Below are 68783 nucleotides of genomic sequence, written 5' to 3'. Positions count from 1 at the left end.
TGTAGGCTCATGCAAGGACCTGCTGTCCCACCAGGGTCTAAACATGGAGTCCTGATTCCGGGTGCACTAGTTACACAGAGATAGATGCCCACTGTACTAGTCCATGTGGTCCCTCGAGGTTCGGCAACTCAGCTGTTCCTCTGCCACCCGGAAGCGTTGAGGCTAGTACCTCAGTGCTTGGGCTCCAGCCTCCCCAGGTGCTCCACCTGCCCCCCAGCTCCCATCATCTGTCAGGGGAGGGACTGCCGGCCACAGATCCCCACCATTCAGATGCCCCCCACTTCTGGCTCCTCTGCAGCTAGCTGCGCTGTCTCCTTTCTCTGCCCACATTGGCTGCCCTCTTCTCCCCATCCCCTTGGGAACACCTAGCACAGTCACTTCCAGAAGGTTAGCTTTTTCAAAATCAGGATGCGCCGTCAGACTTCAAGCAGCTTTTATGTTCAACCCCGCACAAGTTTCCAGAGGCTAGAAAAATCAGAGAGTTCGGATACCAGCTTGGAACTGGGAAGGGAGCAAAATAATTAACATTTCAATAAATTATCCTGCCACAAAAAGTGGATAGGTGATGAGAGACCCGGGCACCGGGTCCTGTGGGAGCTCAGACAAGGGGCACCTAGCTCATGCCAGAAGGTCGGGAAAAGCCTCTCAAGGAGGGAAGTTTTTGCCATATGAGTCCTGAAGACAGCAAGGAAAAGTGTTCCAGGAAGAGGGAACAGCAGGTATGAAGGACTCAAGGTAAGAGCCAACAGGGGTGTGTGAGGAACTGACAATTGCCCTGTGAGAATAGCTGGGACTGAAGGAGGTGGGGCTGGGTGATGAACCACCTCCTAAATCCCAAGCGAAGGTTTGGAGTTAATCTGACCATGAGAAGCCACTGAAAAATTTTAATCAAAGAAGAGACCCGAGCAGATTTCTGGTTTAGAAACATTTAATTGGCTATTAGTAGAAAATGAATAGGGAGAGGGTAAAATTTGAGGCAGGGGAAAGCAGTTGGTAGGAGCTGCAGGGATCCAGGCAAAGGATGGTGGCTGCCTGGACCCCTGGTGGTGGCAGTAATGGACAGAAGCATTATCCATAGATAATTACGAGGAAGAAGGGCCAGGACTTGGGGGGAAGGGCGGAGGGCAGATCTTCCAATGACTATCTGGGGCAAATCCCTGAGATGGAGCAGAGCAGGATGGTGGTGGGAAGGTGTCAGCAGAACGTCGAGGGAGAAGAAGGAAGGATTCGGGGTGCAACGGACCCCTCCCCCTACCCCATCTCTGCATCGCGCGATTCCCAAACTTCCCACTAGATGGAGGGCTGGTGCTGGGAGACAGGCTCCGCCTCTCATCCTCTGCCCCTCACCCCCAGTGGGATGGGCCTCCACTTGGGCCTTTCCAAACCCCGTGTCCCTGAACTCGATAGGAGAGCGTCTGTATTTGGGGCCATCAGCTGCCCCCACTCCCCAGGACTGTGGCCTCAGCCTCTAGGGCCCAGTAGTAGGGGCATCAGGCCGGAGACCTCTGTCCAGGTCCCTCCGCGCGCAGCTCCGTGCCCGCGTATTACAGGGGTGTTTCCGTGCTCCGGGCTGCCTCCACCACTTCAGCCTCCAAAACCGCCTGGCTCCCACAGATAGATACGTCCCCAGCCTAGAGACCTCCCCGTCAATGGCGCCATTGTTGCCCCCCGACGCTCTCCTTCTCCCCGACCCCACGCTGGGGGAGGGAGAGGCCCCCATTCCTTTCACTTCTAACCCGGCCCCCAAAGGCAGGCTCAGCTCCAGTCCCAGGCTGTTAGACGCCCGGCATCTAGACCTCCCTGGACCTTTGGGACCGTATACAGGTTGGCTCCCGGCGGAGCCAGATAGGAGGCGGGGCCTAGGGTGGAGTCAGGGAAGCCACCGGGGCCGTGGGTGCGGCCCAAGGAGGGATAGGAGCGTGGCCTGTGGCGGGGTGGGGATCTCCCGAACCTGGAAGCATCCTCCCCTCACCCCAGCACTCCCCACCCCCGCCGCGCCCCGCCCCGCCCCGCCCCATTCACTGCGGTCGCTCGGGAGCCCAGCCCGCTCTGGCCCTCAGTCGAATACCCAGACAGACCAACCGTCGGGAAGCTCCTGGCCCCACTTAACAGAGGTCGTTTCTTGGGAGGCCGCGCCCAGTTCCCTGGAACTGCCAGGCCTTGCGGAGCAGGCGGGGGAAAGGAGGATGCATTTTCTGGGCCTGCACCTCCCCCCACACCCCAAGTGTTTCCGTTCTTTTCTAGATAGAATAGCTGGAGGTCCTGGGGCTTAAGTCCCGAGCTGGAGGAGCTGGTCAGGTGCCAGCAACCCCTTCCCTGCCCCTCAACGCTCAGGCCTGGAGCCGGCTCTAAAAATAGACTGAGGCGCGGGAACGTGCCTACGCGGGAGGGGGTCTGGGAGGCCTGAGTCACCCTGCCGGCAGGGCCTTCCCCCCATCTCGGGAACCTAGGCCGCCTTGACGGCCTGGCATCGCTCTGATCCTGTTGGCCCGACTCTGCGCTCTTGGCTGTGCCATGTCCCCCTCCCAGGCCCGGGAGCTGGCCAGGCGATGGCGGCCCAGGCTGGGTGAGCGGCAGCAGCCACAGCCGGGAAGGATTAGGAGTTCCCGGTCCTGATTTATTTAGTTGTTTTTGTGTGTCTGGCGGCAGCCCCCCATCCCCCACCCGCCCGCGGGACAGTCACGTCTACACCTGCCCTTCTCTCCCGCCCAGGCCCACGGAGATGTTCTAGGCTTCTGGGTGGGGACCTGGGCTCGGAGCAGCAAAAAGTCCCAACTTGGATCTTAGAGGTTCCGGAGTTAGCATCCCCATTCGACAGATGAGAAAGCTGAGCCCAGGGGAGAGGAAGGGGCCTATCACACAGCAGACTGTGCTGTTGGTAGCTCTGGATTCAAACCCCAGCTCCGACTCTTAGCTAGCCACTTCTTAGGGCTGTTTTCCTTACTGTAAAGCGCTCAAGTTGAGGATGACACCCATTCACCTGTGAAATGGGAATAATGATAAATACTTAGGATCGTCCCTGATGATTAAAATTACTTTTTTACGGGAATTACCTGGCGGCCCAGTGGTTAGGGCTCGGTGCTCTCACTGCCCGGCCGGGTTCCATTCCTGGTCGGGGAACTAAGATCCCGCAAGCTGGGTGGTGCGCCCTTGCCAAAAAGTTAGTTTTTAACAAGCGGCAATGACGTGTTGGGTGTTACACGTGGGTTCAGTCCCAGCTCAGGAAGTTAGTTAGCATCTTGGCACCTGTTTTTTTCCCCTTCTGCACGTACAGAGGAGGATTAATGGGTGTGGTGAACTCGCCCTGCCCACCCTACCCCTGGGGCTCAGCTAAGGTGGTTGGGGCCTGGTCACAGGGGCACTTAGGTGAATGTGGAGCACATGGGCCAGAGCGGGGGAGAGGAGGGGCAGCATCCTGGCTCTGCATGGGTCTGGCTCACCTCACCCTGTTCCCCTTTCCGAGGAGGAGGCATGTTTGCGTCATTACAGGGTTAAGAGCCTCAGACTTGGGGAATGGAAGGGACTCAAGAGTCCCTAAGATCAACTTTTCCTTGCTGGCAAAGGGCAGGGGCCCTCCTAAAGCCAAACAGTGCATCAGCGTTGACCCTGGCCCTGAAGCCAGCTCCCCAGTCCCAGGCTTTTTCTCCCCACCTTTCAACCACCTGTCCTCTGTCTTCCAACCACCAGTATCTAGCCTTTTCTGAATGGTCAAGGCTGACAATACTCAAGTTGGTTTTATTTCTTTACATATTATTTGTTATTTAGGCCACTTAATGGGGAAAAAAAAAAGTCTGATATCTGTTGGAAATGTCCTTGACCTTTCAAAGCTACATGAAGTCAGCTTTGTAGATAGGAAGGTGATGAGCATGGTTGTGAGGTGCAGGGCGAGTCCCTGGTGAATTATATCGCCTTCCCCAATAATAATAATGTTAATAATGCACATTTGTGAGCATTTACTACGGACTTAGCTTAGTTTCATACATTATCGCATTTAATCCTCCAAACAATTCCACGTGGGTGGGTGTTATCATTATCACCCCATTTTACAGATATGGAAACGAAGGGTTCAGAGAGATGAAGGAAGAGAACAAAACCAGGAAGCAGCAGAGCCAGGATTAAACCCTCTCTGAGCTTAGATTTTATTTTTTGCCTTGATGAAAAAGTTTGGTTTTCACTCTGAATTTTCCCTTGCCCTGCCCACTCCCTCAGCCTCCCTTTCCAGCTAGGTTGTCAGGCCTCCCGAGCCCAGCCCCAGGCACTACTGGGAGGAGGTGGGGCTGGGCAGCAGCCAGAGTTTCTCTCTACCAGAGATTCCAGGTTTCAAAGAATTTATGCATCCAACTGTCTGAGGAGCATGCAAAAAGAGAATCCGGGACTCCTCTCCCCACCACGCCTCACCCAGGAGACTCCTTGGCTTGCTCTCCACGGAAGGGAGTTTGTCCTGGGCCCTCTTTCATTCCTGCAGCCAGTATTTATAAAGTGCCTAGTCTCTGTCATAGGCTCTGGGGATAAAATGGTAGCAAAAACAGCACTTTCTATGGCTTGCAGTCTAGCAGGCTGATAATTGATTACAGGGAGGGGTGTACCTTCCCTCTTCCAAGCTTCTGCTCAGATCTACCCCTTCTGGGAGACTGTTCCCAGCTGCCTTCCTCAGCCCCTATTGGGAAGGAAGGTGAAGATAGTCTCAAAGCTAAACATGTGAGGGACAGGTGGGAGGGGAAGGCAGCCAACAGATTGTGTTTGTAGTGGTGGTAAGGTTACACTCTCTCGTCGCATGTATGGAATACCTGGCATCTACTGAGCTCCAGGAACTGTGCTCATCACTTGAAATTGATCATCTCAGGTAACGCTCACAGCATCCCTGTGAGCCATGGACAATTCCATTTTACCAGCAAGGAAACTGAAGCTCTCTCTAAGAGATGAAGGGATTTGCCAAAAGTCACACAGCTACTAAGTGGCAGGAGTGGGGTTTGAACCCAGTTTTTCTGGGGCTGGAGCCGCCACCGTTAACCACTATGCTGAGTTCTTGTTTGACTTTTAGGTAAAGAAACTAAGACCTAGAGAGACCTAGCGATTGGCTAAAGGTCGCACAGCACAACAGGACTGTGAGTTGAGTTGGTTGGTACCCAAAGGGTTGCTTGGGTAAGGGTATACAAACTATCCTACCAGGGCCTTGGGTGGCCAACTCTTGCCCCAAAAGGGATTACTGGGAATGGGGCAGGGCCTGGAGGAAGGCTAGGGGCCAGGTCCATCTGGGGGTCTTCATTGCTGCCTGTGCTCCACCCTCACCCCTCTCCACAGGCCTTGTGCCATGGGGCAAAGGACACTTGGGATGCCTTGGCAGATGTGGGCTACATCCCACTGTCCCTGCTGTGTTCTGAGATGTCGTCCCTGTGTCCCGCTCTGTGCAGACCTGGGGAGGTGGCTGGTAGACAGGAGAAAAGGAAGTTTTAGGCCTTTGCTTAGTCCTTCACCCCTGGGAGCTTCCAGTCTGTCTGGGGAGGAGGGACTTGCCCGTGTTGGGGATTGTTACACTGGCGAGCATTTATGAGCATATTCGCTAGGTGCCAGCAGCATGAGTGCACTTTTCTCTTTGCCATTCTCTCCCTTAATCCTTTCAGCAAACCCTAAGTGACAGATATTGCTGTAGTTCTGATTTTCCGAGGAAGAGGTTAAGTGATACCACCAAGTTACAGAGCCAGGATTTGAACCCAGGTACAGGCGAGCTAACACCATACTCTATTGCAGGGGTCCTCAAATGTGATCCCTGGGCTGGCAGCACCAGCCTTGCCTGGGGACTTATTTGAAAAGCAAACTGCTGAATCAGAAATTCTGGGGGTGGGGCCCGACAGTCTGTGTTTACCAAGTCCTCTAAGCTCCAGAGCTTCTGCTCTCTTGCTTTATAGCACCTTGATTGCGGGGGCAGGGGCAGGGGGCAGGTGTCCTGACCAAGGTCATGGGTCCTGGAGTCAGGCAGAGCTGAGTTCAAATCTCTGTCCCACCACTTCCCAGCCCTATGACCGTGAGACTTAAATCATGACTCTTTGCCTTGCTAGCCTGTGAAGTGGTGGTAACAGTGCCTCACCTCCTAGAATTGTTGCCGGGTTAAATGAGAGAGTAGATCTCATTTGACAGATGAAAACATGGTGGCTTAGAGAGGGAAAAGGACTTGCCCGGGCCCCTGCCGTGTGGGCTCCTTTCCAGAGAGGACTCTGCCCTGTGGGTCTGTCCCAAAGTGATCAGTTCATATCTAGCTCCATCCTTGCCAGCTGTGTAACCTTGAGCTGATTCCTCGTGTTCTCTCTGCCTGTCTCCTCGGGCTTAGAATGGGGATTGTAACAGTGCCTGGGCCTCCTGCCGTTGTTGTGAGACTAAAATGAGTTTCTCTGTGTATGGTGCCGGCCAGCACTTCAAAAGGGCTCAGTAAATGTTAGCTGCTGTTATTAAAGTCAGAGGCAGGATCAATCCCTACTGTCTTCTAACAGCCCCCCCCCGACCCCTGGTCAGAGCATGATTAAGAGTTTAGTGCAGGTCAGAGAGCGTGGGAATTCTGAGGAGCGGACTCTTCCCCTCAGGGGAGAGCATTTTGGACCAGATAATTCTGTTTTGTGCGAGACTCTTCTGTGCATTGCCGGATGTTTAGCAGCACCCCTGGCCTCTACCCTCTGGATGCTAGGAGGTGTCCCCCCCGACAAGTTGTGATGACCCAGAATGTCTCCAGACATTGCCAAATGTTTCCTGAGGAGCAAAATTGCCCCGGCTGAGAGTTACTGAGGTAATCAGTCAAGGTAGTTTGAGGTGCTTTAACACACCAGGTGGGTGAACACGGGATCCTACGGTTTACCTCTTCGTATGGTGGGGAGGCTGGGGCCCAGGGGCACACAGTGGGTAGAGGTAGGTCTGGAATCCAGGGCTCTTGTGCCTGTCACCTCTCCACAGGTCCCTCAGAACAGGTGGGCAGAGCCCAGGGGACAACCAAGCTGGGGTCCAGGATGCCTGGAGCGTTCCCTCCTCCTCCCCCCAGTGTCTACCTGCCTGACCATTGCCACATCTACTGCAAAGCCCATCAGAGTCTGGGCTTACCTCTCCAGAAGCTCCAAACAGGTGCCTGGTGTCATGTGCTACTGAAGTAAGACACCCTTGTTGGGTATCTAAGAATGCTGTTGCCAGGGCCAAAGTTGCCAGGGCTGGGGGTGTCAGTGTGGAGCTCGCCATGGCCCTGCGGGGGGAGGAGGGCATCAGCAAGGTGGAGCACCTCTGGTGGCATAAAGCTGCCACCAGAGGTGAAACATGGGATGCAGAGAGCCGTGTAGACATGGTGGCAGGGCTGATTTAGAGCAAGGAGAGGGAAGGAGGGAGAACGAGAGACACAGTCAGAGAGTTAGACATACAGAGCCAGAAACAGAGACACAGCCAGAAACAGAGATGCAACCAGAGAGAGACAGAGAGAAAGAGACAGGGTGAAGAGAAGCAGAGAACACGGAAGCTCCAAGACAAAGAGAGATAGGAGATAAGGACGTAAAGACGCAGAAAGTGCGAGAAACAGACCCGAGACACAGAGGGAGATGCAGGGTTAGAGACGCAGATCCAAAAACAGAGGGCAACAGAAGAGACAGAAACAGAGACAAAGAAGAGAGAGAGCTGGAGAGGGGGCCGGAGTCACAGAGAGGAAGGAAAGAGAGCTAGAGAACCGGATGCAGAGAAAGCAGGCCAGATTCAGTGAGAGCGATGTCGTGGTCTGAGCGCAGGCTGGAAAAGAATTTCCAGACACGAGGCAGAATGTAAGGAAGATAGAGTTTATTAAAGAGAAGGGTTGCTGCAAGAACAGCGGGCCGACTTCCTGGTAGCCAGGGAAAGTCGACCCTGAGCATGGGTTGCTTGTCCTGTTTTTATAGCCAGGGAACCTGTTAAGTCATCTGCTGACTGGGCAGAGTATGTATACTTTCAATGTGCCGAGCGGGGAAAAACGGGGCAAATGTCTTTCCTTATATGGGATGGGACAGGGACAGGGCATACTGCTTGGGAGGGCTCTGGGACATTGCAATGGTCGCACCGTGACAGTGATAGGAGTGCTGTAGCTCTTTGTTCCGGCAACATTTGCCCTTTGAGTGTATCTTGTTCTCTGTCTTGGAGCACACCACAAGAGACAAGCGGGAGCCACAAAGAGACGGGACAGAGACACCCAGAGGAACCCAAGGAGGCAGAAGGAGACCTTGGTCCTCTGATCTCAGTCTCTCCTCTGGGACCCAGAAGCTGGGCATGTGTGTGTATCTCTGCCCACAGGAACATTCATGTCTGTGCCCCTGTGGGGGCTGTCCGTGTCTGAGTGCCCAGACAGTGCTTGTGTGCGTTCATCTGCTAATTGACCACTGGCTGCCTGTGGGGTGCCAGGCTCCTCTGCAGGGCAGTGGGTACCAGCAGACAAGGCCCCTCCTGGAGACTCTTGCTTATTAGTAAAGAAAGACAGTACACAAACAAATGCCGGAGCTATGCAGAGATTTCGAACAGAGTCACGTGCTAGAGAGTGACTCAGGGCTCCTCTAGACCTGGTGGTCAGGGAAGGCCACTCTGAGGAGGTGACTTATGAGGTGAGACCTGGAGGTCAAAGAGCCAGCCTCGCAAAGATCAGGGACAAATCCTTCCAGAGGGATGACTTGGTACAAAAGCCCGGAGGAGAAAACCAACTTGGTGAATTCAGGACTGAGAAAGGAGGCCCGTGGGACCACAGCTTCTGGGGGTGAGGTGGCTGGACAGGAAGGCAGAGGCCAGATCATGAAGGACTTGGTAAGGTCAAGGGAAGGATTGGGGGGTTTCTTCTAGGTGAAATGAAAACTGGAAGATTGAAGCAGGAGAGTGAAGCCAGTGGATCCAGGTTTGGAAAGGTCTTGCTGGCTGCTGGGTGGGAAGTAGGGGGTTGGGAGGCTCCTGCAATAGTCCAGGCAAAAGAGCATGGTGGCTTGGGTGAGACCGGGGAGAAGTAGGTGGATGTGGGCTGCGTTTTGGGTGTAGAATCAACAGGAGAGCAGGGATGGCAGGGGAAAGGAAGGGGCCAAGGATGACTCCTAGGTTGTTTGCCTGAGCGTCTGAATGAACTATGGTGGTGTTTATCAGAATGAGGAAGACAGGGAGATGCAGCTCTGTGGGCAACAGTCAGGAGGTCTGTTTCGGCTAAGTGTGATATGCCCGTGTGCGTACACCTGTGTGCCCATAGGCCGGGGCCCAGGTGTGCACGTGTGCCTGTGGCGGTTCAGCTCATCTCTGCTTGGCTGGGTGGGAGCTCCTGGGCTTGACCTGGGACCAGGCCCTGTCTTGGCTCTTCACTCTAGCCAGCGCCAGGTGCTGCCCCTGCCAGCTGGGGATTCCCCAGTGGCTAGCAGGAACAATGGGGTGGGTGGGCCCTTGGCACTGCCGACATCTGGGCACACAACCCCAGGCCCAGGAGGCCTGGGAGCCCCGCCGGCAGCGGCAGGCAGGCTCCGGGGCAGCTGGTGGCAATTAGCAGCGTTGATTACCTCGTGGCGATGCCATCTGGGGTGAGGGCACTGAGCCCAGCCCCACGGGATACCCTGCTTGCTGGCATGCAGGGCTTTCTGGGGCTGAATGCATGTAAGTGTGTCAGCATCTCTGCCTGCGTGTGTGTGGATGTGCATTGGTGTGTACGTGTCTGAGTCGGGGTTTCTGCGGGACCGAGTCTGTGTGGCCACCCGTGTCTGTGTGCACACATGTGTACGTGCTGTAGGTCTGCAGGTTTCTCTGTTTGCATATATGAAGAATTATGCCTGTGGGCACAGGTGTGTGTTTCTATATGTTTGTGCACACACGTGTGTGTGTGCATGCATATGTCTCATGTGCGCATATCCAAGTAAAAGCAGTGCGAAGTACATGCATTCTGAAAATTATGCACCTGTGTTTGAGTACGTCCAGGGATATATTTCTGTGGCTTCATCTGTGCTCACACATGTGTCTCTGTGTGTCTGTTTACATGGAGGAGTATCAAGTGTGTGCATGTGTCTGTGTGAACCTAAGTGTCTACCTATGCACGTGGAGTCTATACACGTGAACCTAAGTGTCTACCTATGCACGTGGAGTCTATACACGTGAACCTAAGTGTCTACCTATGCACGTGGAGTCTATACACGTGAACCTAAGTGTCTACCTATGCACGTGGAGTCTATACACGTGAACCTAAGTGTCTACCTATGCACGTGGAGTCTATACACGTGAACCTAAGTGTCTACCTATGCACGTGGAGTCTATACACGTGAACCTAAGTGTCTACATATGCACGTGGAGTCTATACACGTGAACCTAAGTGTCTACCTATGCACGTGGAGTCTATACACATGTCGTGAGAGAACGTATCTGCATGCTTCTGGATGGGTGCACGTATGTGTCAGGGGCAGGAAGGGGCATAGGCCCATTTCTAGACTGCATCCAGCTGTCCCCTCCTGCCCGGGAGGGTCTGGGATATGAATGGAGGAAGGATATAGGAGTTGCCCAGGATGGCACAGTGGTTAAGAGCGTGTGCTGTGGGTCCAGCCTAGCTGGCATGGGCCCCTGCCCCACCATCCACTAACCATGCGATCTTGGGCAAGTTGAGTTGTTCCTGGGCTCCAGGTTTCCCCATCTGTAAAATGGGGGTAAGCATAGAATTCTCCTTCTGGGGCTGTTGTGAGGATGAAAGGAGCTAGCCTATGTGAAGTCCTTAGCACAGAGCCTGACCTATGGGTGTTGTCTATTCATTCCCAAGTGCCCGCCACTGGCGCAGCCCGTATGGGCAGGCGGAGCCAGTGCCTGCCCACTCCTCAGGCCAAAGCTCCCACCCCTCCACTTCCCGCCTGCTGAGCTCAGCGCTTCCCAGGCCCCACCACTGTCATAGCCACATCTGAGCCAGTTCTGCGCAGGGACCACAGTGGCCAGCGTCTCCGTGGCCGTGGTTGCGGGTTTCCACTGACTCAGCGCCTCGGGCTCCAGAGGCGGGAAACCCCAGGCCTGCCCGCCCCTCTGGCTAGATGGGGCCACAGGGCTATGGCTCCACCATGTTGCTTCTCCAGGAAGCCCCCACCCCCCCCATCAGGGCACTCCAGGTGCTCCCACCACACGCATTCCTACCACTCAAGGGCCTCTTGAACCTACCTCTCCATAGTTCCTCATCCTTGGGGCCCAGAAATTTGTTTGCTGCCTCCAGGGGAGACCCTTGGGAGGGTCTCCTTGATCATCCCCCTGCCTCTGGACAGAACTGGACACATTACCTGCTTCCTTTTCCTCCAAAATCCAATCTCTCATCCAACCTCAATTCCTCTCGGTTCCTTGGGTCCTGAGTATAAAGCAAAACCCTCTCCATCGCTGGGCTGGTCCAGTCTCACCCCCTCACCGGCTGCCAGCGTCCACGATAATAATGATAATAACAGTGAATATTTGTTGAGCTCCTCTTTTGTGCCCTTAGTAAGCGCTTTTACAGACTAACTTGTTTCCTGCTCACAATCCTGTGACGTGTATGCAGTCATTATCCCATCTTACAGATGAGAAAGTGGAGTCATAGTTAAATAGTAAGTTCAAAACCACAGAGCTAGAGCGGAGGACAGGGATTTGAGCCCTTCTAACTTCACGGAGTCAGTAGGAATAAGGGGACCCGCTGGGTTCCACTTGTCTGGAATTGAGTCCAGAGCAGAAGGGGTTAATTTAGCTCGCGAGCGAGCACCCACCCAGGCGCGCACACACACCCCAACTCCTGGAGGGGGCCCCCTCCCCCCAGTTCAGACGGTCAGAGAACAGACTAACTGGGAACGTTAGGCTCAGAAACTGGAAAAAGCTGACCAAGGAGGCTTGGGTAGCCGCCACGTCACGGGTGCTGCGGAGCTGGGGAGGAGGGTCTCCATCCTCCCCTCCCCCCAGCCCCGCCACCCTTCTGGAGGCCCAGCGAGGGAAGGGGAAGGGGGTGGCACAGGGGAGGCCCTTCAAGCTCCAGGCCTGGCTCTTAAAGGGCCGGACTCCCCGCCCACCCGCCTGCCGCCAGAGCCCCTTGCAGGGCAACTCCGGGCACGCAGGGTCCCGCCTTGCTCGCTCGCTTACCTGGCGCGGGGCAAGTGGGAGGGATGGGCTTGGGAGCGCCGCCAGGCCAGGAGTGGGCCTTGCGTCCTGCCGCCTCTGTCACCGCTGGAGACCCCTCCCGGTCCTCCCTCCCTCCTCCTGCCTGGCGGGCGGGTCCAGCTGTGTTCCATTAGCGGCCCTGGCAAGTCCCCAGCCCCCTGGAGCCTCCCCCTCTTCCCCCACCCGGAGTGGCCGGCAGTCCCCGGCAGGCGAGCGGGCATGCGAGCGGGGCAGCATTCAACCCCAGAAGCTCAGGACAGGGGAAACTGGGGACCCGAGGCCGGCCAGAAGTAATCGAGGACCTTCCAGCGGGTCTGAAGAACCCAGGCCCTGCTTCCCGCGGTTCGCTGCGTTGGGCTGCCTGGATTACACAGTGAGGTGGTGGGGATCCCCAGCCACGGTAAGTGGGGGTGGAGCGGGTTGCCTCGGGCCTCTGGACTGAAGGGCCCCGTCTGCCCCTGACTTGCTGTGTGACCTGGGGCAAGAGGCATCCCCTCTCTGGACCTCAGTCCCCTTCTTTAAAGCAGGATGAGCTCTACCTCCATTGCAGTTCTGACTCTCCCTGCCCCCAGATCTGTGCCTTCATATATGGACGGGGTCATCTCCTTGGAAGCTTCTCTCTTATCCCTGGAGCCCCCTGCTCTGGATGGGGCTAGAGGAGTGAAGTCGAGAGGTCAGGAGCAGGAAGGGGACAGGGAACACATGGAAGTTCACATGCATTCACATGCCTCTCACAGTTGCCAGTCCTTCCACTGACTGGCAGGAGGGGGAGGTCACGATAGGGTTTGAGAGATAGGATGTGCATGCCACCAGAATGGGGGATGAATAGGGTGGGGGAGCAGTTCTGCCCCAGGAGGAAGGAGATTGGGGTCCTATCTCCAAATATATTGAGGCTAGGGGTCCTTCCTGCTCTCATTCCCTGTCCAGAACAGAGGGAGGGGAAACAGAATTCCTTTACAGCTGGAGGGAATGAGGTCAGACTTGCATAAGAACTTCCCAACAGGAGGGCCTATGGAGAGGTAGTCATAGGCTGGCTGTGTGCACGTGTATATGTACTAGCTGGTGTGTCTAGGTGTACCGTGAACGTGTGTCTCTGTGACCATGCCTGTGTGCAGGTAGGACTGTACGCACACACGGGCACAAATATGTCTCTGTGTATATGTGCCTGTGTGTCTGTGTGTGTCATGCTGACACATGCATGACTGTGTGCGTGAGCGAGCTGCCTGTCTCGGGGGAGGCTGGATGATGTATGGCTCTGCTGGCCGCTTGCTGAGCCCGCATGGATTTATCTGGGCCCATCCATCGGGGTTTAATAAACTAAAAGACGAGCATCCATCAGCAGGGGAGGTTGGCAACAAGGTCCTAAGCCCGTTGACCTGTTCTCCCGTCCACTGCACCCATGGGGGAGGCTTCCTTGGCTCATCAACCCTGTGATGCCTTCCAGGAGACTCAGCCCAGCTGTCAGCCCCTGACCCTGTGGGTGCCAGACAGGGCCGCCTGGCTGAGCTGGATGCGGCTAGCCAGGTGCCAGGCTAGCATATACCTATACAGTGCACAGGTTGATAAAATATTGAAATACTTCCAAGTGTCTTGGCAAATAGCCTCTGCCTCAAGCTTCCTCGCTATCCCGAGTGACCTGGCCTTCTAGGACCCTCTAGATCTCTCCTCAATCCAGCAACTGTCCACTGACGCAGCCAGATGCCGCCTGGACCTGCTTTCAGCGCTCCAGCCAGCATTCTGCTCTGGCTGGTCGGTGTCCGTGCCATACCGGTGGTTAAATATTTTGAATATCACCTCGGCCCAAATCCTAGCCCAAGGCCTGTGGTTGGGCCTCTGAGGGGGACTGACGCCTGGCTAGACCTCCTGCAACCCCAGTACCAGCACCTGGGCCCCATGGGCTGGTTGCTGCTTGCCCACGTGTGGAATTCTGCTCTGTGAGCTCAGGAATCCACCTTCCTGCTCTCTATGGTTTTCAGGTGCTGTGGCTGCGGCCGACTTCTCTGGACCAGGATGTGGGCATCTTGGGCTCCTGGCTTGTGGCTGCTCAGTCTCTGTGTTATCTGCAGCCATGAGGCAGATACAGGTGAGATGACGTGAGGATCAGAGTGCCATAGGCCTGCCACTGCCTCTCTGAGGTGTGGGGTCCTGTGCACGTATGTGACCACGGGCCTGGGTCACGTGGGCATTTATAGGAGAGTCCAGAGGCTGGGCTCAGGGTGGCCTGAGGTATTTGCACGCATGAGCCAGTGTGAGGTGAGCTAGAGAGGATGTGTGTTTCTGTCTACATATTTGTGTGTCTCTGGGCCTCTCTGCGTTTACATCTCAGAGTTGCTGTGTGCATCTGTACATACTCCCGTGTCTCTGTGTGTGGGAAGAACCACCCACCCTAATACATAGACCCAACCTGTGCCCCAGCTGCTGGTGGGGCCAGCGTGGTGGGCAGGAGCCGGCAGCAAGCTCTCCCTGCAGAGGGAGGCTGCGTATCCCCAAACGGGCCAGGCCTCTCCAGTCCTTGCCCTGGTGGAGAATCCATCTTCCAGCCCACGTGCTCCTCCTCCTCCACGGCGATCTTGGATAAAGGGGCCGCCTCAAGGCCCAGACGCCGGATGGGACAAAGGGTGTAGCTTTCCAGGGCCCAAAGCCAGAGGAAGTTGACCAGGCAACTTGCCCTGCCCTGCTAGGTGCCCTCTGGCTGTGTGTCTGAGCAGAAATAGAACTCCTAGAACCCCAGATCCAGCCAAAAGAGGCAGAAAAACCAAGATGCAGATGTGAATGGGGTACATGTGACTGTCTGTGTGTATACATATGTGTTTTTGCATGTTGGCATATATGCCTTACTGTCTTCTCCCTCACCGGGTCCCCTGGGGATTGGGGCAGATAATTTCAACATCTGTCAGGAATTTGGGCCCGTTGCCAAGGGGTGAGTCACCCTTTGCTGCTGCTGATGGTAAAGACAGTGAGAGTTTTTCTGGACAAACCTGGGGGAGAAAGATTCCAGGGGGGGTCACTGGGCCTAGGAATCCAGGATTCCTTCTTCCCGCCAGGCATCCCAATGCCCAGCTTCTAGGAGCTGTATCCACCGGCTTGTCCCAGCTACCCCATCTGCATTGATTAAAAGGTTTTTTTTTGATTCTAGCCTCCATCTCTCCTGTTGTAGCACTCTCTCATTACTTCTGCTCAATCAGCCCTAGAGAAGAGGCAGGCGCATGGCTGCCTACCTGTCCCTTAAGGGTTTTGGAGACCTGACTAAGCTATCCCCTTCTGCACGAGCCTTTACCCCCTTAATATACCCTGTCTGGAGCCCCAAGGTTCTGGTGGGTCCCTTGAGCTTGTGGTCCACTCAGGCCCTCAGTCTTTTCTCACAGTTTCATAATGTAGTTATCCAGGTGAAAAGTCAATCTGTTGACTCAGACTTGTGTCTGGCCTGCTTGTCTGTTTTGGCTGTGGAAAGTGGAACCCCACCCATTGCTGAGAACATGTGTACCAGCAGCACATGGCATCCCTGGTGGCACAGGCATCTACAACTCACACATGTGCAGACATGTGCATGCACTGGTATATAACCCAGTGTGCATGGACCTGACGTTTCCTTGCCCCTGAAGTGCTCCTCTGTCTCCCACTTGGGTGTATGTTGTGGAGGGGGCACATGTATATACACAGCTCCCCACCCCCATCTGAGCTGTAGGCCTGCCCAGAGTTTCTTTCATTCTCTTGCTGGCCTGGCCCCTGACTTGAGGGTCCTAGGGAGATTTGGGTTCTAGGAATTCTGATCTTGCTCTGCTATGAACTTACTTAGTAGCCTTGGGCCAGGCCTCAGTCTTCCCATCTGTGCATTGGCTCCCAGGGTAGCCAGGGTCAGAAGGCAAAAGGTGAAAGCAGCCCCAAGGCAGAGCCTGGGTAAAGATGCAGTGTGGGGAACATGAACTTGCTCCGCCCCAGGTTCCCCAAGAGCCCGGCTGTGCAGTCACCTCAGCCTGAGTCCACCAGATGCCCCACTGCCAATTCTTTTCCAGGGGAGCGGTGCCCACCTTCACAGCAAGAAGGACTCAAGTTGGAACACAGAAGCGACTTCTCGACCAACGTGACTGGTGAGTGCTCATCTCATCCTGTCGTCTCCCCTCCACCATCTTCCTGGAGTGGCCAGTACCCCACTCACCTTTCCAGCTGAGCTTGTCATCTGCTGTCTCCCCTAAAGGCTTCGGTCTCATCCGCCGACTCAACCTCATGAAGATATCTGCCATTAAGAAGATCCGAAACCCCAAGGGACCTCTCATCCTGCGACTGGGAGCGGTCTCAGTCACCCAGCCCGTGCGGTAAAGGCCCCAGTGTGACCGCTGGGAATCAGTACTGACCTTAGCCACACTCCCAGCAACTCTGCATGTGGGGCCTAAGCTCAGGGGCACCCGTGGGTCATTGTGTCCTGCTTCCTGTCAGGAGTCAGCCTGGTCTCCACTCCTGGGCCTTGCAGGGCGTGCAGAGAGAAGGGGACTGGCAGGCCCACCCTGTGTCCTTTCCCCAACTCTGGCTAGCAGTGGGTGAGGACAAGTCTGCATCCTGTGGGCACCATGAGGACTCCAGGATGGAGGAGGGAACCTTCAAGAATTGTGTGTGTGTGTGTGTGTGTGCACCCACACGTGTGAAGTCCGAACTCCCACAATCCCTGGGTGGTCTGGCCCCTGTTTACCTCTCCAGCCTCATCTTCCAAAATGTTCCCTTTCTTTCTTGCTGCTCCAGTCGTGCTGAACCTGTTCATCTTTTTTCAGTATTTCTTTCCCTGCCCCAGGCCCGGTTATTCTCCCCAAGGCATCCTGGATTCCTTGGAAGCACTTACCACAATCCTAATGAAATAGTGCAACAGTCATTCTGAGGATCCTTTGTTTATGGCCTTACCTCCCGCATCACCCCGTCAGACTTGAAGGCTCCCTGAGGACAGGCCTCTTCTCTGTGTTTTCACCCCTGTTACCCCCCACAGACAGACCCACCACTGGCACATAGTAGGCCCTCAAGAAACATCTGTAGAATGAATGGATGTGTATATGTATGTGTGTGGCAGTTTGGAGGTGTGTGCCTGTGCGTGTGTCGTGTAGGTTCAACAGTCCTGAGGGCCCAGGGTGGGCGGCAGGTGGTCTCTTACCTGAGCCTCAAGGCACCCTCCCTGCTTTACCCCCAGACGTGTATTCCCTCGGGGCCTCCCCAGTGAGTTTGCCCTGGTGCTGACACTACTGCTGAAGAAACACACCCACCAGAATACGTGGTATTTGTTTCAAGTGACCGATGGAAATGGGTACCCGCAGGTGAGCCCGCCCCCCCCGCTCCACCCCCATTGCTCTTGGCCATCGAGCAGTACCAGTCCATACCAGCTTCTGTCCCAGCTTGTGATTTCTGGGGCCTCCCCGCTCCATCCCAGTGCCCACCCTCAAGGCCACCCCCACCCCACCTATCCCATCCTCTTAGGAGGTATTGCTCTGTGACCCCAGCCAGCTTTCGTCCCTTTCTGGGCCTCAGTTTCCCCTCCTGTGAAATGAGCTTGAGAGCCCTTACCTTTGTCATGCTGTGGCTTGGGGGGGCTCTGATTCTCTGTCCTTGCCTTTCCCAATTCCACACAGATTTCCCTGGAAGTCAACAGCCAAGAGCGGAGCCTGGAGTTCCGGGCCCGGGGCCAAGATGGCGACTTTGTGTCCTGCATCTTCTCAGTGCCCCAGCTCTTTGACCTGCGTTGGCACAAGCTGGTGCTGAGCGTGGCTGAACGCGTAGCCTCTGTGCACGTGGACTGCACATCAGTCTCCTCCCGGCCTCTGGGGCCCTGGCGACCCATGCAGCCTGTGGGCCATGTTTTTCTGGGCTTAGATGCTGAGCAGGGCAAACCTGTCTCGGTGAGTGCTAGGTCAGGCGTGGACTCTGCTCCTACTTTCTGGGAGCCTGAGTGAGCTCCCGGGAACCTATATCTGACCAGGGCTTTCCCTTGCTCAGAATCCTCTCATGGTTCCCCACTGACCTCCAGATGCAGCCTGAACGTATTAACCTGGCATTCAAGGTCTTTCATGATCTGGTCCCTATAAATGACTGCAGCAGCATCTTCTGTTCCATCTTTCCATGCAGCTTTTGCTCTGGTTGATTCCATCCCAGACATCCATCTCACCTAATACTTTCACACCACCAGCCTTTGCCTATGCTGTTACCTCTGCCTGGAATGCTTTTCCTTGTATACCTACCTGCTGAATATCCACTGGTCCTAAGGCCCAGCTTGAATGAAATCTCCTCTTCCCCTCTTCCTCTGGGCCAAAGCGAACATTTCTCCCCCTTCTCCCTCTTTCTTTCGCATATAGTTTTGTTTTGCTTTTTGTGACAGCTGTATTCTTGATGGTCTCCCAGGCCAGACTGGAAACCTTCTGAGGTCAAAGTCTGGGATGGAGCCATCTCTGTGCCTCATTAGGGGCCAGAACTCAGAGCTATTTGCTAGAATGAAGTGACACTTGTGTGTCCCCTGCAGTTTGACCTTCAGCAGGCACACATCTACTGTGACCCGGATCTTGTGCTGGAGGAGGGCTGCTGTGAGATTTTGCCGGGAGGGGTGAGTGGCCTGGCCCCAGCACAGCTGGGAGGGGTTGGGGCACTGTCCAGGGACACAGTGTGCTGGAGACGGAGGACCAGGAAGGCGATGCCTAGAGATCTTAGGATGATGAGTGGGTGAAGTGGGGGGGGGGGGGGAGTCTGCCTTCTGTACTGACCCCAACCCTTCCCCCACACTGGGCAGTGTCCCCCAGAGACCTCCAAGGCCCGCCGGGACACGCAGAGCAATGAGCTCATCGAGATCAATCCACAGACTGAGGGCAAGGTCTACACCCGCTGCTTCTGCCTGGAGGAGCCGCAAAACAGCAAGGTGGGTAGGCAGGGCAGGCAGACATGGGCATAGACAGGCACAAGTGGGCCTGCCCCTCCCCTGACCTGACTGGGGCCTGACCCCAGGGTCAGTTGACCATGTGCCCCGGGGCAGGGAGGGCACTGGAAGCCCTGCTTCTTTGCTTCCCACCCCTAACGGATTCTGGTAGGCAGAGAGACAGCCCACTGTAATACCCTGTGCCTGCCGGCCTGCTGGCATTGAGAGTTGTGCCCATCTAGCTCTGGTACTACCCACACCCTCACGGGTACCGTCCCAGACCCTAGTGAGGGAAGGACCAGGCTGGCACCCAAAGGCAGTTTCTCCAGGACAGGGATATCTGGGGTCAGAGGCCAGGTGCCACACTGCTTGCCTTGGGGCTCACTCATTGTCCTGGGCTCAGCCCGGGCAAGTGCCAGGCTGGTTCCATGCCCAGCACCATGGCCAGCTGCCCTGCCCGCTTTAGGTTCTTCAGGGGCGGCAGGGAAGCCCAGTGCCTCCCGTAGCCCCACACCGTGGCAGGGCAGCCTCCCTGCCCGCCGGGCATCTTGCCCAGCTTTTGGCTGCAGGAACACAGGATCCCATTGATTCGTGGTCTTGTTTTGTCCGACATCACGTGGGTGGGGTGAAAAGGAAGGGGGGGGCCTGTTGGGGTGCCAGGGGCCTGAGCAGGCTCTTGATGACCTGGGAGCTGCCGGATGTCAGGCTGAGGCATCCTGAGGGCCCCCCTGCCTGTGGGCCCCTGTCTAGTGTGGGCCCCAGAACTGCCCCCTCCTCAAGATTCCCCCCTTATTCTGTCTGCTCAGGTGGGCGCCCAGCTGACGGGAAGAATCAGCCAGGAGGCAGAGAGCGAAACAAAGGTAGAGACAGTGCGTGGGCGGAGGAGCTGCCCTCCCTGCCCTCCGTAAACCCCTTGAGTAAGAGACTCTCAGCCCATGCTCTTCCCACCTGCCCCCACTCTCCCAGACAGAGCTTAGGATTTGTAGGTGCCAGCTCTGAGAAGGAAGGATGAACGGGAGCGAGACAGACAGTACCTGGCACTATCTAGGACACCTACTTCTGGTGGTTCTTGGGTAGGGGTTTTGGAAGCAGTGCTTTGTCCCCTCCATTCCCCACCCATTCTCACGCCCTCCCTCTTCCCAGGTCCACCAGGAGACAGCAGTGGATGAGGTAAGCCTCCCATCTAGACTGGCAAAAAGAGCTTGGTTGGAAAGGTGCCAGCATGAGCCCTTCGGACAAGGTTTTGGTGCCCTGGAGCCTGGGCATGGGGGTGTGGGATGACCACACAGCTCCCAGCGTTCCTTGGGGACCTGATGCTGGACCCTGTCTGCCTGCTGCTTCTCCTTAGGAGCGGGGTGTTCAGCCCTGGACACTCCTGCTGAGTTGGCAGCAAATGGCCACGGATATCTTGGAGAGAGCCCAGGCCTTGGCCATGGGACCCTGGATTCTGGGCCTCACTCTGCTCCAGCATGCTGTGTGACCCAGGGCCCACTGCTATTCCTCTCTGGGCTTCAGTTTCCTCATCTGAGAAATGGCTTGGCTCTGGGTCGGTGGCAGTTGAGGGGCGAGGCCTGTTTGGCAGGGTTTCCATCTTTATGCTCCTCAGCTCCCCCCAGACACCTGTGATGCTCTTGGTGTGTGTAAGGGGGCCAGTGGGGTGGAGAGGGCTGGTCCTGGGCTCGCAGACCTGACCTCCAGGCCCATTCTTCCTTTTCAGTGCCCACCCTGTGTCCATGGTGCCCGGGAGAGCAATGTGAGTGAAGAGAGAGTGTGCTGGGTGGGGTGGACGGGGCCTGGGAGTGGGCGTTGCCTAGAGGTTGGCTTGGCGGCTTCCTGGTTCAGGACAAGGGGGTCTTTGTGCACTTTCACACTCTCTGCCTGCCCACTCCCCGGAGCTGGGTTTGACCCACACCCGCAGTCCCACCAAGCCAGGGCCCCAGGGAAGGAAGCCTCATGCAATGTACTGGGCTCCAGGGTGGAATGGGGCCGGGGTGGCGGCTGGCAGAATCAGAGCCTTGGTTGCTGATCCCAGCTTGGCACTCCCCACAAGGACTCAGGCCTGCTCTGCTTGGAAGTCTTACCATGTCATCTTACAGGCAGAGAAGGGGAAGGGCTGGCTCAGCCCAGCATGGCCCCCCAAACCACATGTTGGCTCAGGGCCTCCCCTCCTATCCCTCTCTAGCTGGTCCTGGCCCATCCTCCCTCTGGGGTCCAGAAGGACAAGGGAAAGGGGCTCAGTGCGAGCCCAGCTGGTACCCAACTGCGTCTCTTCCGTGGGCAGTATGAGTCACCACTTTCCCACAGCCTGACATTCTGCGTTGACATTCTGCATTGATCCACAAAGGGCACAGCCCCCGCTCCCCTCGGCTCTAAGCCCCTGGCCTTGGGGGACATCAGGAAATACCCCCTCTGCTGACCTCCCCTGTTTTCGTCCTGTCCTCCACCAAATCCAGTAAAGCTGATGGTTCCCAGATATGCAGGGGTTACCATGGCAACCGAGCAGCCATGTTATCCTAGCAACTGCGGGGTGGAGCTAGCCAAAGCCAGGCAGGTTAGAGAAGGTAGGTCAAACCCCTCCGTAAGTTTGACAGCTTTGGGAAATAAAATCAGCATGCTGGTTGGCCTGGGAGACGTAGCAGGGGCTGGGGTTTGGGCTGTTGGTTCAGCCACCCCTGTGTGACCCTGGCTAAATTGCTTGCCCTCTCTGGGCCTCTGTTTTCCTCTCCCTCCCTGAGGTGATTGCATCCTCTCTCATCTGTCCCCTCAGGTCACAATTGGTCCCTCTGGCCCCCAGGTGAGTCCCAGATGGAGAACAGGCCACCTCTGCCCTCTTCAGTGATGCTAGTCCATCTCACGGCATGTGGCCCCTTGGCTGTGTGTATATATCAGGGCTACCCAAGCCTGCATATATGTGGGGTGATTAGATGTGTGTGTGTGTGTGTGTGTGTGTGTGTGTGTGTGTGTGTTGGAGACAGTAGGGGGTTGTGTGGATGTGAGGATGTTAAGAACTGCCCTTTTCTGAGGGCCTACTGTGCATCAGGCACTGGGCTACCCATTGACACCATGACCTTCCTGAACCCCCTCAGGCATCTTGCAGGGTGGGTACTATCATTTTATTTCAGGGAAAACCGAGGCCCAGCTGTGCCCACATGGGTGACTGGTGTGATTTTGTGTGTGTGTGTGACTACGTGCATTTCTGGATACATGTTTGCACATGTGCAGGGGGGTGAACCCATACACCTGTGGCCTGACAGGATCACAGAGCTTGTGGGTGATGTGCAAATGTGAGATTGCACACTTCTGTGTGCCTGTGAGTATATAACGTCATTCTTGGAGCCACCTCCACGTGCGTGCTAAGTGGTGCACGCTTTACGTGCAGTGTCACATTTCTTCCTCACCGCAGCCCCTTGAGGTAGGTGCTGACATGAATCCCATTTTATTGATGAAGAAACTGAGGTTCAGACAGTTCACATAACTTGCCCTGAGACACATGCTTGTAAGCGGTGGAGGTAGGATTTGAACTCGGGCAGCCTGACACTCACCATCATGGGTGTCTTCCACTGCACATGTGTGTGTCCACGCACATGTGTCCCTGTGCCCCTGGGTGTGCTGTGTGTGAGCTAGCATGCTTGGGTTGGAGTGTGGGAGAAGAGATACCTTCTGCCTGAAACTACGGATTTGCCAAATATGGTCTTTTGGGGTGGGAGGGACAGGCGGATGAATGCGTATGGAATCTATATGCTGTGTGCGTGGGGGCTGGGGGGGGGGGCTGGGGCAGGGCTGTGCTCATTTACACACCCGTGTGTGGTGGATGCGTGGAGAAGACCAGGATGGGGAGAGCTTCTTCAAGGCTCTCATGTGCTCCTCTGGTCCCAGCCCTTGCTTTGGTCTCATCCACAGAGAGGGAAAGGTGAGCAGGGCCTGCCTGGTCCATCAGGACCCAAGGGAGAGAAGGGAGCCCGGGTAAGTGCCCCGGCCATGTCCACGACAGAACGTTCCCACCTGTGCCCTGGGGTTGGGCTGGAATGTGAGCCATCATCCCATCATCTCAGATGGAAACCTGCAGCCTGGTCCAAACAGGGGATGAGGGACAGGGTCTCTCTAGGGGTTAGTGTGCGGAAACCTGTATCCTCTAGGGGCACCTGCGACTATGGGATTCTCGGGCCCATCCTCCTCAAAACAGGTCTAGGATGGCTCCCTTGGGAGGCTGATCCCTTGCTCCCTACCTCTAGGGCAATGACTGTGTTCGAATCTCCCCGGACGCCCCGCTTCAGGTAAGGCCTGGAGGAGAGGCCTGCTTTAGGGCCAATATGGGGTCAGCCCCTGAGGAAGGGGCTGTGCCCTCAGAGCCCATGGGGGTGACCCTGGGCCCCTCTCAACACCTTATCTCCTGTTCAGTGTGCAGAAGGCCCAAAGGGAGAGAAGGGGGAGTCGGGAGCCTTGGTGAGTATGGGACCAGAGACAGGGCAGGGCAGCGGGGTCCTGGCCAGCCTCCCCCTCCTTTCCTCACCTCTCTTTTGTGTCCCCTCCTTATCTCAGGGACCCTCAGGACTCCCTGGCTCCACAGGCCAGAAGGTAATGAGCCAGGATTTTGAGGGGTGGGTGCCAGGGAGGTCTGCGAACCCTACAGACAGGAGGAGGGAGGTGTCCAAAGTCATCCTAGGGGATGGTGTCATTGGGCCCAGAGCTGGTAGTACTCCCGAAGCCTCCCAGTCCTCCTGCCTTGTCCAAATTCCTGCCAGACCTGGAGAGAAAAGCCACAGACTCCCTGAGCAAGTGGCCTGGCTGGTGGCAGTTCTTCCTGTTGCCTCCCCTCCTGTGGAGCCATTTCATCTCTGGGGAGGCTGAGACCACGGATCTAGAAAGCAGTTCTCCCTCCCCAGATGGAGCAGTCCTGGCTCTTCTAGCCCCTTCTCTCGGCCCCAGTCACTTTGCCTCTTCCTTCTTCAGGGCCAGAAAGGCGACAAGGGAGACGGAGGCATCAAGGGCTTGCCAGGAAAGCCAGGCCGAGATGTACGGTGCTTGGGACCCTTCCTCAGCACGATCCCCACATCCCTCAGCACGTGGTCCTGAAATGCTGGACTATAAGCTTCGGAATCTAACCCACTACTCCGCTCAGACGGAACAGAGACCCAGGGAGGGGAGAACTGTGCCCCAGGAGGGGGCAGAAAAGGGCCTGACCCTGGGCATCCTGACTCCCAGCCTAGGAGCCCCTGACCTCCAATGTCCTGACGTTAACATCTAATGACCTTGGGGCACTGGGTGAAGTCAGGCTTTGGGACAGGGCAGGGAGGGTGGGCAGCTGGGCATTTACACGTCCCAGTGGGGCTGCTGTCCCTGGGAGGTGCCAGGCCTCAGCCATTCTTAGACCCTCCCCCTGCCCACAGGGCCGGCCAGGAGAGATCTGTGTCATGGGGCCCAAAGGGCAGAAGGTGAGTGTGGGTGTCTGAGGGGTGAAGAGTGGGTGATGGGGCTGAGGCGGTAGCTCTCTCATACCCACCTTCTTTCTGTGCCAGGGAGACCCTGGCTTTGTTGGGCCTGAGGGGCTGGCGGGAGAGCCTGGGCCCCCTGGCCTCCCTGGGCCTGCTGGGATAGGACTTCCTGGGACCCCGGTGAGTACCCCTTGCCCCTTCTGCCCTCCTCTCCTCAGAGACCCTTCTCCCTCCTGGCCGGGGGTGGGGAGGTAAGGCTTGGTCCCAGGGGGCCTGGTTGGGGGAAAGGGCCAGAGTGGATCTCACTGTAATGTGAGGGCCCTGGGGAGCCCCTGCCTGACCCTGTTTCTGCCCTCAGGGGGACCCAGGTGGCCCTCCAGGCCCCAAGGGAGACAAGGTAAGTGCAAGCAGGAGCAGGGGCACATGCGGGAGGCGCCCTGCTTAGCGGGAGGAGAGAGGAGAATGGGGCTGGGGTGGCCGGGGCAGCAGGGACAGCAGCGGGGAGGAGGGAGGTGGCCGGCATGTTGGGGAAGGGGCTAGGGGGCTGGGCCCCGCAGTGGGCAGTGTCCCCATCCCAGTGCTTGCTGACGTGGGAGCCTTGGCCTGGGTTGCAGGCACAGGGACGGGCAGGCCTAAGTCTGGTAATGACCGGAGTGGCCTAATTGGAGGGCCCAAGCTCATTTTAGGGCCTTATGCCTTGACAAGCAGAAAGCCCTGGAAATGTCTTTCTGCTGTGGTTCTTCTGGGGTCACCCGTATCACCTCCAAACGTGCTGCACTGGGGAAGGGGCACATAGAGGCCTCATGTTCTCCCTTCCTTTGCAACCAGAAGGACTTGGGTTAGACATGGAGAAGGACAGGCAACAGGAAGGGAGTGTTTGCTGACAAAACCGACTGAGAGGAGATGGGAGATTTGGCGAGATTGTCCTGCTGTCCAGAGAGGGAACTGGATGGCAAAGGGGTGCATGGGCTGAGGTCACGGCCAGAAGCCTCCCCCTTAACCCTTCTTCTGACCACAGGGCAGCTCCGGAGTGCCGGGAAAGGAAGGTCCTGGTGGGAAACCTGTGAGTGGCCCCAATCTGGTGGGGGAGGGGAGCTGCTGCCCACCATGCCCAGGCCTCGTCTACCAAGTCCTCCAGAGAGAGAGGGGCTAGGTCCTCGGGCCCTCTCTGCTGTGGCACTAACGCTCACTGCTTCTCCAACAGGGGAAGCCAGGGGTTCCAGGGCTGAAGGGAGAGAAGGTGAGTCCCAGGCTTGGTTTCCCCAGGTTGGGATGGGAGGGCAAGCCTCTCTCTGAAGGTGACACTGAGCATCAAGGGCGCTGGGCCTGGGACCCTCCTCGGGGGACCCCCACCCCTTCTTTGTTCCTGTGATGTGCGTGTGATTACTAAAGGGCCTGGCTTTGGAGTTACACAGACAGGTTCAAGTCCCACCTCGACCACGCACACGAACACAGCAAGTCAATGAGCTTTTCCCTTTGCCCAAGTTGTCATACTTCTAAATGGGACACAGTGATTTCTTATGGCTTGTTGTGAGGATGTAGTTTTTTTTTTTTTCTTTTGAGGATGTAGTTTTTGATGTCCAGGAATCGTAAGCTGAATGAATGAGTCGGTTGAACGGAAAGCCCCCTCAGTGTTCCAGCTGTCCACTTGGCCCTGGCCCACCCCATGCCTAGAGCTCCTTGTCTTTCCCAGGGTCTTAGCCCCAACTCGTCCATTCATGCTCTCTCCCTTCTGCTAGGGTGACCCCTGCGAAGTGTGCCCAGCGCTGCCTGAAGGGTTCCAGAACTTTGTGGGGCTCCCTGGAAAGCCAGGGCCCAAGGGAGAACCGGGTGTTCCTGCACCAGCCAGGGTGAGTGCCCAGGGTGGCCCTTGTGGGACTCCACCAAAAAACCAGGGGGCATAATCATGGAGAGGAGTTGGGCAGAGGGGCTGGAAACTTCTCATGGCCATAGAGACAGTGTGGGCAGAGAGTCTAGGCTCTTAGCTCCATGGGGGTGGGGGCTGAACCATAGAGTTTAGGGCTGGGCTAGAAGGCCACCCCAGGTCTCCATGGCAACCAACCAGGGTTCTCCCAGCCAAAGCTTAAGATGCCTTTTGGGCAAGCTGGGGTGGAGCCAACCCTTATAGTGAGTGAGATTGTGCCCTCCTCCTGGGATTGGGTATTGGTTGGAGGTGGAGGAAAGGAGCCGGCAGGGCTGGGTTATGGTCCTGGGCTGGACTCTGTACCCCACTCCCTCACAGACCCTTTTTTTCAGCAGGGCCTGGGAGCTGGTGGACAAAAGGGTGATCGGGTATGTACCGGCACTTCTGGCGGGGTAGCTTAGCCTGGCCTTATTTCCTCCATCTGTCACATGGGTTGATGAGCCCCGGCTCTGGGGTGCTGACCTTGAATCCCCTGGGACCCCTGGGTGTTTGAAGCGTTTGTGGTGTGTGACATTGCTGTCCTCATATATGGCTAGGAAATTTGGGGTGCCCCAACATACCCAGTCTCTCAGCCCATAAACCTTTTCTCCCTGCAGGGTGACCCTGGCATCCAAGGCCTCAAAGGAGAAAAGGTGAGGGACCCTGTTCTCTGGCTGGCGCCTTCTGACTACTGGGAGCCTTTCTGATCCCTTTTCTTCCTTACGCAGGGGGAGTCCTGCTTGTCCTGCAGCTCAGCCATAGCAGCCCAACATCTTGGGCCCTCTATAGGGCCCAAAGGAGATGTGGGCCCTCCTGGCCTCGGTTTGCCTGGCCTTCCGGTGAGTGACTGCTGCCTCCTAGCCAGGCCAGGCCAGGCCAGGCCAGCCCTTCTTTGCCACACTGGTGGCCTCCCTGGCTCCTTAGGCTCTGGGTCTCAAGGCAGAGACCAGGAGGGAGGCCCTGAGGCAGGTTCTCCAGGCCTGTAGCCCGGTGTCTCCCTCCGCCCTTGCACTGCCCCGGGACTCCCTCTTAGAACCTCTGAGTGCCCATCTGTATAACAGAGGTAGTTGTCCAGCTACCTGCAGGGTTGTGGGATTTGTAATTCTGAGCTGGCCTTTCTCTTTCTGGGTGGACACTGGGACCCATGGAGTCTTGGAGGGATGGGAGTGGGGAGGATGCAGTGACTGTGACTTGATTGTTTTTCAGGGGAAAGTTGGGGCTCCAGGGCCAACAGGGCTGAAAGGAGAGAAGGTGAGACCTGGTTAGATGTCAGGAACACCGGGGTCTTCTTGGCCGGGAGGCAGGGGAGGGGGTCCCTGGACGGGGAATAGGGACAACATAGACAAGAGATCAAACTGTTAATCCACAGAGAAAGAAATTCATCAGTGTTTTGCAGACTGGAGTCAAAGAATTGATTTCTGAGAGCCCGCATGTTCTCCAAGAAAGTTCCTTAGTGTTGTATTTTTAATTTACTGATAATCCAAAACAATTAAGTACATTCAAGACTACCTTATAATAAAATAATAATAACCCTTCTTTACCACTTACTTTGTGCCGAGCAGCATTCCAAGGGCTTGTAGGTGTATTGACTTGTTTCCTCCTCCCCAAACCTCATGGGGTAGGTACTCCATTATTCCCATTTTATGGATGAGGAAACAGAGGTCCAGAAAGGCCAAGTAAATTGCTCAAAGTCACATGGGTGTTTGGGTGCAGACCTGGGATTTGAGTCCAGGGAATGTGTTTCCAGAGTTGGTCATCTTCCCTACTAGGCTGTGTTACTTGATTTCAGTGCCATGTGAACGTTTGTATTTGTGGTTGCGTTGGAGACAAATGACAGCGTTGAACTAATAATGCAGGACGTTCAGACTCCGCTCTACCAGGCAAATCGTGCCTGTCATTTCTCAGATGGAGCTTTGTGCCCCCGCCCCACACTTGTTTACTCTTCTGGTCCCCCCATCTCTGTAAATGGCATATACCGAGTTCCTCAAACCTCCTCAAACCCCAAATGGTGCAGCATCCTTGATTCCTCCCATCTCCACATCATCTCCTCCATTTGACAGTTCTGCCACAGCACCTCTCTCAACTCCACCTGCTTTGCTCACCTCCACGACCGCCACTTCGTCTGGGTCCTATCATCTCTCACTGGGATGGTGGCAGCAGCCCCTTAGCTGGCCTGCCCGTGGCCACTGCAGCTCTTAAACTTTTTCATCCAGTAGCTAATGGGGCTTTGTTAAAAAAGGAAAGAAAAGAACAAAACAAAACAAAACCCTCAGGTTACATTATTTCCTTGCTTAAAATACTTCTATGACTCGACTTTGTACTGAAGGCCTTCTATGCCTAACAAGACCCTGGACACCTGGCCCTGCCTGCCTTGAAGGTTCATCTGGTTTTCCTCTCCCCACTTCCTGTGCCTTAGATGTGCTGCCCTCCTTACTTTCTGGAATATGTCAAGAATGTTCCCACCTCTTAGATTTTGTACTTGTGGCTCCCACTGTCTAGAACGTTTTTCCTCTCTACCTCCCCCTATTGTTTCATTGGCCTTTGTCTCGTCTTTCTGATAATAATTGTGGTTAACACTTCCCAGACCATCCTGTCTAAAACGGCTTCCCCCGCCTACTTTGTCTCATCACCCTGTTTATTTCCTTCACAGCACTCATCGCTATTCAGTTACAATTATTTAAAAGTTCTCGGTGTCCCTACAAGGGTGTAAGCTCCACAAGTGTGTTTGTCTGTGCTGTTCACTGCTACCTACTGGCACCTCGCTGAGTGCACAGTGTGTACAGGCATCCAGCGAGTGACTGTTGGATAAATGAATTCGTGATCTTTGCGTGCTGGGCCAGAGCTGAGGTTGGGGCTGGGATTCTGCAGAGTGAGGCTGGGGACAGAAACAGGCTGGCCACAGACTCCCCTGGGGACCTTGGGGAAATCCCTTTCCCTCTCTGGGTCTCAGTTTCCCTAGCCAGGAAATGAGGGGGGGTAGTTGGGGGTCCCAAGGGGTTATTTGTGTAGTTTGGGGTTTGGGAATGACCTAGAGTGGCCTCCTCACTTTGACCCTGTGTTCTCTGCTTTGCTCTCAGGGTAATTTCGGGGAGGCAGGGCCAGCCGGCGGTCTGGTAAGTGAGCTTTGGATGCCAACAGCTCTGGGGAGAAGGACAAGGTGGGATGCGGGGAGATGAGAGGCCCCAGCACGGCCCAGGCGGATGCTGGGCATTACACACGGCTTCTTATCACACAGGGGCCTCCAGGGCCAGTGGGACCCACAGGCATCAAGGGGGAGAAGGTAAGTTGAAGACGTTTCCCGCGCCGCAGCCAGTGCCAGCTTCCCAAACACACGCTTATCCTGCTCTACTTCAAACCCTCCGAGGCTCCCCACTGCCTGAGGGTAACATCTGATTCCTTAGCATGATGTCAGGACCCCTGAGGCCTTGGCCCCCACCTTCGTTTCTTACCTGTTTTCCCACAATGTCTCCTGAGATATCCCTTGGCAAGCACAGGTGCTATGTCAGGCCGGGCTACATTCCGCAGCCCCAGATTCCAACCCTGCCTGGGGTCCCCCAACTCTGTGTCCTTGCTTGGCAGGGGGAGCCTTGTGAGTCATGCAGGGCCCTGTCCAAGCACCAGGATGGGGACAGCCACGTGGTGGCCTTGCCTGGGCCTCCCGGAGAGAAGGGGGAGCCTGGGCATCCAGGCTTTGGCCTGCCAGGAAAACAGGTGAGTTCTGGGGCCTGTGGAGGTGGGATACAGGCAGGGCTTAAGGGGGACAGGGGCTGCCTGGGTCTCTAGGCTCCCTGTGCAGTGGGGAGTAGGTGAGAGTGTGTGGAGGGGTCAGTGCCTCTGTCCCCAGAGGGAGCTGGCCTGACAGGCCTCTGCCCTTCGTCCTCGGACACAGCATGGCCGGCTGTGCAGAAAGACCACCAACCTGGAACCAGGTGGGCCTGGGTTCGAAGTCCAGATCTGCCTTTTCCTAGCCCTTTGGCTTGAGCCAGTTACTTCCCCTCTCTGTGCCTGTTTCCTAAGCACGGTGTTGTTGTAAAGCCTAGGAACGGCGTGTGTGAAGAACTTAGCAGCACACAATAGGCATTCAAGAAATGATAATTACCACTGTGGCGATTATTATTGTCACTGCTTTACTAATAGCGGCGAATGCTGACATAGCGTACTTCATGAGCCATGCACTGTTTCATGTGTATCAGCTGTATCAGCTTGTCTAACCTCACAAGAACCCTACGAGGGAGAAGCCTGTGCTCTTTTTATTGTCCCCATTTGACAGATAAAGAAACCGAGGCACAAAGAGGTTAAGTAACTTGCCCGGGATCACCCAGGCAGGGATCCTGGCTCAAGTCTCTTCTCTTGAATATCGCTTCACTAGAATGAGAGCAGAGATTTTGATCTGTCTTGTATATTGTATATTCCCGGAGTCTAACACAGTGCCAGACACTTAAGGGTGTCTAGTATGAGTGAATGGGTGCTGGAAGTGCTTTCTCCTCAGGGCAAAGCTGGAGAGCATGGATTGAAGGGACAGAAGGTAAGATAATTTGGTGGGCACGGGTGGGCACCACCTCCTCTCAGATGCCCTCCCCACCTCCTATTCCTGATTGCCCTGTGTCCACTCTCCACTCCCTGCCCAGCCCCCAGCCCCAGTGAAGGGCTCTGAGTGCCTGCAGGTCCCAAGAGGGCACCGTGCCCTGCCCTCCTTGAACCCTACTCCAGCTGGATCACCCCTGCCCTCTTTGAACCCTACTCCTTACAGGGCGATGCTGGGAATCCCGGAGATCCTGGAACACCGGGCACCATGGGGCGGCCGGGACTGTCGGGAGAGCCTGGGGTTCGGGGCCCTTCAGGGCCAAAAGGAGAAAAGGTCAGTCAGGCAGGGCGCAGTTTTTTGCATGAGCAGAAAGAGATTAGGCTGAGAGCTAGTGAGGGGAAGGACTTGGGGTCAGGCTGTGAGCCTCAGGGGATGCCAGAATCACTGGGTGGAGACGCCTCAGCTATTCTCCGAGGCAGGGAGGAGAGCTAGGCGTGTCAGGGGCCGATTTTGATATCCCAGGCTGAGGAGGGGTCAGTGGAGGGGCAGAGCTTTCAGAAGGGCACAAGGATCCCCTTTCCGATGTCTCCTCCCGGCTTGGCTGCCAGGCCTGGCTCACGAGTTCCTGGCTGTGCCCCTCTCTGACCAGGGTGATGGCTGCACTGCCTGCCCCAGCCTGCAGGGGGCGTTGACCAACAGGGCAGGACCGCCTGGGAAGCCAGGCCTGAAGGGAGATCCGGGGCCTGAAGGCGTGGGCAGGCCTGGTAAACCGGTGAGTTCTGGCTATCTGCCCTCTTGTCCTTCCCTCCCTGGGCTTTCCTTCTCTCCCTCCTGCCCCCTTTCCCCTGAGGGGACCCATGGCTCACCTGTGTCTTTTAGGGCCAGCCTGGTCTACCAGGAGTTCAAGGACCCCCAGGACTGAAGGGCATACAGGTGTGTGTGAGTGTGAGGGCCTGGGATGCAGCTCTGTGTGGGTGAGGGCGTGGATGCGGAGATGCGCCTGGGGACGGAGGGCCTGGAGAGGGGAATGGAGATCAGCTGCAGAGCAGGGAGGGGGCGGAGGTGGAGGAGGTCCAGGAGGAGGGGCTGGGACAGGGGAGAAGGGTGAGTGGGGAATCTCAAGCGCAGGCTTGTCCTTCTGCCTCTTCAGGGAGAGCCAGGGCCTCCAGGAGTGGGAGTCCAGGGGCCCCAGGTGAGTCTCCAGCCTTACGTTTGCTTGCTTGCCTCCCAGCACTTCCCTTAGCCAGCTGCTCACTCCCACCTGTGCCCCAAACCCCAGAACTCTGCCTGCCTCCAGACGCTCAAGGGCACAGCCCTGGCCTGCGGTTGTTTCTGTTGGGACTTTGGTTTTGACCCCCTGCCCCTCTCTGACCCTCAGAGTCTCCTTGGGGAGCTCTCCTGAGTTTGGGCTGGCCGACACCCCACCCCAGACCAGGTCTGCCGGCGGGGCAGATTGGCTTGGGCAGCTGTGGCCCAGTCTGCCTTTTCTGACTTGCAGGGGGAGCCTGGAGCCCAGGGTTTGCCTGGCATTCAGGTACGTCTGCCTCGGGCCTGGAGGAGATGGGCAGGTGAAGGGGCCACTCTAGGATAGAGGTAACTAAGTGTGCTTCCGTCTGCAGGGGCTTCTGGGACCTCGGGGGCCACCTGGCCCTGCTGGAGAGAAGGGTGCCAAGGTGAGCCTCTGTCTGCTTGGGCTCTAGACTTTTTTTTTTTTTTTTAAATTTATTTATTTTATTATGTATTTATTTAGGCTGTGTTGGGTCTTTTGTTGCTGCACATGGGCTTTCTCTAGTTGCGGTGAGCGGGGGCTACTCTTCATTGCAGTACACGGGCTTCTCATCGCGATGACTTCTCTTGTTGCGGAGTACGGGCTCTAGGCACATGGGCTTCAGTAGCTGTGGCACACGGGCTCTAGAGCGCAGGCTCAGTAGTTGTGGCGTACGGGCTTAGTTGCTCCGCAGCATGTGGGATCTTCCCAGACCAGGGTTCGAACCCGTGTCCCCTGCATTGGCAGGCGGATTCTTAACCACTGTGCCACCAGGGAAACCCTGGGCTCTAGACTTATAACACTTCGGAATGTCCTGGCAGTGGGCACAGGGGACATGGGAGCTGAGGGATGTTCGTCAGAGGGCCGCCCAAGGCCTGGTCTCACCTGCTGGATTGTAGCTAGCTTTAAACTCTGGCCCTGCAACCTTTCTACCCTCTCTTCCACAGGGATCTCCAGGGGTGAAAGGAGCCACTGGGCCTGTGGGACCTGCTGGTGCCAGTGTCTCTGGGCCTCCGGTAAGGGCCCGCCCCCCGCGCTCCACACTGGGGATGTTGCTTGGACCAAGGGCGTTGCCGCCAGGAAGAGGGCATGGGGCTGACCCTGCCCATCCCAGCAACATGGGGGGACAGGAGGAGAGAGGCCTCAGCCTGGCCCGGCCTGGGAGAAGGAAGACCACCCTGTTTGGGGGGAGCCCCTGAAGAATGATAGTATTGAACACAACCAGTTTTTGAGCAGTGACGGTGCTGAGGCCTTGTGCTAAGCTCTAAACAAACAGAGATTCACTTAATCCTCACAACAGCCCTGTAAGGGAATGGCTATGAGTATCCCCATTTCACAGATGAGGAAACTGAAGGCCAGAGAGTGAGGAGACAGAGCCGGGACTTGAACCCAGGTCTGTCTGACTCAAAGCCCATATGTTCTGCCCGCCACCCTCCACTTCAAACCTTGGAGTCATTTGGGATCATCTAAAACAGTGCTGCCCAATAGAACTCTCTGCCCTGCCTGAGGTGTGGCCGCCAGCCCCACATAGCTGTCGAGCGCTCAGAATGTAGCTGGTGTGACTGAAGAACTAAACTTTAGATTTATTTTTTATTTTTTTTGCGGTACGCGGGCCTCTCACTGCTGTGGCCTCTCCCGTTGCGGAGCACAGGCTCCAGACGCGCAGGCTCAGCGGCCACGGCTCACGGGCCCAGCCGCTCCGCGGCATGTGGGATCTTCCCGGACCGGGGCACGAACCCGTGTCCCCTGCATGGGCAGGTGGACTCAACCACTGCGCCACCAGGGAAGCCCTAGATTTAATTTTAATTATTTTAAATTTAAGTAGCCGCATGTGGCTATTGGCTACCGTACTAGCCCGCACAGATCTATCTAGACCAGCAACACTTTCAACCGTGTTACCCTCAAGGACCTCCCTTTATTGCTGTTCCACCAGTGATTCCCATGTTCTGAAAGATGTGTCTGTTGAACAAGTTGCATAGATTAGGTAATAATATATGCACTTCCTCATTTTTATTCATCAAAGACTTGTATAATAGCTAGCTTCGACTCCACATGAACACACTAGAATTTCTTAAGATGACATAATTCTAGCCTAAATCAAAGAAATGCTACCTTTCAGCCAGCCTGTGCCATGCCAGGTTGTGGGCAAACGTATAATTTTTCCTAGGCTTTGTTGAAAATAGCCCGTGAACTGTATCTTTTCTGTCTTTATGGATCCCTAGAGAAATTCCAGGCCCAGTTTGGGAATCACAGATGGATTCCTCCTGAGGGTGCGCTGAAGCCCAGAGGGGCCGCAGCCTTGCCCAAGTCCCCACCGTCCGTGTGGTTGCCTAGCACAGCTGGGTAGTCAGGGTCCCCGCCTGTCCCAGGGAGCTCCCGGTAAAGGCAGAGGTGAAGGTGAAGGCGGCCCTGGTCCTCAGGGAGCTTTGAGTCCCACGTGCGAAGGTGGCCTGTCCCGCAGGACAGCAGCCATCAGAAAGCCCTGCTGACTTCTCCACACCGTCTTCCCTCAAGTTGAATCCCATCCGGGAGGTTTCCCAATTCTGGCGCCACACTCATTAGTTGTGTGACCTTAGGCCAGTGACAGCCTCTCAGGGCCTTCAATTCCTTGTTGACAAATCGGGGCTGAAATTCCTGTCTCCTCCTTAAATCAACTGAGAGAACTTTTGTGATGGAGAGAATTGTGTCAAACACTAAAGGGTAAGAGGACAGAGCAGGGACTTTGGGCCGCACAGACCTGGGTGCAGCCGTGCTGTTGGGTCTATTACAAAATGTCTTTAAGCCTCTGTTTCCTCACCTGTATAATGGAACAATACCATCCTGCAGGGCTGGGAGTAGGGATTCCATCCAGTGTGCCCTGACAGGTGCTTGGCCCAGTGCCTGACACCCAGAAAGTGCTGGGGAAATGCCAGTGTTCTTCCTCCTTCCTCCTCGCCTTGTCTCTTGGGCCTCAGTCTCCTACTCTAAGACATGGGCACCGGGATGTGGGTTCCAGGGGAGCCTGGCGCTGCTTCTGTTTGTCCTATCACCCTCCCCTGCTGGCAGGCCAGATGGCTGGCTGCTGTCCAGCCTCGCCCACTGACCCTGGGCTCTCTCCCTTCAGGGGCCTGATGGGCAGCAAGGACAGACTGGACTTCCAGGAGCCAGAGGGATGCTGGTGAGTACCGTGTCGAGGGGCAGCAGGAAGCCACAGCTGGCTTTCTCCACACCCCTATCTACTCATCCCCCTGTGTTTCTTCCCCGCAGGGTGAAAAGGGAGCTCAGGGAGAAAAGGTAAGTCCCAGGGACCTGTGACCAATACTCTGGGGAAATTAGCAGCCCCTGGAGCTCTGCCACCCAGGGGACCCTCTGCACTTGGCTGTAGCCCTGGACTGAAGGATGGGTGCTGAGGAGTCATCCTGGTCTCCTTGCCACCCACTAGCTCCCTCGTTGCTGGCCCAGGGCTCAATCAGGATCCCAGGAGACCTAGAGAGCTCCAAGGCCCCCATGGAGGGAAGCTACATTTTCAGTTGGACGCTGAGTTAGAGGACAGGGGAAGGAACTGAGTTCAGAAGGACTAGTGAGAGGACAGGGATATGAGGGACCAGGAGAGAAGGGCATGGAAGCCAGGCTGGGCCAAGGGGAATGGGGCTGAGTACTTACGCAGCAGCAGACAATGACGAAGCTAAAAATGCAGTAACACCAAAAGCTGTCGATGGCTGAGTGCTTGGCACATGGCAGGAACTCTATATACATTCATCCATTCCATCCTCATGACAGTCTTTGCATTTGGTATTATTATCCCCATTTTATAGATGAGGAGACTGAGGTTCAGAGAGGTTGAACAGATTGCCCAAGGGTACCGTCAAAAGAGGCCGATCCTGGATTTAAACCCTGCCCTCTCCATCTCTAGAGCCTGCCCTGCCTCCCAGCTGTTGATTTCCAGAGGGTCCTCCATCCTCAGCCCCTGCTGACAAAGGCTCTTTTCTTTTCAGGGTGAGCCAGGGGAGTGCTCCTGCCCCTCCCGAGGGGACCCCATCTTCTCTGGCATGCCGGTAAGTGGTGCCGAGAGCCTTCCCCCCCGGCCTGGGGGTGAGGCCTGGCTTCCGGCCTTGTGCCCAAGACGCACAGGCCCCTGCGCCCCAGCCAACTGCGTCCCCACGCAGCCCTGTGCTTGGTGTGGACGTTGCCTATAGCCTCTCCCCTTCTTTTGTGATCCCCACTCCCACCCAGGGTGCTCCGGGACTTTGGATGGGCAGCTCCTGGCAGCCGGGCCCGCAGGTGTGTGTCGCTTGTCTCCTCCGTCTCTCCTCTTGTCCGCCCGTGCCTCAAGGCTTGCGCATCCTAACGCCGGCACCCCCAGCGATGGGGCAGAACTTTCTTCTGGGTCTGATGGTTTCTTCTCTCCTTCAGGGTCCTCCGGGTATTCCCGGACCACCAGGCCCCCCTGGAATGCCTGGGCTTCAGGTAAAGAGGGAGAAGAGGAGAGGGGGGTCAAGGCAACAGGGTGCATGCTCTGGGCTGGACCCCAAGTGTGCCGCTCCCCTGCCCCAACGCTTGTATGTGTCATTTCTCACTCCTTGTGCTCCCGCTTCCCAGAGTGGTACGGAGGATGCACTGGTCCCTGAGGGCAGGCTGTGTGTACTCCCAGACCTTTTTTGAGGAATGCCCTGTTGTTGTAGCCCAGGTACCCCACTGACACCTGTGTCAAGCTCGGGCCTTGGTCAGCTGTCAGGAACCCAGAACCTGGGTCAGCTAACAATCCTGGACACTGGTGCAGAGCTCACCATTTTGGAGCAGCGTTCAACATTCATTCATGCAACGAAATTTTTGCACACCTAGCATTTTCCAGGCACTGTTTTAGGTGCTGGCAATACAGCAGTGGACAGAATGAAATCTCTGCCCTCTGGGAGCTTGCATTCTAGTAAGAGAGACAGGCGATAAGCAAGAGAAATAAATAAAATATAGTATGTTAGAAAATGATATGTCCTGATAAGAAGGTTAAAGCAGGGAGTGAGGATAGAAAATGGGGAGAGCCCAGGGAAGATATTTGAGAAAAGTGTTGAAAAGAAGAGGATGTTTAAATTGAGACTTAAAGGGAAAAAAGGGAAAAAGAAAAAAATCAAAAGACTTGAAGGAAATGAGGGGAGAGCCTGCAAAGGATAGTATTCCTGACAGATAGACAAGGGAGCGGGTACGAAGGCCGCAGGGGTGGGAGCGTGCCTGCCGTGTTTGGAGAATAGGAAGGAGGCCAGGGGGTGAGGGGAGAGCAGTAGGAGTTGAGATCCTTGTGGCATCATGGTTAGAATGTGTGTTCCAGGACCAGGCAGCCTGACTTTGAATCACAGCTCTGCTACGTGTTAGCTTTGTGATGCTGGGTAAGTTACTTACCCTCTCTGTGTCTCAGTTCCTTCGTCTGTTAAGTGGAGATATTGTAATTACAGGACCTACCTCATGGGACTTTTGTGAGTATTAAACAAGTTAATGCATGCTAAATGTGTAGAACCTTGCCTGGTGTGTAGTGAATGCTCGGAAGGCATTAGCCATCATTATGACAACAACCACTGTTACGATTTTACATCCATTCTCCCGCATTTGTTTGAGCCTTACATCAACTCCAGTAGGAAGGCGGTGGATCCCTAAGTCACAGCTGGGCACACTGAGGTTCTGGGAGGTGAAATATCTTGTCTGAAGTCATCAGCTATGAACTGGCAGTGCTGGACTGGGGCTTTCCCTTGCAGGGCACTTTCTTCTGCCCTCCACTGCCCTGCAGGGTGGCTCCCCAAGGTTTGCACGCCAGGCCACACTTCCCAGAGGCCCTAGGAGGCATAGACAGTAGCTTCTGTGTATCTGGCTCCCAGCTCCTGGAAGAGTGAGTCTCACCTGAAAAGGCAGAGCAGAACTGCGTGGAAGCTTTTAACAAACTACTCCCCCCTGCCCTGATGATTTTATATATACCCCCTTTCACCCTGGGCTGAGAATCTGCTCTGGTGGGCCCCCTTTGCTGATGGGAGCCTCTGTCAGTATTCCAATTCTCTGTCTCATTGAGAGCTCAGAATTAGAGCCAACTCTGTGTCCCCCACAGGCCAGCCACACCTTTACCAAGTGTCCAGGCTTCCTGCTGCACTGCCAGGAAACAGGCATCAGGCTGCAGGGGGCTTGCGGTTTGCCTGGAGAAGCGTGAGAGTCATTTCAAAGTGACCCATTAACAAGCGCACGCAGATGTCACGTGAACCCTGCCAAGACATGTTGGGGGAACGAGGCAGAAAAGAGTGACCGCCACTGAGTTTGGTCCCAGGCACCAGAGTCCTCTTCTGGCACCAGTGCTGGAGACCAAGCCGAGGCTGCCGTTTGCAGACACCTGCCCCGTGCCAGGCAGGGTGTTTCAAGGAAGGGAGGGCCCAGCAGCTCCTCTCTTCAGGTGCAGGAACGGGCTCAGAGATAGACAGCAACCAGAGCTCCAGTAATCCCCATCCACTCCTACAGACGTTAAGAAGTGTGCGGCTCTATAGCTAGCAGACAGTGCACAGGTAGCTCTTCACTTCTACAGTAGAACAAGTGGGAGGTATAGTTCTGGGCGCGCAGGAAAAGAAAATCACAAAGTATCCGGCTTGAACTAACACAGACAACGGAGAGTGGGGCAGGGCGTGAATGATAATTTAGGGGCATAATTAGAATTAACACGGTCACGGTGTTTCCCCTGTGCCAGGGGCTGTTCTAAGCACTTTGCCTTCTTAACTCATTGAGGACTCGGAATGACCAGGGCTGGGTGATGTCATGTGGAGATGCAGGAGGGGCCGGGGGAGACGGACACCAGGTCTGACTCAGGCCTGGTGGAGCCTGGCCTGAAATCGGGTGGGCTGCCAGGGAGGGTAACATGTTCTATTGCTGGGAGCTGGGACTTGAAGGGAGGCCAGCTCTCAGAGCGGGCCAAGGAAATCCCGTGTGTGGAGTGAGCAGCAGTGCGTTCCCTCAGCATGTATGGGATGCAAGCCTCCTCCAGGTCGGGCACTGGGGATTTAAAGCCGAACGTGCTCCCTGCCTCCACGGAGCATTTAATATACAGATGTGCATTGTGAGTCTGTAAGGGGAACAGAGTCTGGGTGGTAAACAACGTGAGCATCCCTCGTGCCATGCTCTGTCCTAAGCTCCTTATAGCCGTGATCTCCTTTAAGCCTCAGCACAAACTACCACTGTTTTACAGAAAAGGAAACTGAGGCACAGAGATTCACCCCCCCACACCTCCCCGCAAGTAACCTGACAAAAGTTGTACAGGTAGTTAGTTAGAATTGCACCTAGATGGGTATGACTCCCAGGCCTCTGCCCTGTGTGTGCATGAGTGTTCTGGGGAATGTCTTTTGAGGAATGATGCAGAAATAGTGGTTAAGAGAGGGGTTGAAGCCAGTGCTCCTCAATCTGAATGTCACCTCTGTGCCCTGCTCGTCCTGTGACCTTTAGCAAGTTGCTTGCCTCTCTGAGTTCTTCGTCTTGTTTTTAAGATGGAGATAAACACTTACATCACCAAAACAACTGTGGTGATTAAATGAGAAAATACAGTGAGAAAATATAGGAAAAGTACTTAGCACAGAAAGAAATAATAGTTATTTACTATATAGAAGACCCACTGCCCTAACATGTAGGGGAAGAAATCATCTGGACTGGTTTTGGGGGGGTGAGTCACACCTCTGGGCCTCCTCAGCTCCCCCTACAAACAGTCTGGAGACCTTTTTTTTTTTTTTTTTGTGGTACGCAGGCCTCCCACTGTTGTGGCCTCTCCCGTTGTGGAGCACAGGCTCCGGATGCGCTGGCTCAGCGGCCATGGCTCACGGGCCCAGCCGCTCCACGGCATGTGGGATCTTCCCGGACCGGGGCACGAACCCGCGTCCCCTGCATCGGCAGGCAGACTCTCAACCACTGTGCCACCAGGGAAGCCCCTGGAGACTTTTGAGCTGAGAATAGATGTCAGCCAGGGCTCTTAGCTCTTCAGGATGAGGGGGAGAGGCAGTGGCGATGGTGAGAAAGAATCTGGGTGACCTGCGGGCTAGAGAGAGGTGTCCACTCACCCGTGCCTCTTCTTGGCTGCAGGGAGTGCCTGGGAACAACGGTTTGCCAGGACAGCCTGGGCTGACTGCAGAGCTGGTAGGTACCGGCCTGGATTCACTGTCCAGCGCCTCCCCTGCTCTTCCTAGGCCTGAGCTTGCCATACTAGCGCCCTTAGCTGCTGTGGGGGTCCCTCTTCCCTCCGTCTTCCAAGGTTGGGAGAAACCTGGATGCCATGTAGCTTCCCGAGGCTCCACCAGGTGCCGTAAGTCTCCGTCCCCCTTCCACTCGCCCTCTGAGCTCTTGTGTCTGTCTCTTGCAGGGATCCTTGCCCATTGAACAGCATGTCCTTAAGGTAAGAGAGTCAGAAGGAGGGTGTAGGCACTGGCAGGGGTTCCCCTAAGGGGATCTTTGCAGTAAGCGCTCAGCTGCGTGGCACCACACACAGAGAACTGCAGATGGAGCTGTTTGTGGGGACTGTGCATGCCAGGCAACTGGCTGAGGGGGCCTAGTCAGGGGCCGGCTCAGAACAGACCCCCAGTCAGTGTTTGCTGAGCGAGTGTTGGAAGGAACCCTGTGAAGGCACCCAGGTGGCCATGGGTGCTCTGGGCAGTGGTAACCCAGAGACCTGCCCTCAGCAGTTGCCAGTGAGGTCGCATGGGGGCAGGGCAGGGAAGGTGAACGTGCACTTGGAGGGCAGTCAGGCAGGGATTTGCGAAGGTTATGTTCTATGGTAGGACTGGGTAGGGGCCTGGAAGAAGGCTCCAGCTGTCCTCTGCTCAATCCAGAAAGAATCCAGGGAGGAGAAGGGATTTGAGAGGTGATTCTAGTGGGGCAAGAAAGGGGACTTGGGGCCTGAAGGGAGAGTCGGCCTGTGCCAGGGTCTATCAGTAGCATTAAGACCATGCTCGAGGGCTGTGGCCTGGTCTGATCTCCCACGCTGGGCACCACGGGTGATACAGCCCTTCCTTGCCCAGTTACCTCTAGAGACCAGATCAGGACTCTTCCCTCCTCCAGCTCAGCATCCTTTGGGGTCCCTCCCACGCCTTGGCCTCCAGAGCCCCTGTCCTGGTCACCCGCTTCTAGTACTGGCTGGTCAGTGCCCTGGAGTTCCCACGACCCCAGTGGTCCAGGTCAGGACAGAGCATGGGGACCGCCTGCCCCGCCCCTGCTCTGGACAGCAGTCATCTCCAGAAGCAGCCTGAGGTCGGGTTATCCTTCCAGCAGCAGTTACGGGTTGGATCACGGCAGGGTTGTGGCAGTGAACCCCCCGCTCTTCTGCCCTAGGCCGCTGACAAGCCAGGGTTCCCCAAGTCCTGCCCCTGGGCAAGTGATTATGTGACTCCAAATGCAGGATTCAACGTTTCTCTGTGTAACATGTCGTCTCATGGCTTCTTGATCAAGTGCTCCACGGAGGGCCCCCAACAGGAACCGAGTGTGGTCTGGAGAAGGGGTCAGATGGGCACCGACAGCCCAGAGGAAGCCTGGGCCTGTGGACAGAGCGCTCCCTTGGCCCTCAGACAGGCCAAGGTCCAATCCAGGGCCCCACTTACCTTAGACAAGTCATGCTGTCTCTTTGAGCCTCGGCTTTCTCATCTCCAGAGTGCTTAGAAGATGACCTGCCTCGTTGCACTGTCAGGGTTGAATGTGATAACATGCAAGGCCTGCCACCATTGCTGGCACCATGGGTGCTGAGTAAATGACAACCATTATCATTGAGCTTTGCAGCGAACAGTGGAGGTGGAGCAGTGTCTCCTCTAGGGGCCCATGGACGTCCCGCCAGGCCGTGGATAGATGCCAGGCTCCCAAGTCCTCTGAAACTGTAGTCTAGCTTTCACTAGTAGGTTTCATTTTGAGGGGAAGCGGACTCACAGCTTCCATCAAACTCTCAGAGAGGTCTGTGACCCAAAGAGGTTAAAGCCTCCAGGTAAGAGGAGGACTTTCTTGTCAGGAAGACTTCAGGCCCGGCCCACTGGGGAGCCTGTAACAGCCGGGATCCACTGGGAAGTGCAGGGCAGGCCCCATCCCAGAGGCTGTCTGCGAAGGGCCTGGCTCCTCCTGCAACTGTTTGCTTTGCTCCCTTGGGCAGAGAAGCTGGTGTTTGGAGCTGCCCTTTTCAGTCTAAATCCTCGTGGCGTGTCCTCACACTGGGTGCAGGTTGCAGGAACAGCCGGGACAGATGGTCCCTCTGCGGGCCCCTCCGCCTCCTCCCACATGCCTGTCTAGAAAGTGGCGTTGGCTTGGCCCTACCGGAGCTTCTTCCTGGAGGAAACTCAAAGCCAGTGTTGGGACCGGGTCCCTTGAGGATACAGCAAAGCTGCCGCAGACATGTGGCTGGGGAGGAAGAGAGTGGGTGGGTGCCGGGCAGCAGGATGCCACTGGCTGAGTTCGGAGTGGGTTTCCCCCATGCGGCCCACCCTGGCCTTCTCTGACCCGGGCCCCACGCCACCACCCCCTTTTTCTCATCAGAGCATCTGCGGGGACTGTGTCCAGAGGCAGACGGCCCACCCGGCGGCCCTCCTGGAAAGTGGAGAGAAGGGAGACCAGGGCATCCCCGGCGTGCCAGGCCTTGACAGCTGTGCCCGGGTAGGAGGCTGGGCTCGGGGTGGCCTTGGTGCAGGGCGAGCTCCCGGCTGACCCTGCTGACTGGGCCTCTGCCTGTCGTCCGCAGTGCTTCACAGAGCGGGAGCGGCCGAGGGCTGAGGAGGCCCGGGTGAGTGGGCCTCTGTCTTCTCTTCACCCCCCCGCCCTGAGCCCCATGGGGCTTCTCACACTCACCGTCCATCCCACTCCAGGGAGATAACGGCGAGGGAGATGCGGGCTGTGCAGGGAGCCCCGGCCTGCCCGGTGCTCCAGGACTGCCCGGCCAGAGAGGAGAAGAGGTGAGAGCAGGGCCCTTGCCTGGGCTGGACCCCGAGGCAGCTGGAGTCTCCACTTAAAAGGCTCTCAGTTCCCGAGGGCAGTTTCCTTCCTGCCGAAAGCCTTCTCGGGCCCTCTGAGGCCTTAGGTCACCGGCGCCCCTCGCTGCTCTCCTGGCACCGGGCCTCCTCGCAACTCTGGGCCCTGGGCCACTCTTCCTCCCCTGGCCTTGCTGCTTCCTCAGCCTGCAGCTCTCCTCCAAGGCCCGCTCCTTCACCCCTTCAGCCCTTTGCTCACATATCACCTTCTCAGTGAGACACTCCCTGACCACCCTCTCTAAAATAGAACTCCCACAGCCGTGCTCAAAGCCCAGTCCCTCTCTCTGCCCCACGCTCCGCACTGTCTGGCATCCTGTGTATTCCCTTCATTTGGGAGCACGCCGCAGGTGTCTACTGAGCACCGCCTGTGTGCCAGCCTCTGTTCTATGCATTACTGTCCACCTCTCCCTAGAATGTAAGTGCCACAAGGTGGGGATTTCAATGTTCCATTTGTCATCATGTCCTCAGCCCCTGGACCAGTGCCCAGTACATAATAGCCGCTCGAAAAATGTTTGTTGGATGATTGAATGAACCGAATGAAAGGTTTAACATCAGCTTTAACATCCTGCTCTGACAGCACTGCCTGTTGACTCGGTCTGTGGCAGGCTGGGAGGAGGGCTGCGGAGACCTCAGGGCGCTGTGGGCCTGAGCCTCTTCATCCATATTCCCTGGCTTCCTTTGCAGGGTCCGCCCGGCATGAGGGGCTCCCCGGGTCCTCCAGGCCCTATTGTAAGTATCTGTGGGTTTCCTGGCCTGCTTGAGAGGCTCTCAGAGGGGTTGTAAAGCCAGACACCATTCTGCTGCCTTGGCTCCAGGAAGCTGGGCAGGACAGAAAGAGGGAACTTCCTTTCCCTCCCCTTTCCCTTGTCAGAGCATCTGCGGGGACTGTGGCCTCCCACCTCCGAATCCCCAGAACCGACCTGCTCCGCCCCACTCTGCCTGTGGTCCTGCTTAGAGGAGGCCCTCAGGGCGCATCCTTGTTTCTGCAGCCCCGTCCCTGCTGTGTTTTGCATTCATGGCTCATGGTCTGGGCAGCCAGGAAAGCGTGTGGCAACCTTCAGACAGGGGCCAGGGGCTAAGATGGAGCGGCCCTCTATCGCTCTGTAGGGCCATCTCTAAGACAAGCCTACAAAGCCTAGACTAGGAGCATCTACCCTGGAGTCCTCTGTGGTGTTGATATGGCAGGAACATAGAAGTGACTAGGAAAGCCTGGAAGAACTGAAAATGCTTTCTTTGGAGGAAACAAAAATAGCTGGTGGGAGCCTCTTAGAACCAGGGAGCCCCCACCTGGGGGCTCATGGAGGTCAGGTAACAGGCATGATGGGTTTCCACTCTGGCACCAGGAGTCACTCGGACTCGGGCAGACTTGGGCAGGTGGTTTGACTCTGGGGGCTGTTGCGCATCTCTACGGATGGCAGAGCCATTCTTCCTGGAGCCGAGGCAAGGAGCAGATGTCTTCTGGGCCAAGACTTGGGATGAGTCTCTTTTCCAGCTGCCTTGAAAATATTCCCGTGACTTCCTCTCCCCGTGACCTCTCAGCCCCAGACTGTGGCTCAGGGTTACCGTGCTTGTGAGTTGTGACCTGCCTGTTTCTCCCACCAGGGCCCCCCAGGTTTTCCTGGTGCTGTTGGCTCCCCCGGATTGCCTGTAAGAACCTAGCGCTGCTCGACCTCCCCTTCCCCTGCCAGCCAGGTCTCTGTGGCTTTTGCTTGTCTCCCTTCCTGTCGTGCCCTGGCCTCCCCCCTCCATGTTTGTCGTTGTCCCCCTTCAGGCTCGGTAGCTAACGACACAGGTTCCCTGAGGTCCCAGCAGCTTGGACGGCCTCCCAGTCTCTGACTTCTTTTCGTTTCTCCCTTCTCCCTCTTCTGCTTTCTCTCTCTCATCTTCTCTCTTCTCCCCCCTTCCGTTTCCCTTTTTCTCTCCCACAGTCACACATCACTCCGCCTAAATCCTCCAGAGCTATTTTACCTTCTTATTTTAAGGGCCTCTTGATCCCTGCCTTCTCACTCTGCCTCCTGCTCCTCCCACCTTTGGTGTTGACTGAAGATTTGCTGAAAGTACTTCTTGGGGCCCTGCCAGCCACCTGGCCCAGAGCCCGGCAGAGATGCCAAAGCTTTAGGGCTTCACACTGCAGGCTGGTACAGGTTTGCTGCCCTGCTGCTTGGCAGGGCTGTCCACAGGCGCCCCAGGGATTTCAAGGCGGCCACGCTTGCAACTTTTCCCATCATCCTCGAGGAAACTTCCTCCTCTTCCTTTCCTCTTCTTTGGCTCTGGTCCCAGTCTGCTCTGAGGCTGGGCACGTGATGCCAGCAGTAGGGCTTCTGGGCGTCGTGGGGCCCTGCCCCTCTGTGCCCAGTGTCTTGGCCACCTCCTTCTGCCGGGTGTCGTTAATTGCTCTGCCTCCATCATCGTCACAAGTATGTTTGAGTCGTCCTCTTCCTCACTGTTGCTCCCTCCTGGGTCATGGAAACTAACCTCCTGTTTGTCAGATTTCGTGTTCCTGGGGCCTGACTCCTCTCCTCCCAGGCCTGGTGATGGAGGCTCAGGGAGCAAGGCCTCTCTTTGTCACAGCTCCATCTGTCCCCACGTCCTCATCCTGGCCGGACCTTGTCTGTTTCTGCTTGCTTGGGTGAAGGGGCCATCTGTCCGTCTAGCCATCTGTCTTGTGTTGTGGAAAGGTTTGGGTGTCGTTTCTTGAGGGCACGAGGGAGAAGGGGCAGACACGGCCCCTTAACGGTGTGGTGCATCCGCGAAGGCCAGGGCGAGGAGTGAGGAGGGATGGGGGCTCTGGCTTTGATTGAGGTGGATATCCCTTTCCACCTAGAAAGTGACAGGGACTGCTCTGGAGGGAGCCTTCCCATGTCCCTCCCCAGCATCCTTAAAAGCATGGGATTTTTGGCTGGGGCGGGGGCTTGGAGAGGTAAGTGTTGGGAGTCTGGTGATACATTTTGGCGGGGAGCATCACTCTAGAGACACCTCTCTGGACAGTTGCCCCTCAGGGGGAGCACATGTGTCACCCTCCTAAAGGTGCACCCCAGACAGTGGTCACAGCAGGGCACACCAATGACAGCCACCTGAGAAGTACCACCTGAGAGTCACCCGACTGGGCGGGCATATCTCTGTGGTGACCTGTCTTGGGGGGCGTGCTTCTGAGAGGCACCCTTACATGTGGATTTACACCTCTGATAGTTACCCTTCTGGGCACGCCCCCTATGGTCACTTTGCTGGGGACACTAGGGGGGCCACCAGTAGCCCCCCACCTTTGCCTAGAATGGGGACGGAGGGCTGGGGGGTTGCAGGGAGGAGGCAGGGGCTGGGTGGAGACTGCCCTCTCCTGCAGTTTCTCATGATTTTTCTCTCCAAGGGTCTTCAAGGAGAGCGAGGCCTCATGGGCCTGACAGGAGAGAAGGGGGAACCGGTAAGCGGAGGCAGCAGGGGATGGAGGTAGATGAAGAGCCCTGGGGAGACGGAGGTTGGGCCCCCTGGGATGGCTGCTGCGTGGAAGATGGGAGGTGGACTCCTTCTTTTGAAACTCTTTGCCCCTCAGCCCTGATTCCCTCAGTATTGGCGGATCCCTCAGGATCAAAGGAAGTTGATCTCCATGTGCCCTGACTCCCTGTAAGGGGCAAACACCTCCATCCCTGGGGGCTTTCTCCCTCCCTTCTCCTGCAGCGTTCAGCATGTCCCTTCCACTGCCCCCACCCGGGTCTTCATCATTCCATGTCCTGGGCCTTCTCCTCTGGCTCAGCTCTGCTGGAAAGTGACAGGCACTGCTCTGGAGGGAGCAGAGTCTCAAGCAGTCAGCATCCAGGACTGTGGTGGTGATCACAGCCGAGGGGAGCCGGGTCTGGGGGACATGGCCCAAGGTGGTGGCTGTAACTGGGGCACCTGCTGAGGGGCAGCTCCAGACTGTTGGGAGGGGCAGCTCCAGACTGTTGGGCCTTGGCCGCCCTCATAGCCAGGGATGGGGACAGAAATGTTGGGGGGCTTGTCCATCATGTCTCCCTTTCTTTGCAGGGTCCTCCAGGGCAACCTGGCTACCCAGGTGCCATGGGCCCCCCGGGACTGCCTGTGAGTAAGGGGAGCCGGGTCTGGGGGTACCCGAGCCGTGGGGTGGTGATCAGGACCGGCCCAGGCTTGGGCACCCTCAGCGGGTTTCCTCCTTTCCGAGCATTTCAGCTGGTGTCTCTGCCAGGCTGTCCATCCAGAGTACCCCCCACCCCATAAGCCCCCTTGGTAGTGGAGCTTGGCCTCCCTCTCCGCTTTGGGGGGCCCACCACAGTCGCTGCACATCAAGGACCAGACTCTCAGAGCACCCGGAGCCTCCCAGACTAGGAGAGGACAGAGGTCTGCCTCCCCAGGGGTGGGGGAGAGTTGGGGAGATCCAGCGGAGGCGCCTGTTAGGAGGACGTGACCCCCGTTCCACTGAGTGGCGGTGGGAGGCCGCAGAGGCGCCCCCGCTCCGCTCCGCTCCGCTCCGCTCCGCTCCGGGAGCAGCACACCCCTCGGGCCCCCCAGCCTCGCCCGGGGCGCCTTCTAAGTGTGTGTGCCAGCTGCAGTCTCCACCCCTCGCATCGGCACCCCTGGCGGGCGGACCACGGGACTAATTCCCTCTCTCTTTGCTGCCTGTCAGGGCATCAAGGGGGAGCGCGGCTACGCGGGTTCCCCGGGAGAGAAGGGAGAATCGGTGAGTGCGGGAGGGCAGCTCCCTCCGCGGGGGCGGGAGGAAGGGCTTCAAATGGCCGGTCCCTGTCTGCCGCCTGGAGAGCTTCCCAGCCGCCACTGAACGGGAGACGTGACCCTGGCCCCCCGGCCCCCTGAGTCGCTCCAGCTGCGTCTCAAGCAGTCAGCGCTGCCGGCTGGTTGCTGCGGGGGCGGAAGCTGCGAGGAGGAGAATCCCGGCAGATTTCGTGGAGACTGGCGGGGGTGGGGGGTGGGGGGGGCTGCCTGGGGGGAGGGGGCCAGAGTCAGCGGGCAGGGGACCTCCTCCCACCCCACCCCTAACGCCCGCAGGCCGGAGAGCCAGGCCCCGGACTCTGGACCCCACTCTGCCGCCCGGCCTGTCCCCAGCCCCACACTGAGCACTGGAGCTGGGGCGGTCATCAGATGGGGACACGGAGGCTCACGAAGTGACGTGGCTCACCCAGTGTCCTGCAGCTAGTTAGTGAACTAGGGCCGAGCCTGGACTTGAACCCAAGTCTGTGAAAAGCCTCCCAAGTCTTTGTCTTACCTTCCCCCTCGCACATGCTGGTGAGGCCCCTGTGGGATGCAGCAAACCCCATTGTGCATGTGTTCAATAACGAATCTCTCTCGTGGGCCTTCTGGGTGCCAGGCTCTGTTCTGAGGATGCCTTGGCGGATAAAACAGGCAGTTGAGCCTCTGGTCCTCAGGGAGCTCACGTTCCAGTGGGCCAGGTAGATAACAGATGAGTAACAGCTACATATAAATTACGAGAGATAGGACCGGTGGAGAAAATCAAGCCGGGTAAGGAGCTGGAGCCATGAACGGGAAGCATTAGACAGAAGGTCAGGGAGGCCTCTCTGAGCGGGTGGCGTTTGAGCTGAACCCTGAATGGAGCTGCGAGAGTGTGTGGGAGCACAGACGGCCAGCACATGGTTGTCTGTGCTGGGGAATCCCAGAGGGAGAAGCCATGCGTGAGGGTATCTCAGGGACAGCTTCGAGCCATCGAATGACTTGGTAAGGTTTCAAGAGACCTAGAAATGGTGGGGGATGGTGGGCATTCTAGGCAGAGGGGACAGCTGTGCAAAGGCCCAGTGGTATGACTGTATAGTGTTCAGGGAACGGCAGTCTGACCAAGCCAGGCAGAAGATAAGGAGAGGGGAGGGAAGTGAAGCAGGGAAGGGTGGTTGGTATCAGGTCGCAGGATGCCTCAAAACCCAGCATTCAGTTGGCAGAGGGGCCCCATGGCGGGTGTTGGAGCAAGAGAGTATTCTAATCAGAGCTGTGTTGAAGCAGAGGAGATGGCAGCCTCTTGCTGGCTGGATTAGAGGAAACCAAGAGATGGCAGAACTAGTTAAGAGGCTGGTTCAGTAGCTCAGGCAAGGGAAGGGAAGCCTGAACAGAGCAGGGGGAGGAATCCTGCAGCTTAGAGGGGCGTCCCACCACATCCCTGCCTCTGCTCTGTGCCCCGTCCCCTGCCCCATCCCCTGATCTCCCACCTCCCCCAGTCAGAGTGACTGATTCTGCTCCTTTGTATCACCAGGGCCCACCAGGATCTGAAGGCCTCCCAGGTCCCCCAGGCCCAGCAGTGAGTGGGGAAGGGGACAGGGAGATGTGGACATGGGGATCCCTGATCCTGCCCTGGGGTCTGGGGACAGGAAGGTTGGGTTCTAGATGCATTGTTCTCTGTGGTGACAGGGTCCCCGAGGAGAGCGAGGACCCCAAGGGAACTTGGGTGAGAAAGGTGACCAGGTGAGTGGTGGCAGGACCCTCTCTAGCTGTCCTCCCCCGATGGTCACCCTCATGTACGGGGGGGAGGGGGCACAGTGACCAGCTCTAGCCTCCCACGCCCCCACCATCCTCGAGCTGTAACCTCTCACCTCATGCCCAGAGCCTCACCTGCTGGCCCTTTGGGGCAGAGCGGAGGACAAGGCCCATGACTTGAGGCAGCCTCATGCTGTCATTCTTTCCACCTGGGTAGCCAGGCAGGAGAGAGAGGGTAGCACAGCAAACTGTCCCTTGCTTTCTTCCCCTAGGGATTTCAAGGCCAGCCGGGCTTTCCAGGCCCACCGGTGAGTGCACACACAAAGCCAGCTCTGTCCGACGTGATCCCATCTTCGAGGGGCAGGCCTGGCCAGGCCAGGCTGGGTGAGGGTGGGCCTAGGGAGGGGAGCGAAGAGGCACGGGAAGAACGGAGGAATGGCCTGGGGGGGTAGGCCTGATTCCAGGAGCCAGGACCTGGAGAGCAGGGCCTCCTGGGTGGGCCCCAGCCCAGCCGCCCAGCCGCCCAGCCAGACGTAATGCTCCTGGGTGGTGTTTCTGGGAAGTCAAAACGCATCACATTAACTGTGGTGAAGCACACCCAGGAGGAAGAAGGAAGGGGAGCTGCTTTCCAGCCCCGCTTTCATTCCTGCCTGCTTCTTTGTTGATTTAGGGTCCCCCTGGATTCCCAGGCAAAGCTGGAGCACCTGGCCCACCTGGCCCCCAAGCGGAGAAGGTGAGCAGGACCCCAAGTTGGCCACAGTCACAGCTCTGAGCCATCAGAAGTTCAAGGACTAATTCAGTTACATCAAGGGGGGGCAAAGAGACCTCCAGGATGAGCCCAGCAACTGCTGTAGGGCAACAGGGCCGGGGCAGACCAGTGGGCCCCTAGGGCTGACAGCTGGGCCCAGGATGCCCACCCAATGGGAGAGTGTGGGTGGGGAGGAGCAGAGGGGTGTAGTGAGAGGTGGGCCACTAGATGCGACAGGCCAGCCCCGGCCAGCTGCAGCTCCTCCAGGGGAGGGCGAGGAGTTGAGGGAAGGAGGGAAGCACATCCAAGACTGGGCACCCTGGGCCCTTCAGCAGGAGGAGGTCTGGGCATTTGCCTTCTGGGTCTGACAACAGCAGGAAAGAAGAATGGGCCTCCTGGGAGGCCATGCTCAGGGTGTCCCCAAGGGCCAGAGAGGGCAGGCGTGGCCTGTGACCTGGTGACAAGGGTGGGAAGGAGCAGCAGCTGGGGAGCCCCCGCACTGGCCGCCCCTGGGTTTGGCTATAGATAAACTTTGGGACTAGCTCTGCCTTGCTCTGGAGGCTGACATCCTTGTCTCAGCCCATCTTCTGGGCTCTCCAGATGTGACAGGTGGGCAATGTAATGAGGCCCCAAATTGACTTCTAAGCTTGGGGTAGGGGGATCATAGCCCACAGGGAGGGGCAGGAGATCTGCAGCTTCTTGGGGAGCCTCTTTCCTCTGAAAACTGGAAAGGACTTCTGGAAGGGCCACCTTGGTCTAGGTTCTCACTGTTCGGGTGAGGAAATGAAGCCTAGAGAGGCTGGGGGCATCCCAGGGATGCACAGCCAGACAGTGACGGGGCTGAGACTTCCCTCCCAGCTCAGGAGAACCCTCAAGCCCCTGGCTGCATCCCCCCACCCCAGAGCCAGCACCTATCAGCTATGGTTGAGGCAGTGGCGGGTGCCACCTCCCTTCACTTCTCTGTGGGGCACCCGAGTGGCGGCCCCTGCCAGAGTCTTCCGTGCGGCCTCTGTGCCCCAGTGCAGCTTGCTCTCCTTAGGCCGGTCTTTGCAGAGACTCCCAAGCCTCTGGCCAGCGGTTCTCTGTCCCGACTCCCTGTGGGGCTGCCATTTCCTGGGGCTGTGCTGACCCCTCCTGGTAGCTGGTGGCATGGCAGTGCCACCCAGAGCCCTTCCCCCCCCCACCCCCACCCCCCTGTGGGGTCTCTAGCTGGATGCCTTCCCCTTGGTGACCCCCACAGCCACCGCTCCAGGTCAGCCACCCTCTCCCCACTGGGGAAATGCTGCCGCCTCCCCACTTAGCTGCCTGCCTCCCCCTCTCTTCTCTGATAAACATTCGAATTCACACGTTCGCTCTCATCATTCCCCTGCTTTGAACCATCAGTGGCTCCCCAGTGCCCGTAGTGGTGTTTTCAGACTTCATTTTGTAGTCCCCAAGGCTTTTTGTCACACAAAATCTCATATGAATGCTCAGTCTATAAAACAGATGCAAGTGGAGCTGCTCTGGCTAAGGCAAGGGTAGGGGTCCTGGAGTCCCACCCCCTTGGCCTCCACTTTGTGCCCCCAGCCTCTCTAGGCTCCTCCAGGAACCCTCAGGCCCTGAGAAGTACAGTTTGAAAACTAACGGTCGGTTTGATAAAATCTAGTACAGGGTTTCAGGGCCCTCCTCCAGTCTCCTCTCTGCCCCCCACCCCCACCACACGGGCTCCCCAGACACCCCAGCTAGACCAGGCATGTGAACACCGCCAAATCTTTATCCTTCTCTGAAGTCCTCTGTGGCATGCCCTTTTCTCCTAAACCTACCCAAATCCCAGCCGTCCTTCAGAGCCCAGCACCTGCTAACTCTTCTGTGACAGTTTCCCTGCCCCCGACCAGAGTGAGCTGTTCTCTCTCCCCAACTCCCAGGGCCCCTTACTCACACAAGGCAAATCGACTGTTGCAATGCCCTCGATGGTCCTGGGCCTGTGACTCTTGCTGGACTGTGAGCTCCTCGAGGGCAGGGCCCACCCTTTCGCCATCTGGGGGAATCAGAGGCCACATAGTGGTTGGCACCTTGCTGGGATCAATGTGAACTGAATGTGTGCCCTCACTTCAGCCCACATTACTGAGCACCCACCAGGCCAGTCCTTGGTCAACCCTGAGGAAGGTGCTGGACACAGAAGGCTCTGTTTCTTCTTCGTGGAGCAGTGCAGAAAGGGGGATGCTTGGCAGATGAAGACAAACTTTCATGGGGGAGTAGTGTGTGGGATACAGCCAGTTAGGCCAGAACCGAACTGGGGTTCGAAGCCAGCTGTCCTGACTTCCAGTAGTCACCAGCCCCTGTGGCCGGGGTCTCTTGTCCTGCTGGTGTGTGTCAGCGGAAGGGAGGGGGGCAAGGCCCCACTGACTTTGCTGGGGGGGCTCATTTCCAGGGCAGTGAAGGGATTCGAGGTCCATCAGGCCTGCCTGGTCCCCCTGGACCACCAGGATCTCCCGGGATTCAGGTGAGCGTGTGCCCGCTTAGCCTGACAGGTGTGTGTGTGTATGTGTGTGTGCTCATGCACGCATGTGTGTGTGTCTGTGTGTGTGTTTAGGGGTAGGAGTTGGGTGAGGGGTGGAGGGGGTGAAGAGGGTGGAGGGGCTGGGTTAGGCTTCCCACCTCCTAGGGCTCCAGCACAGGCGTGCAGGAATGCCTTTTTCCCATTTCCAGGGCCCTGCCGGTCTGGATGGTCTGGATGGGAAGGACGGCAAGCCTGGCGTGAGGGTGAGATGGTGGGCCCAGGAGGGCACCCCCTTCCTTCTACCTCCTTCTCCAAGAGCCAAAGTCAAGGGAACCCTGATGAAGGGAATTGAATTCCACTGCCCCACACCTCTTTCAGGAGGTGCCCCACCTTCCCTCGGTCTGCCTCTCACCACAGCCCACTTCTCTGATGGCACCAGAGCCCCCTGATTTCTCTGTTCTCCCAGTTGCCTTAACCAGGTTGGATGAGCTGGGTCTCACCAAAGGCAGGCAGTGAAGGGAGTAAATTTATACCCAGAAACTCAATCAGCTGAAGAAACTAGGCTGGGTGTCAGAAAGAATAGGCTGCAGACAGGGAAGGACTTGAGTGGCCCTGGCTCCTTGGATCTGATTTTGCTGGGGCATCTGAAAAGGATGGGGCCATGGCAAAGGGCAGAGCATCAAGGTCAACCACCTTCTGTACCCAAAAGAAGGAAAACTGAGGTTCAGAAAGGGACGGGGATTCACTCAGCGTGCACAGCCAGTCAGAGGCTGAGCCCGGCTTGGAATCGTCCCCGTGCCCCACATGACAATCCCTCCATCCTGGGAGAGCTGGGGGAGGGGCTGGAGAAAGGGGGAGACTGGTGAATGAGTGGGTACAAGCTGGACAAAGCTCTTGTCTCAGTGCCCCTGGTCTCTTTCCCTAGGGGGACCCTGGTCCTGCTGGCCCCCCCGGACTCATGGGACCCCCGGTAAGTTGAGCTGCAGGAAGGAGCTGGGAGCTGGGAGGTTCCAAAGCTGGACGGGTGCCCTGATGGGTGGGGCAGCTCAAATCCACATCCCCTGTGGACATGTTATGACTTTGGATGGATTTGACTTGTTTTACCTGAGGAAAGAGGAGTGGGAAGTGGCCTCTGCTTGAGGTGAGGGACGTGGCAGCTCCTGCTTTTTCTTCCAGGGCTTCAAGGGAAAACCGGGCCATCCCGGCCTCCCAGGACTGAAGGTAAGGGCCTGGTGACTTCTGCCAACCCGGTTTTCTCGGCTTTTCTCAAGGTCTGACACCGGGCAGATGCGGCAGTCTGGCCGGAGTGGAGTGCCACCTGACCCTTGGCTAAGATGCCGTCCCAGCATCCAGGCCTTCTGAGGCCACCGGTGCCTGGCAGACTGGGTTGGGGCTTTGCCATCTGTCAGCCCGAGGGCATCAGAGAGCCCCTGGCCAAAGCCGGGGCATGTGGCAGGACTCCTCTGATGTGGGGTCAGCTTGGGGTTGTGGGAGCCAAATGGCGGTCTGGTGAGACTCAGTTGCCCCTCTCTCCTCCAGGGTGACTGTGGAAAGCCTGGTCCCCCGGGCAGCAGTGGCCGCCCCGGAGCAGAGGTAAGGGCCCGGGGTCTATGCATGCTGCCTTTAGACAGCCCTTGGGTTCTGCTGAGTCCAGGACGCAGCCACTTCCTCCCCCTTCGCTGGCAAAGTGGCAGCCTCCTCTCCTTGCCTTCTGGGGGAGGTTTTGCCCAACACTGCACATCTTGACCTTCCTCCTCTTAAGTTTATAACCGGTTTCCTCTCCCTATGGGCTATTGGGTTATTAACCCATAAAGGCCTGGGCTCTACCTTCCCCCTCCAGCCATACTCATGGGCAGGGCTGGTCCCCTGTCCCCAGAAGGCTTAGGCCTAGAGGCCAGGACTCAACGCAGCTCTTCTGGCCATTGGTGTTCCACCTGCCGTGCTCAGCGTTCTCCTACCTCACAGCCTGTGTGTGTAAGTCTGTTTCTGTGTTGTTTCTTCCTCTTTCTCCCTCCTGCAGGGTGAGCCTGGTGCCATGGGACCCCAGGGAAGACCCGGCCCCCCTGGCCACGTTGTGAGTTACTCTGTTTTCGTCTCTGCCTCTGTGAGAGTTCAGACTGCGTTGGGCTGGGTGGTGGTGGGCAAGCTGGTGATGACCCGAAAGAACTGACCGCAGCAGCAGTGCCAGCCACGTAGAGCAGTAAGGGGCTCTGGGCTCACCCATCCAGCGGTTCCCCGGCTTTTCGCCATTTTCTGGGCACATTCGAGTTTGCTTATCAAACAAAGATCATTCAGTTATTCAACAAGTAATTATTGAGCACCTGCTCCACACCAGGCACTGTTCCAAGCCCTGGGCTACGGTGAGATAGACAAGGTCCCCTGATCCCAGAGCTTCCACACAGGCACAACAGACAGATTAACGCGGAAGGATCAGGCAGTGATGTGCTGTCATAGAGGGCCTGGGAGGCGACTTTACGGGAGAAGTGGCCTTTGAGCAGAGGCCCGAATGACAAGAAGGAGCCAGCTGTTGAGCAGTCTGGTGGAAGAGCATCCTGGCAGGGGTGCATCTGCTGCAAAGGGCCTGAGGCAGGGAGGGCTTGGGGAGCTTCAGAGTCAGCGTGGCGGGAGTGGAGTCCGAGGAGGGTGTGAGTGGGAATGGGAAAGCTGAGCTGGGAGAGGACCTGATGCAGATGGTGGAGGACCTCGGGGGCATGGGCAGGAGGGGGTTGGGTGCGCAAATGACATCAGAGATATCAGCGGAGGGATGATGGCGGCGGAGCTGGTGGCAGTGGACAGATCCCGCAAGTGTCTGGAGGTAGATAGAGGACTTGCTCATGACCTGGATGGGGAGGGGGCAGGAGGCGGTAGAAGGAGAGGAATCGAGGACGACTCCTGTTCGGTTCGGCTCGGGCAGCTGGGTGAGTGGGTGGTGTATTTACTGAGAAAGGGTGACTTGGAGAGGATGTTTATTAAGCAATAATGGCTTTCCCGTCTACTTTACTCATCTGTAACACAGATGACTGCCAGTGGGCGTCTTTGATCAGTGTGACCATGCCGAGCTGGTGGGGTTCCAGAGAGCCCTGTTGAGGCTGGCTGTACACTTTCCAGAAGGCTTTTAGAAATGTTAAGAATAGTGCAGAACCCCCCAAAAAGGAATTCTCGGGTCCTCATCACTATTTTTATGGATCTCAAGGTGTCCAGAGACCTTGGATTGGGGACCCCAGGTCTAGTCCGGTCCCCTCCACGTTACAGATGAAAGAAGGAGTCACACACTCTGAATTGTTTCCGCATCGGAGACCCCCTGGGGGGTTGGGGGGTGTGCAGGATTCCTCTTCCTACCTCTGTCCATCCAGCCCAGCCCCCTGCTGTGTGCCAGTCTCAGTGCTGGACATTCCTGCCTTAGGAGGCTTGAGATGAGTAGAACAGAGCCTGTGCCTTTGGAATTTTCCATCTGGGAGCATGGAGGGAAGTGCTCTGAGAGAGACCTGTGTGCCCTGGGGTTCAGAGAAAGTGTAGCTCTGACCACCAGGGCGGTGACATTTGAGCTGAGCCTCAGGGGCAGGCTGTGGAGAGATAGGGCAGGCGGGAGCCCTCCTGCACGTTTCAAGCTCATCGCCCTCCAGCAGTAGGTGAGCGGCAGGAGACCAGGGAGCTTGGGGCTTCTCTGTGAGGACGTTGGAGTTGGTGCTGAGCTCTTGCCCCTCACCCCCCAGCTGCGCAGAGGAAAGCTTCTGGTCTCTGCTCTTCCCAGAGAACAGAAGGAAGGCGGCAGGGGGAGTGTGGGGGTACTCAGAAGACACCCAGGCCCACGTAGTATGTACCTTACTCCCTCTGCACTTGGCTCTGACTCCCAGATCATCCCCTCCGTGCGGGCCCCAGAGGTACCACTCGGCCTGCGGCAGGCATGAGGGTCTTGTGTGTTCAGGGCCCCCCAGGCCTCAGCTCTGGCATAGGTCAAGTGCAAGAGCAGAAGGAAGGAGGGTTTGGGGAAGAGAATGGAGCAGTCATAACAAGGTTAGGGCGTGTTCTTGCTGTTGGCCCTTCGCTGCCTCCGGGGCCTTATTACTGGAGCCTCTTTCCATCCTACTGACTGGCTCTCTTTAGGGGCCTCCGGGGTCTCCAGGCCAGCCAGGCCCAGCTGGAATCTCTGCAGTGGTGAGTGGCGTGCTCCCCTTGTCCCTCCCTCCCCGGAGTTTGGCCCTGCTTTGCTGCAGGCTCCTCGCAGAGGGAGCCGGGTGGGGTGGGGGGTGAGGGCTGGAGAGCAGCGTGTCCCCAGCCCCCCTCCTTCCCTGGCATCAGCCTCTCCTGCGTCCAGACATCTCCCTCACTGGCCTGTGGTGAAGACCTTTGGAGCAGCCTGGAGGCCATCCCAGGGTCCTTCCCCAGGTTCAGGCAGCGCCACCTCCCCGTGTGCGGCCTTAGGGTGGGGGTCATGGTCCCTGGCGCACAATGTCTGCCTCTGGCTGCGTGGGGTTCACTTTTCCCTCTCACCATCCCCGTCTTTTCCCCTAGGGCCCAAAAGGAGACCGAGGATCCACTGGAGAAAGGGGCCTTTCAGGTCTTCCGGGCCAGCCTGGTCCCCCTGGACACCCTGGCCCCCCGGTAAGACCCTACATCTCGCGGCACAGCCCGGGGGAAAGGGCCAGTGGGCTTTGTCAGTTGCATGCAGCCCTGCACTTCTGGGGTCTCCAGGGAAGGGGAGGCATTTAGCACAGACGATGGCAGCTTGGAGATTGTGCCTGAGGATCACGTCCTATTTAGAAAGAAGGACAAGCTGTACAAGCCAGCACTGGGCCGATCACACAGCAGACCGCTGCTTCCAGCAGTGCACCGCTGTACAGATCCCCCCACTAGGTGTCGGACAGGGGAGACTGGCCCCTGTTCCACCCCCGCCCCCTCCCCAGGGGAGTCTGTTGGTAACCACAGAAAACCTGTAAATGTCAGGCACCAGAAACGCTGCGCTACCGCTGGAGCTCTTGCAACAGCTCAGAAACCACTCCTTAGTTTCAGCTAGAGTTTATACTAAGAGCTGTGATATATTGGTCACTGACAATGTGCTGAATGGTGACCTACAAATGGTGACCTACAAATGTGCTTGACATTTTGTCATTTAATCTGTACCACAACCCTGTTTAGTAGGTCGGATTGTCCCCATTTTACAGATGAGGAAACCAGGGCTCAGCAAGGTTAAGTAGGTTGTCCAGAGTCACACAGCTAGTGAGTGCAAGAGGCCGCCTGACTCCAGAACTTGCGTCTGGAGCCACTCTGCGATACTTTCTCTTTCAAAGATTCCAGACAGGTGGCCACATCAGGTGGAACTGACTGCCAGTCTCAGGGATGAAGAATCTCCTCGGGGACTGAGGCAGGGACCCATGTCTCCTAGTCCCCAGGTCAGGGTGTTTTCCACCCAAGCAGACTTCCTGCTGGGGAGCAGTAGCAATGCCCCTGGGGCTGGTGCCCTGGAATGGGGTGGATGACTCTAGCCCATGCAGGAGTAATCGGACGGGCCGAGTCTTGCCTCCAACTCATCTGATTCCTGCTGCAGACCCTGGGCAGGCAGGTCCCACCAACCCTCCATCCCTCCTGCCTACAGGCTCAGGAGCCTCCAGGGTCCCCGGATGAATCTGTCAGTTGCCTTGCAATCACAGATTCCTTTTCCCCAGCATCCCACTAGAAATGGGCAGGGCCCTGGAAGCAGCCTCTCCTGTTTTGGGGAGGGAGTGGACACTAGGCTGCCCTGGCCAATCTCTGCGACCTCATCAAGGCCAGAGATTCAGAGTTCACACCTTCATTCAGCAAACACTGAACATACACTCAGAGCCAGGGAATGTGCGAGATGCCAGGATCTCAAGCAAAGAGCAGGGCAGGTGCAGTCTGCTCTTCCCCCATAGAGCTCAGTCAGTGGGGCGGCCGGGAGCAGGCTGGAGGGTGGGGTGGGGTCTAAGTTTCCACAGCCTGTGCCTGGAGCGTCGGGGGGAGGTGGGGAGGATCGTGACTCCTCGGTGGAACTGGGGCTGGCCATGCCTGGTGGGCGAGGTGAGGCATGAAATGCCCAGCTGGCTTGGCACTCACCACAGCTCCATTGCTCTCTACTCCCCAGGGTGAACCTGGTGCAGATGGTGAAGCTGGCAAAGAGGTACCGTTGTGCTGGGCTCCTCCTTTTCTCTTGGGGATGCTGCTTCTTGCTCTTAGCTTCGCCCTGACCCCTCTTCATTCATTCAGTAAATGCTCCCTGTATGCACAGACTATCTCTGGACAGATATACAGGAAACCAGTGCCCTTGTTCTTCTGGGGAGAGGGACTGGGGACTAGGGGAAAAGGATGAGAGTGAGCCTTGCTTTTCACTCTTTTTTTTACCGTATACTTGGTCAAAAACAGCCAATAATCATAATAATACTCCAAATAAACATTTCTTGGGCACCAGCTCTAGCCAGGCCCTCCCTTTCATTCTGACTTCTCACCTCTTTTGGTCCGTGACAAGAGACCCAACCAACACGATCATACACGGCCACACCCCAGGAACATGGGTCTCCCTTCCAGATGTCCCCGCTCTTGTTGGCAGGGAGGTTGACATCCTTTCTCACACAGAGCCCAGGGGACACGGCCTGGGGACCTAACACTGTGGGAGGTCCTTTCACGGCACCTGTCTTTCCCAGACAGCTTGGAGACGCTGCCCAGACTTGACCCCTGACTTTTGCTTTCTTCTAGGGACCCCCTGGAAAACAGGGAATCTACGGACCCCCTGGTCCAAAGGTGAGTGGGCACCGGCCGGGTTTGAGAGGAGAAGCTCATGAGTTGATTAAGCTCAACTCTAAGCTCTGACTTTAGCCGTGGAGAGGAGACACAGGAAGGCCAGTGGGCAGGGAAGTATGTGGGCAGAACCTGGATCAACCTCGTCTCCGACAACTTCTCACGAGGGGCTGTTCCAAGGTTCATTCACTCCTGATTGATTGATTGATTCATTCATTCATTCTGCGAGCATCCGCTTGGCCTTGCTTACCCGCCAGGCCCTCTGTCCTAGCCTTGGGCAAACAGAGGTCCCTGAACAAGAGGTGCCCACTTAGTTCAGTCACACTTACACTGGAGCGTGGCAGGTTTTACTGAGGAAGATTAGACGTAGCACCGTGGGATCAGAGGGAGGGAGCAATCAGCTCAGCTTAGGGCGTCAGGGAGGCTGCACAGAGAACAGGGACATTTCAGCTGAGTAGGAGGAGTGCACCGCGGAGAGAGGAGGGGAAGGCAGTCCAGGCACGGAGGACTAAGACACATGGCCGAGTCAGAATTACAACCAGTGAGGTGTGGCTGGAGGTGCAATGAGGCTGGAGAAGATGTGGTCAGGACCGCATCATGAATGGCCTTGAATGCCTGGCCAAGGAATTAGACCTTTATCCTGAGGGCAGCTGGGAGCCATCAGAATTTCTAAGTAGGGAGTAACAACATGAAAACTGTCCTTTAGAAGGACTGCTTTGGGGGCAGCGACATGGGGCAACCTGTCAAGATCCTGTGCACAGTCCAGAGGGAGATGCTGGGGGCCAGGTAGGGGGCTGAAGACAGGAGCAGATTGCTGAGACATCGTGAGGTAGACTTGACAGCATTCGGCAATGCTGGACTGTGACTTCCTGTCCTTGCAGGGTGACCCGGGACCTTCAGGGCAGAAGGGCCAGGCAGGGGAGAAGGGAAGAGCTGGCATGCCTGGCGGGCCTGGCAAGAGTGGCTCCATGGGACCTTCTGGGCCGCCGGGTCCTGCAGGAGAGAGAGGCCACCCTGGATCTCCAGGACCTGCGGGGAGCCCTGGTCTGCCCGGGGTGCCTGGCTCCATGGTAAGGCGGGGAGGCTGGCAGCCATGGGCACTGGCCCACAGAGCAGGCACGCGGGGTAGAGCGTGGACCATTTTAGAAGCTCTTGCTGACACTCTACAGGAAAGAGCGAGACCCCCTTATGGGTGGTTCTTAACTGTGTGGGCGTGTTGAGGGGATTGGGGACCCTTTCCCCAGAAAAATGCACTGACTCTCAAAATGTTTTGTACCACTTTAGGGGGTTAGGACAGTGGGTTAAGTATCTGTGGGAGGCTCCTGGGACCCTTGCCTCCCTCCCCATCCTTTACTTCCATGAAGTCCATCCCCAGGGGAGATGAGCCCCAGGCTTGGAAGTATAATTGAGGCAGGTTTCTTCTCTTTCCTCAGGGAGACATGGTGAATTATGATGAAATCAAGAGGTTCATCAGACAAGAGATCATTAAAATGTTTGACGGTAATTGGCAGCTGGCTGGGTGGCAGTGGGTGCTGCTCGCCCTTCCCAGCTGCTTCTCCACCCCGCCCCGGACTCCTTTTCCTTAGAGCTCAATATCCACCTCCCCCCGCACCCCTATTTACCTTGCTCTCCCACTTACAGGCATATGTTCAATTAGGCTTCAGCCTTTCCTGCCACCTGCTCTGTTCAGAGACAGAATGATTCCCTCCTGCCCTCCCCAAGCCCCTGCTGGAGCAGAGGAGACAGACGAGAAAATTGATATCAAATGAGTCTGCATAGAGTGAGCTCTAAATAAAGGGGCAAGCAGCAGCTCTAAGAAGGCTGCTGTGGTTTCATTTTAAGCTTTTTTTCCTGTTCATTTGTTTGTCCAACATTGACAGGCTAGGGACTGGGGAAAACATGGACCTTTCCGGAAGGGGCTAGACATCTTGCTTGGGAAGCAGACCTTGAATGCCAAGCAAGGAGTCTGGACTTTATTCTGAAGCCAGTGGTGAACTCAGGAAGGCCATTGGAGAAGAGAGATGCTGTAATCAGATCTGTGCTTCAGGAAGCTCACGGTGGAGAGCGAGGAGCGAGGTGGGGCTAGGGCACAGGAGACCACTTAAGAGATCCACCCACATGTTCCTTGCTCTGACATCCCTCTGAAGAAAGGCTGTCTTGGATTCCATGCTGGGGGCCTGTCTGTAGCATCTGCAGTCGTTCTGAGTCCCTGGGGGGCACCCTGTGACCTGTCCCTGACCTTTCTTACAGAGAGGATGGCTTACTACACCTCCAGGATGCAGTTTCCCATGGAGATGGCAGCAGCTCCGGGACGACCAGGGCCCCCAGGGAAGGACGGTCCCCCGGGCCGGCCAGGTGCCCCGGGATCACCTGGGCTCCCTGGTCAGATTGGCAGAGAAGGTCGGCAGGGCTTGCCCGGGTTGAGAGGTAGGTCTGCCGTCCCGTTACTGAGGTGCATACCTAGCTCTTGGGGGCAAACACGAGCATTGCATGAGGTCTGTTGTGAATGTGGCATTTGCGTGTATACGTGTTTCAAATAATCCTGCTGGGTGTGTCATTGTTCGACTCAGGGATGGGGCCTCTTATTTTATTTCTTTTGTTCCAGGATTGCCTGGTACCAAAGGTGAAAAGGGAGACACTGGTGTTGGCATTGCAGGAGAAGTTGGTCTCCCCGGCCCCCCAGGTAGGAAAAGCCAGCCTTTGAGACCATGAATCTGGAGCAGTTGAGATCGCCTTTCTTTATGTTCCTTCTATAACACATAGTTGTGTAGAACCTGAAGTAACCACACCATCATTTAGAGTAATGCCACTGCGTGTAAGATACTCTACGAGGGCGTGTGTGAGAGTGTGCGTGGGGAGGGGAGCGGGTGTTGGGGATGCAGTGGAAGACCCAGTGCCTGCCCGCAAGTCCTAACCTGGGCTAGCACCATGCAGTGGAAGAGAGCTCGATGTGGTGGGGCCAGGGAACGCAAGTCCAGTTCCTGCTCATCCTCTTACTGGCTCTGTGACCTTGACGGGCCTAAGAGAGAAATGACTAAATCTTGATAGCCTGGCTCTGAGATGTAGCTTCACCACTTACCAGGTGGGTGACGTCTTTGAGCCCGTATCCTCGTCTCCAGAATGAGATAATAGTTTCTTTCTCATGGAATTGTTGTGAAGATTCAAGGAATAATGCAGAAGAAGCACTTGTCTTGTGCCTGGCACGTGGAAACTCTGAATAAAACTAGCCAGTAGTATTATTGTTATCGTTAAACTAATGTAAGGATCAGATCAGGTCTTCATGAAAATATGGTGCAACCGGAGAAATATTTATCAAATGTAAGGTATTACTTACCATGACTATTATGTTTTCTTTTCTTGTGATCTGGGTTTCCTGATTTTCCTTCTCTGACTCCTTCCTCCCTAGGTCCTCAAGGTCCTCCAGGATATGGCAAGATGGGTGCAACTGGGCCGATGGGCCAGCAAGGCATTCCTGGCATCCCTGGCGCCCCAGGCTCCATGGGCCCGCCGGGCAAGGCCGGCCACTGTAACCCCTCTGACTGCTTTGGGGCCATGCCAATGGAGCAGGAGTACCCACCCATGAAAAACATGAAGGGGCCTTTTGGCTGAAATCACCATTTCCATCAGATGAAGGACTCCATTGGGAACAAATGGCTAAAACTTATAGGATTCTGGATGGGTTGTGAATGTTTTGGGTTTTTAATTGCTATTAATATTTTTTTATCAATAAACAAAGAAACAAAACTATCTGCAATCTCACTTCTAGTGGGGTCTCTCTGGGGCTGCAGGTGCATCTCCCTGTCATCCTCCTCTTGTCACTTGGTCCCAGGGTCAAAAGAGGGCATTTCCTTCATCGTCTGTGGTCAACCAGTCAAGCTGTGGGATGCTGCTGTATAGGGGGCCCCCAGCTCAGCTCTCATCTCCAGATACTTCTGAGTCAACCTTTGGGCCTCTGGACCTTGTGTCCTATCCTTCATGGCACACTTCTCCAAGTCAGAGACGGGGCATCGCTCAGCCTCTTCCCATGGGGGAGCCAAAGGTGGGTTTGAAGACCCTGCTTGCAGCTCATAAAGGCCCCTCCCTATTTGCTTCCCTTAAGAAACCAGTGTTGGGTGCCCCACCCACCTCTTCTTGGGTGTGACCCAAAGCCAATCCAGGTGCACCTTGGGAACTGCCACTTGCTGCTGAGGTGCACTCATCTGCCTGGCGGCACCTCCAAGCACACACGGTTCTCTTCTTGCTGCTCCAGTAATTCCATGATTAGAAAGCCTGTGCAAACAGGAGGAACGATAGGTCGCAGCCCCTGGCCCAGGCAACGAGGGACTGCTGCTTCTTCAGGAAATGACATGGAAACTCCTGCCTGTACCAGTGCATGGCCCTGTCACCAGCTCTCCTGGACGACGCATGACATCTTTTGTTATTCTTTGTTAATCTAGCTCGTGTGGTGCTTTTCCTGTACCTCTTAGTCTAGGCCTTCAGACACAGATTGCATCAGTGCAAAGGGGTCATGGGCAAGCCACGATCAGATCTGAATTCATTGTCCTCAAAGTCCACTGGGACTTTGCAGATCTATCTGCTGCCTCCTTCTCCATATGTAAAAAGGCTAGGAAGAAAAAGGAAAACAGACAGCAAGTTGAATATTACAGAAGCATTCTATCTCAAGCTTCTTCCTTTTCTGCTTTTCAGATCTCTTGTCCTGATGGGCTGGTTGCTCTGTGAGAAATCAACAGGGCACATCCAGAGGGACTTCCAAAGAAAGGTTTTTTACTGGCCCCAGCTTTCTGGAAGGTTTATTCAAGTTGGATAAACTTCAAAAGGATCACAGAGCAGGCTGAGAAATGTACCCAGAGTCCAGATGCTTATCCAAACTGCCTGAAGCCTTCAAACTGGCCGTAAAATCTCTCCTGAGCTGGCATTTCCAGCACAGTTTTGAAAATTCCCTTCTCCCATTGAGCCCCCAATACCGAGAGCTTTTCAGAACCTTTGCCCTATTTTTTTTCCTGCCAGGGGCAGAGGTGTGCCAATGGCCAGGGAAATGAAATCAGGCAGACTCCTGAGCGTGCCAAGTGCCTCACATGATGTTTCTAAAGGAGCCAATTCTTATTTTATCTCTCACCAGCAATTCTCAGTTAACCCTGAGTCTAACATAAAACATTAAAAAGCAAACTCATCCTCTTTGCATTGAAGTAGCAGCCAGTTTTGGACAGCGGATGAGGACAGATGTTAAAGTGCTCCCATTGGAAGGCCAGCTTCCTTTCCACCCAGTCTGTGAAGCACTAACCGATGATGGGCCTCGTGATAAGAAGCACGTTGGTGTGAGTAGAAAGAAAGGGAAGCAAGGACCAGCTAGCTGTTGAATTGAGCAGGTTGGCTTTGAAGGCCAGAGGGGGAAAATCGCTATGAGGAAACATCAAACTCAAGCCCTCTGAGGACCACCAGGGAACCAATCCTTAGAGAGTAAATGATGTTTTCTTCACTTTTCTTCTTGAGTCAAATTCATACTACTCTTAGGGGGCTCTGCGACAGGCTAGGTTTAAGCTTTCGTGATTTGAGTGTTTGTCTCCCTGGAGTTTGAAATTGCTGTATTCTCTTGGACCATGAAGAACCAGATGGAAAGCTGAATTTTATAGTCTCTGTTACCATGGTCAGCAAAAAAAAAAAAAAAAAAAAAAAAAAAAAAAAAAAATCCATGGATTTTGCTGGTAAGTTCAGGAGCTGGGTAAGCTTTTAGAGAAAGGAAGGAGGGGTGCACCCCTTCCCCTCCTTTCAGGCAGCTCTCTCACTTTCCCGTCTTCATTTCTTAGTGTAGTTATTCCAGGCTTTGAAGGCAACACACAGATCATTCAGATTGGCAGTATCTAACTTGATGAGTCCATTTCCTCTTTCTACTTTGTGCTCAAACTGTACCAGGCTCTGGGGATTCAGAGGCAAACTAGACAGACAGGATCCCCGCCTCCACAGTGTCTAGGCGGAGAGCAGAGAGTTAAACAAGCAGTTACAATAACGTGGGATGATGGGGCAGTACCAGGCGCCAGGGGAGCACAGAGCTGAGAGACCTAAACTTGTCTAGACAGAGATCTATGTAGGCAGAGGGAACAGCACATGTCAAGGTCCAGAGATGACTGAGGACAGCACGCTGAGTGATGAGAGACAGTGCATGTGGTTGGAATGTGGAGTGCGAGCGGGAGAGACAGTGGGAAGCAAGGGTTTTACGTGAGGCTGTGTCGAGCCAGGTTTGCCTAACAAGGAATTCTTAATTTGAGAAACCCTCTGCTCTGTAAGATGGAGAAAAGGCTGCTGCGTGTTTATTCTGCAGAGAAAAATCCCTGAATTTGATGCCTTCTGGAATTTGTCTTCTTTTCTGTCATAATATTTTTTCCCTGTCACCAGAACTCAACAGAATCTATTTAGACTCTTCACACGTGGTCCGTTAAGCCCCCTGTAAGACTAGATCATTCTGTCGTTGTCCTGAATAGTTTATGGGAATAGAACGTATCAATGCAGCCTCCATATGATCCTATAATGTTAGGGGAGTGTGGCCAATTGTCTGCTGTTCTCATTTTTCTGTTGGTTCTGTGGAAAGCTACAAATCACCCTCTGATCCAAGGCATGCAACTGGAATTTAAATTTTGGAACTGGATCTAGTCAGAATCAAAGAGAATTAATTCCATAATAATTAAGTGGGTATTGGTATTCCTTCTCAGTAAGCAATACTGGAGCTTGGTGCTGAGACAGGAGGCCTAGAGGGAATGATGTGTCTCCAGGGGTGGCCACAGTCTCCAGTGGATGGCCCTTCCATTACCAAGCTATGCCTCACCTCTAATGGGTCAACCATGGGGCTTCCATGAACTCAGGAAAGTACTCTGTGCTCTAAAAAGGGCTGGAATCCAAGTTTCCCCCTTTGGCTAAAGCTGAAACAAAAACAGGAACTTCTCCACCCACCTCTGTCTGCCTCAGGTAGCTGAGGTTTTGGAAATGAGTTAATTGTTTTTCAGTCTTTGGAAGATCCTGATCTCCATTTTACCCAGCCCTCTCCAAAATAAACACACCTGGTCCTGCTGCAGGTCTTCCGAGGCACAGCGCTGGACTTGGCTTTGGCTGGTCTCTGACTGCCTGAGAGACGACTTGGATACCCTTGCCCCCAAATAGCACAGACATCCAATAGAATGTCCTCGTATGGGCCCTGTGATGGGCAGAGCCCCGGGCTGGGGCGTGAAATTCTCATAGCTTAATCCTCAGCCCCTAGAACAGAGCCTGGCAAATGGTGGGAACTCAACAGGTTAATATGTTTGTGGAGTAAAATGAGCGTGCCTCACACTGCTCCAGTTTGCAAGCCAGGTGTCACTCTTCTCTCTCCCTTGACCTTCAACCCAGACCGCAGGGCTTCTTCCTGAGATTTTGCAGTTCGATTCCACCAGTGTTTTGAACTGTCTATGTGGGCGGGGGTGGGGGGAGGCTGGTTTACAAAGGTAAAGAAGATAAGACCTACCAACTACTAAGTACTGAGTAGTTAAAAGGTTGTGGACCTGGCTTCAAATCCTGCCTTCTCCATTTCCTTCTGATAGTTAGAAGTCACTTAGCCTCTCTCAACCTCAGCTCCTCATTATAAATGGGTAATAGTATCTACGTCAAAGGACTGTGGTGAAAATGAAACAACACACTGTACTTAGCACAATGTCTGGCACCTAGTGAGCACTCAATACAAGATACTACTACTACCACTAACTATAATAGTCATTGAACGCATGCCAGGCACTATTCTAGGCACGGAGGATAGAGGAGTGAATAAGAAAAGGACAATCCTACGATATACATGTAAACTTTAAAGAGAACAATTCCAGTAATGACAAGTGTTATGAAAGAATGAGACATAGTGATACCATAGATGACTAGAGTGTGTGTAGGGGCAATGCTACTGTATTTGTGGTGTCAAAGAATGTCCCCCTCCCCCACGCAAGGAGGGGATATTTGAACTGAGACCTGGATGGCAAGGAGAAGCTAGCCAGTGCAGAGCCAAGGGAAGGGCATTCCAGACAGAAGGAAGAGCTAATCCAAAATCTAGAGATGGGAATGAGCTTGGTACGTTCCAGGGGTGGAGACCAGGCCAGCATGTGGAGTGACCTGAGGACTGCTGTGGCAGGAAGTGGGGCTGCAGACGCAGGCAGGGTCTTGGTTATGTAGGGCCATGAAGGTCATAAGGATGAGTTTAGATGTTCTTATGAGTTATTGGAAGCCTCTGAAGGAGTTTAAGTCCAGGAGTGACATTATCTGATTTATATTTAAGACAATCGTTCTGGCTGCCCTGTGAAAAATAGAATGTGGGGGAAAGAGTGAAAGCAGGGACGTGGATCAGGAAGCTATGGTCATGATCCAGGCCACAGATGATGGTGTCTTGGACTAGGGTGACAGCGCAAACCTGGAGAAAAGAGCAGATATGGGTCTATTTTTGAACTAGAGCACAGGGAAGTGGGAGAGTATGTGGAGAAACAGAGGCCACACAAGAATGATCCTAGGTTTCTGGCCTGAGAGGCTGGGTGGATTTTTGGAGATGAAGGAGAGGAACAGGTTTTGGGAAACATATCAAAGAGAACTCGTGTACAGGCAGGCTAGAATATAGCACAGTGACAGTACCAAGGGCACTGGGAGGCAGGCGGGAGCGTGGCTAACTCTGGAGCTGCGGGGAATGTGGGACGGCTAGATGCAGGATGGGATTGGAACTGACCTTTGAAGGACTGGACTTGGGAGGGCTGCTGGTTCCGGGAAAGGAGTGGTTTGAGCATAAGTCTGGGCATGAACAGGTGCCTTAAGCTCATTTTTTCAGATCTCTTTACATATTGGTTTCTGACAGCTGAGGAAACTGAGACTCAGAAGTTAAATCACTTGCCCAAGGTCATAGAGTTAGCAAGTGGCAAAATCAAGATCCCCATTCCAAAGAAAGGGGGCTGAATGGTGGAACTGAACACAGGAGTACAGAGCAGCAGACAGACAGGGACTGTAAGACAGGATTGAAAAAGTGAAGGTTGGGCCAAATTGTGAAGGGCCTGGGGTGACAATGCAGAGGCTGGGCCTTATTTTGCAGGTGTAGATGAAGAGGAGCCATTGTAGGCTCTCCCGTGGGCAAGCAGCATGATCAGCACTGTGATTTTGGAAAGTGCCTGGTGTTGACTGAAAAAAATGCACAACTTGAGAGTTGTGAGTTAAGTTTTATTCGGGGCAAAATGAGGACCACAGCCCAGGAGACAGCATCGCAGATAGATCTGAAAAACTGCTCCAAAGAGATTGGGGGGAAGAT

The 68783-nt window shown here is 55.9% G+C and overlaps 1 protein-coding gene across 1 annotated transcript; it reads left to right on the top strand.

The window, feature by feature from the left end:
- Positions 1-14100: 14100 nt before the first annotated feature.
- On the top strand, positions 14101-63100 carry COL16A1 (collagen type XVI alpha 1 chain). Its single transcript, XM_065872708.1, has 70 exons — positions 14101-14173; positions 16104-16178; positions 16286-16403; positions 17261-17384; positions 17697-17963; positions 18581-18661; positions 18845-18970; positions 19774-19827; positions 20111-20137; positions 20685-20720; positions 21735-21761; positions 22868-22930; positions 23200-23241; positions 23366-23410; positions 23507-23542; positions 23918-23980; positions 24355-24399; positions 24484-24579; positions 24758-24796; positions 25418-25462; positions 25604-25639; positions 26139-26249; positions 26920-26955; positions 27031-27141; positions 27509-27553; positions 29380-29415; positions 29538-29582; positions 29882-30013; positions 30792-30827; positions 31053-31160; positions 31477-31599; positions 31707-31760; positions 31978-32019; positions 32326-32361; positions 32447-32500; positions 33042-33110; positions 35198-35251; positions 35341-35367; positions 36069-36128; positions 36307-36354; positions 36487-36540; positions 40159-40212; positions 40436-40468; positions 42583-42699; positions 42785-42826; positions 42909-42995; positions 43755-43799; positions 44673-44717; positions 46435-46488; positions 47088-47141; positions 47704-47757; positions 49294-49338; positions 49449-49502; positions 49787-49822; positions 50185-50247; positions 52673-52744; positions 52951-53004; positions 53667-53711; positions 53918-53962; positions 54281-54334; positions 54762-54815; positions 56846-56896; positions 57254-57343; positions 58842-58877; positions 59450-59494; positions 60373-60561; positions 60925-60991; positions 61742-61918; positions 62097-62174; positions 62898-63100. Exons 1-70 carry the CDS (start codon positions 14101-14103, stop codon positions 63098-63100), a joined length of 4842 nt encoding a protein of 1613 aa, XP_065728780.1.
- Positions 63101-68783: the final 5683 nt, after the last annotated feature.

Source organism: Phocoena phocoena, chromosome 1 (genome assembly GCF_963924675.1).
Source record: "Phocoena phocoena chromosome 1, mPhoPho1.1, whole genome shotgun sequence".
In the NCBI taxonomy this organism is placed as follows: Eukaryota; Metazoa; Chordata; class Mammalia; order Artiodactyla; family Phocoenidae; genus Phocoena; species Phocoena phocoena.
This window is presented reverse-complemented; position numbering and strand designations above follow the sequence as displayed.

What these genes read in the sequence shown, in the direction of transcription:
- COL16A1 (XM_065872708.1), top strand. Translation starts at nt 14,101, where the DNA reads ATGTGGGCATCTTGGGCTCCTGGCTTGTGGCTGCTCAGTCTCTGTGTT. An exon ending in AGGGGGAGTCGGGAGCCTTG is followed by an intron (nt 23,411 to 23,506) that starts GTGAGTATGGGA and finishes TCCTTATCTCAG; the next exon opens with GGACCCTCAGGACTCCCTGG. An exon ending in CGGGCTTTCCAGGCCCACCG is followed by an intron (nt 49,823 to 50,184) that starts GTGAGTGCACAC and finishes TTGTTGATTTAG; the next exon opens with GGTCCCCCTGGATTCCCAGG.